The sequence below is a fragment of the Nicotiana tomentosiformis genome, chromosome 9 (assembly GCF_000390325.3).
Source record: "Nicotiana tomentosiformis chromosome 9, ASM39032v3, whole genome shotgun sequence".
Classification (NCBI taxonomy): domain Eukaryota; kingdom Viridiplantae; phylum Streptophyta; class Magnoliopsida; order Solanales; family Solanaceae; genus Nicotiana; species Nicotiana tomentosiformis.
Window position 1 is genome coordinate 41,566,326 of NC_090820.1, and position 72,089 is coordinate 41,638,414.

The window sequence follows — 72,089 nt, forward strand, 5'->3', positions numbered from 1 at the left end:
TCGCAAGGAAGAGCACCTGGACAGCATATAAGATTCAAAAATGAGGGTTAGAGTTATATTTCATAATTTAATTTTGGGAGCTCGGATTTAGGCAATTCTTGGAGGGATTTTCAAGGAAGTGATAAGGGTAAGTGATTCTAACTCGGATTTGGTTAATATACATGAATCTATCATTGTTTTTATCATTTAATTAGTTGTAACACCCCAGAAAATTTCGAAGTACATAAGTGTAAAGCCCCGTAAAACTTTGCAAAAGAAATCAGACATTTTGGGTTGAATAATGCACCGGAAAGTAAAGGAAAATATTTGGTGGAAAAGTGCATTTCTGCGGTCCATTATGCGACCGTAGAATCATTCTGCGGACCGCATATTGGCCGCAGAGTGAGGCAGTTAATGGGGTCAGTTGGAAGCAATTATGCGGTAGACTATGCGACCGCATAACTGTTATGTGGTGCACTGTGCGACACAGAACAATTATGCGGACCACAGACTCAGGTAGATATTTGGTCATTTTGGACACCAATTATGCGACCGATATGCGGTCCGCATAACCATTATGCGATCGCATATGCGACCGCAGAACCTATTCCCCAGTTTTATTTTTGTGTTTTTAAAACCCGATTATATATATGTTTTGGGCCATTTTTGAGATATAATCTAACATTTTAGAGTGAGAGAGAGTGCCCTAGAGTGAGAAGGTGTTCTTAAATAATTGTTCTTCAATTATTGCTCAAGTTTTGGAAGATTAAGAAAGCAAGTTGACTAGGTCTTCATCCTAGAGGTAAGATTCTACACCCTAAACCCTAATTTCGAAATCATCTAAAAATGGGTAATTAGCAAGATAATTTATGGCCATGAGAGTTGATTATTTTACATGCATGTGATATCAAGGGGTGTAGGAAGAATGTTGAACTAAGCATGATAAATATTGGGTTGTGGGATGATGGAATCCTCCATAAAAAGACCTTGAAATCTTGTGTGCACCTAGTTTTTGATAAAATACTCAAATGAGCTAGAACCATGATCATCTTCCTAATTTTGATTCAATTTTTTATATTTCAATAATAGATTGAAGTTGCTAAGAATTCTGGAAAATTTTAGAGTTTAAGGAAGATCAATTGAGGTATGTTGGCTAAACTCTTCTCTTAGAATTGAATCCCACGATATTCATGTAAATTATTTAAGTCCCAAGTGATTCATTATGAGACTGGCCATTCCGAGTAAGATTGAGTTGAAAGATATATATATTCAACAAGCATCCTAAATGATTTATTCATGTTATGTTACCAATTGAGGATGTGTTAAAATACAGGTTGTTCATTAATAATGTTTTGACTTTAAGTCAAGTTCAAATGAAGGCTATTATGCCAAATCTTGTGAAATATCTCTATGTGCCTTAGACTATAAATTGCTCACATGTGTACTACACACCTTGATTTGAGTTGTATTTGTTGTTGATGATGATAATGATATTTGAAATTGATAAGTTGAGCATGAAATACTGAATATGGCCAACGTGCCAAGAATGACCTTATGATTATGACCATTAGTGCCAATGAAATAAAAGGATGTGAAAGTATTATGAAATGAGATGATTTATATAAAAAGGTTGATGTCTCAAATAAGACAGCCTAGTTGGTCCGGTCGTGATCGGACACCATGCCGCACACATGGTGGTGATTGTGCTGGAAATTATAATTGAAATTATTATTGTGGTCGATGTCCCTAATGGATAGCCTAGACGATCGGGTCGTGACCGGACTCCGTGTTAAAGACGGTGGTATTGATATTGAGAGAAATTGTGGTTGATGTCTCTACTGAGATAGCCTAGCCGATCGAGTCGTAATCGGACTCCGTGCTAAGAGTACGGTAGTACTGGTTTTGTGAATCATGGTATTGTGAATAGCGGTATTAGTATGGCAAATAATGGTACTGATATTGTGGACAATGGTATATCGATACTAAAAATCTCCCAATGTGAGATATGGAAATTAATTTGAATATTGTCTTGATCTTAAATTGAGGTTTGATGTTGATTAAAGCTTCCTTTGATATTATGATAATCTTGTTTGTATTATTTTTCATTCTATTGAGAGGGTGTTTAGTCATACATACTAGTGCTATTCGACAGTACTAATGTCTCTTTTAACGGGGGCGTTGCATCTTTCAATGGATGCAGGTGGTTCCACAGCATGAGATATTGATCAGTGATAGCAGTGCACCATCTTCCTAGCTGACTTGGTGAGCCCCACTTCATTCTGGGGTCGTGAACCTTTTGTACTTTGTGTATTCTGTTTGAGGTATAGCCGGGGCCTTGTTGCCAGCATTATCATTGCACCCTTCTTTATCTATAGAGGCTACGTAGACATAGTGTGGGTTGTGTATTGGTGCTGGGAAAGAAAAATTATGCTATGTTATGGTTGTATTACTTGTCCATTTGAGACTTTAAAAATGGTGAAATTTGTGGTAAGAAATTGGTAATTGAAGACTTGACCACTTTATTGCTTAATTAAGGAAAACATATATTCTCTTTATTCATGAATGAGTTTGGGTAGAAGGAATCTAACAGGCTTGCTCAGTCGGGTTCACTCAATTGAGCGCCGGTCGCGCTCCTCGATTTTAGGGCGTGACAAGCTTGGTATCAGAGCCTAAGGTTTTAAAGTGTCCTAGGATGTCTCGGAGCCGTGTCTAGTAGAGTCCTTATTATCTGTGTGTTGTCGATCACTTCTATAATTAGGATGCTACATGGGCATTTAGGAATTTTATCCTTCTTTGATATTCTGAATCGTGCAATGAAACTGGTTGTGAAACTATTCTTCCTCCAACTCGTGCGTTGAGGTTCAAGGTAAGTTTAAATGCTCTTTTGGTTTATTCCAAGTAATGTTGTCATGTGACATGACGAATGGGTAAAGGCTTGAATATTAAACAGATGGCATGTGTATCATGTTGAATGAATAGTATGACATATGAGAGAAGTATATCGTACCATGAGCATACTTTATATGAGAAGAATGCTAGAAGTGATTACCCACCTCGAAAGAGGTAGTGACGTGATAAATAAGACATAAGCTTAACTAGTACATGTGGATAGTGTGGGAGCCACGTATATGATTCTAAGATGTAAACATGTTACATAGGCACGTGATATATGAAAGGCATGGCCTGGAGAGTAATGATAGATGTGTAGGTCTCTCACGGGAGACAAGAAGTTATGAACGGAGAGTTGATTGAACCCACAATGAGAAGACCCTAGCACTATGAACGTTATAAGAATCCTAGGAATGTGCGAAGTGGTTTTACACTCCAAAAAGGATATTGACATGAGGGAGTTGGATCCCAAGCCTATGTGGCTGAATAAGAGTAGAGAACATATGAGGTTAATACCATGGTGACTTAAATCTCCCTAATAGTCGAACATATATATGAGGGATAGAGACATGAGACATATGTCCCTGAAGTTGCTAAATTTAAGACTTGTGTCAAAATGTGAATCATTCACCCCAAGTGGGGGAGGAAGGGCCATAGAGAGGCCACTTAAATACAATGAAACAAGAGTAAGACCATGTAGCTATGATGTTTGAATATTTTTGTTGAAGGCAAGTGTAGTCTAGAAAAGAGATAATGGGTAGCATGATTCTCTGAAAGGATATGCTAATGATAGACCACTAGTACCCCAAAAAGGTGGAAGGTTAAGGAAGGTAAATTCTTTATACATGGCAATGTGAATGATAGGATCAACGATCCTAGAAACTAAAAGTATGTTTACAAAGGGATTATATACTTGTTAGGGGGTCAGGAACAATGGAACCCAAGGAAGTAATACAGGTCAAATGTGAAAGGTTGCGAGTTTTTAGAATGAGTTAATCACGGATTTGCGATTTAGCTAAACCTCTAAGGCTTTAAGAAAGACAGAACGAGTGGAAAAGATAAATGTGACGTTATAATAACCCAAGAGTGCATCGGTACTTGATGGAGAGTCTCTTAAGAATCTTACAAGTAAGGAAGTGTTAAGTGATACATGGATGAACACACTTTCCCACAGATATCCCAACAAGTGTTGAGAGGCGAGTAGGATGAATTCCCAACTAAGGGAAAGACCACGTAACGTATGGAAGGGTGCATAGCTATTCAATAACTAGGGAGAATGAGGCGAGCAAAATTGGAAGAAAATCTATAAATTGAGATGGTCATGGTTATCGCAAAATAGTTCGTATCGGAATGGTGGACTCGCCTAGAGCACTAGTGTTAATAGAAGATATAACTGATCAACTGTAATGCAACCGACTTGAGTGATGCCGAATATCAACTAAAAGATATAGAGGGCGTTCATGTCTACATATTATATTGGAAAGTGAGACTACTGGTGATGAAGTGGTGGTGTGATAAACTCAACAAACGAGACACAATGATACTACGAGTTCATGGGAGTGAATGCTCTAGTCACAAAGGAAATATAGTATCAACATATTGTCTAGACCAAAGGGGAAATGTTTGAAACAGATTAAGAGAGATTGAACACTTGTTACGAACCAACCATGTTTAACATGATCTTAGGCTGCAATACCAGGAAACACTATTGGTAACTATAATACGGGGCATAAGGTGAGTTACTCATCGAGGATGGAATCAAGTGGACTAAGTCCTACACTTATAAGGAAAGCAAGAAATCGTCGTTGAAGAATTTAGGAGGATCTCAAGTTTCAGGAAAGGCCATGTTCGGGTTAAATATATATGAAAGGTATCGATATATATTTTGGGAAGTGTTTAGCAGTAAAGAGAAATCATGAGAATGGTCACCAGGGAAGTATAATGGTTTCTTAAAATCCTATAAGACTTATAATGAGGAAAAAGGATGGCTAATAAAGGTATGAGCATGTTGTTACTTCACATATTGAGGCAATACCATGCAAGTTGATGTTATTAGGATGTGCGCGCAAGCTAGTAGATGTTATTCGTTTGAAACAGATGGTCCCATAAGAAAACTGGCCTAGTAATGTATTTTGTTGAGAAATTTGGAAAAATAAGTTGCAAATACTAATAAGATCATAACCGTATCAAGGAAATTTTTGTAGAACTCAATTTCTAGGAGGTCATATAAAATAGAAATCTGATATAGATGTTCCACTAATGATGAAATATGCCAAGATGATCATTTATACCTTTAGGCAACTCAAGAATCATGAGAAAAATAATCCAACACATGACTTAGGACTTGCGGTTGTGATTTATACATTAAAGGTTTGGCGTCATTAATTGTATGGGGTCCAGGTGGACATATTCACGGACCAAAAGATCCTTCAATATATTTACAAATAGAAGAAATTGAATCTAAGGTGGAGAAGATGTCATGAGTTACGTAATGATTACGATATCAATATTCTATAGCATCCGGGGAAGCCAACGTTGTGGTGGATGCTCTTACCCGGAAATCTATGGGTAGCTTAGCACACTTGGAGGCATACCAAAGGCCATTGGTCAATGAAGTTCACGGATTGGCTAGTTTAGGAGTTTGTCTTGCGGACTCTAGTGAAGGAGGGGTAATTGTGAAAAATAGGGTTGAATCATCTCTTGTTGTGGAAGTCAAAGAGAAGGAATACAACGATCCATTGTTGGCACAATTGAAAGAGGGTGTTCATGAACATAAGACTATGTCTTTTTCTCTCGGCTTGGATGATGGTACAATAAGGTACCAAGGGTGGTTATGTGTTCCAAATGTGGATGGTCTTTGGGAAAGAATCATTAACGAGGCTCACCAGAAGAGAAATATATCATGATCTTAAGGAGGTCTATTGGTGGAACAATATGAAGAGAAATATATCAGAATTTGTGGCGAGATGTCCAAATTATCAGCAGGTGAAGGCCGAACACCAGAAGCCCGGTGGGTTGGCACATAATATAGAAATTCCAATGTGGAAGTGGGAAATGATTAATATGGACTTTGTGGTAGGATTTCCTCGTACTCCTCGTAAGTTTGACTCGATTTGAGTGATTGTGGATCGACTCACCAAATCAGCACACCTTTTACCGGTTAAGTCTACCGACACAGTGGAGCAGTATGCTCAATTATATATCAAAGAAATAGTCAGGTTGCATGGCACCCCAGTTTCCATCATTTCAGACTGGGAGCACAATTCACTGCTAACTTTTGGATGAGATTTCAGCAAGGTTTGGGTACTCAGGTGAATCTTAGTACAACCTTTCACCTACAGACTGACAGGCAGGCAGAGCGGACTATTCAGATGCTTGAGGATATGTTGCATGCTTGTGTTCTAGACTTCAAAGGTAGCTGGGATGATAATTTACCACTCATAGAATTTGCATACAACAATAGCTATCATGTTATCATTCAAATGGCATCGTTCGAGGCTTTATATGGTAGGAGATGTAAATCTCCCCTTAGGTGGTTCGTAATTGGGGAAGCAGAGTTGATAGGGCCAAACCTCGTGCATCAGGCTATGGAAAAAGTTAAAATCATTAAGGAGCAGTTAAAGACTGCTGAGAGTCGTCAAAAATTCTATTCGGATGTTCGTCGTAGGGATTTGGAGTTCAAAAAAAGATGATTGGGTATTCTTGAAGGTTTCCCCCATGAAGGGTGTAATGCCATTTGGTAAGAAAGGGAAATAGAGTCCGAGGTATGTCGGACCGTAGAATATCATTCCGAGGATTGGTAAGGTGGCATACAAGCTTGAACTACCACCCAAGATGTTATTAGTACACCCGGTGTTTTATGTGTCTATGTTGAGGAAAGTAGTTGGAGATCTGACACTCATTGTTCTGGTTGAGACTATTGAGGTACATGAGAAATTGACTTACGAAGAGATTCCGGTTTCTATTATTGATCGCTAAGTCCGAAAATTGAGAAATAAACAAATTACCTCCGTAAAAGTGTTATGGCGAAACCAACAGGTTGAAGAGGCTACTTGGGAGGCCGAGGAAGAAATGAAGAAAAAGTATCCTTATTTGTTTGAATGACCATGTATTTATAAAGTTGTGATCCAGGAAAATTATAAGACTTACTTTCTATGAATTATATATGATTTGTACATTTGATGTTCAGGGTGTTCTGTTCTGGAAATATATATTGCTTATGATGCCACAGTTGGTGTTGTTTTGTATTATGTTACGCCGTTGGATTATGTATATACTGTTAGAATGTGTTTCTGGGGCTCTCTGACAGGTGGATAGGCCAAATTACAAAGGAAACTCTAGCGAAAGTTTTGGAAATTTAGGGAGTTAGTCAAAATTGGGACTGCTAGTTTGTCGTATAGAAGAAACTAAGTTGCATAAGATGCTAATGACGGATTTTTACCCTCATTCGAGGACGAAAAATCCTAAGCAGGGGAGAATGTAACACCTCGAAAATTTTCAAAGTACTTAAGTGTAAAACCACGTAAAAATTTTCAAAAGAAAGTAATGTTTCATTGTGCCGAATTGATTTTACGTGTTGGGTCTCGGACATTTTGGGTTGAACAATGCACCGAAAAGTAAAGAAACATATTTGGCGGAAAAGTGCATTTCTGCGGTCCATTATGAGACCGCATAATGGCCGCAGAGTGAGGCACTTAATGAGGTAAGTTGGAAGAAATTATGCGGTCGACTATGCATCCGCATAACTGTTATGCGGTGTACTATGCGACCGCGGAACAGTTATGCGGACCGCATAGTGACCGTAGACTCAAGCAGATTTTTGGTCATTTTGGACACCAATTATGCGATCGATATGCGGTCCGCATAACCATTATGCAGTCGCATATTCGACCGCAAAATCTGTTCCGGGGCTTCATTTTTGGATTTTTAAAACCCGACCCTACTTCATTAAATATAGGTTTTGGGCCATTTTTGAGATATAATCTGACATTTTAGAGTGAGAGAGAGTGCCCTAGAGTGAGAAGGTATTCTTCAATAATTGTTCTTCAATTCTTGCTCAAGTTTTGGAAGATTAAGAAGGCAAGCTGACTAGGTCTTCATTCTAGAGGTAAGATTCTACACCCTAGCCCTAATTTCGAAATCATCTGAAAATGGATAATTAGCAAGATGATTTTTGGGCATGAGAGTTGATTATTTTACATGTATGTGATATCAAGGGGTGTAGAAAGATTGTTGAACAAAGCATGGTAAAGATTCTTTATTAATTCATGCCATGATTGGCTTATTTTAGCACTTGGACAGGATCCGCCCCTCTGAAGTCTAGTTTAATAGCAGTGAGTGCAGGTACCTATTAAGTGTCGAGCGCGTGTGTAGAGTGCGATTGTCGAGTGGGAGTGTCGAGTGATTGGGAGGACTGAGTGACCGTGAGTATTGAATGACTGTGAGGATTGAGTGAATGGGAGGACTCACTGAATTCATACTCCGAGAGTATGTATATGATTTTATCGCTGTGTTGCATTACAATTGGCATGCATAATTGAAATGTAGATATAGTGATGTATCATTCCTCATTTCAGTCACACTTGGCATATTTTATCTGTTTTAAGCTTAAACTGTTGAACTTGAAAGCATATCTATATTTTTCTACTGTTAAATTATGTATTTGGATTGTACCTGTTGAGCTCGTCACTGCTTTCAGCCCAAGGTTAGTCTTGTTACTTATTGAGTACATTGGGTCGGTTGTACTTATACTACACGCTGCACTTCATGTGTAGATTCAGGTACTTCCTTGTACGTCGGCTGCTAGCTTAGCTTTTATCTTTTGGAGACTAATGAGGTAGCTGCCTTGGCGTCCGCAAACCTTGACTCTCCTTCTTTTCATTTATCTATATTGTTCTATCTTTCTAGACAGTGTTTTTAGCAGTCAGATTATATTATCATTTAGATGCTCATGTACTCAGTGACACCCGGATTTTTGGGAATATTGTATTTAGTCGCGGTATTTTTCTCATCAGTATTTATGAGACTTTTACTCTTGAGCTTATTTTACTATGTTTTCAAGCTTAAAGATGCGTGATTTATTGGGATTGTCGGTTTGTCTAGTATTGTGATAGGCGTCATCACGACATGTGAGATTTGGGTCGTGACAGCAAGGTAAGATATCCGCCTTTTGGTAATGTGGTAGAATTATTTTGGAATAACGTTACAGAAAGGGAGAATATTAAGAGATCTGTAATTATAGTAAAATCCTACTCCGCAGCTATTCAAGAATAAGAAGTGGCATTCACTAATTTATAATTGTATTCATCTAATTTAAATGCTTCCGTTGTTGAGATACTAGTCATTTTCGTTCACTATTAAGTACTTCTATAAAGAATGATCATTAAATACAATTTCCATTAAAGATGAATTTGTTTGTATAGTTATTAATTGTAACTCCTCCATTTATGTATTGCTGGTAAACGTAAAAGAAGTGGCTTGCAGAAGATGCTTTAGTTTTAAAGGGTATAACCGTCCATTATCAATTAAAAAAGATATTTTCGTTTTATATTTCAGTTTATGTGTTCATGTTTTTAGTATAGTATGATGATGTGGTCGTGCTTGATTGAAAATATATATTTAAAAAAATTAAAACTTATTATCTTAAAATTACCAAGTAATTTTTGTGGCTATAGAAATATGTCATTAAGAGTAACATGAGATCAAGTTTTAGATATAGAAGCTACCCTTTTTTTTGGCAACAGTCTCTTAAAAAATAGTTAATAGTATCATATGAAATGAAACATGAACTCAATAGTCAAACTTAATTTTATACGGTGGTAGCAGTATGAGTTTAAAAGTTGCTGATTAAAGTGATACACTTGTCAACAATTCTTACAAATTGGCAACAATTTCATACAGTGAAATACAATATCACATAAATAATATTTGAAGTATACGCATTGAGAATCTCCTCGGAATAAACATTAATAACAAAATTATCCTCTTGATTTGAGAGTACCGTTGATGTATAAATAAACAGGGAGTGGCAAGTCATGATCATCGATCACATAGGAGTATTTCCGATCGTAGTACCAATCGCCAAATACCTCAATGGTAGTCTGCATATATAAACACTCCATTTAATTAACAAAATGAAAGAAATGCTTCTTTTTCTTTCTGCTTTTCCTAAAATTGCGAAAGTTTTCACAGTTAACCAATAAACATAATACATCATTGAATCGATATTTTGAAGTACCCAATAATACAAAAGATGTTAGTATAAACATTTAGTGCATAAAGTAATAAGGGTACATATAAATATCGAGGATTTTAATTTTTACATAACAAAAGAAAATAGATTATCCCGAGGGAAAAAAAAAGTCTACAACAAAGTTCAAAGTTATAAACATACGTCAGCTGATCAAATGGACAATTGTTTTGGGTCACATGAAGACGAAAGTCCAAATGGGAAAGTTACCAAATCTGACTTAAGTCCAAATGAACTTTGACAGCAAATTGATCCAGCCATTAGCAACTAAATTTCAGTGAATTGCGGGAAAAGAAATGCACTAGTCAGCTAAGTAAATTGCTAACTATCCCTTAGTATGATCCAATCATGGAGAAACCTGGTAGCAAGCCTAGAAGGACTTGACCAATTTGTGCAACTTAACTGTTATTTTTAAATTCTAAGTATCTAATACGCGACTACTCGTATAAGTTAGTATCCAATCATCGCATCAGTACGCAAAACCAATCCAATTAAATTCAACTCAATTACTTTTAGAAATTTCTTTATTTTCAGCTTTTAACTTGAACCCGTAAAGGAACAGCAGAGTTCTCTTTTCCATGGCATATCGACTTTTATGGCGGATGTATCACCCGGTTCAATTGAACACATAACTTTTGACGTGGAATAAAAATTTATGTGTAAAAATTCATTAAAATTACAAAAATGGTAGATCTGAACCCATAACTTTAAAAATATAATGGGTTCAATACCAAAAACGTTGAACCCATAAGATTTAAAACCTGGATCCGCCTCTGAATTTTATCGCAATCTATTATTTGTGGCTTGAATTTGTTTAACCACAAAAGAGGTACCGTTGAATTTGCACTACTAAAAATTCGGCAAAAACCGACCAACTTTGGTCGGTTTTCTTTGGCGCAAAAATGCGGGAAACTATTTTTGAGTTCCGCGAAATTTATGTTTCAAGAAACCGACCAACTTTGGTCGGTTTTTTAATTAAAATAAATAAAAATTAATATTAAAAATTTGGTCGGTTAATTCGGCGGGTCATTTAAAAAAACCGACCAACTTTGATCGGTAATTTTACTTTTTAATAAAACCGACCAACTTTGGTCGGTTATTTTCGTGCGAAAATACAATTAAAGAGTATAAATCAAATAAAATACAGTCTTAAAACAAAATGTACCAATGGTCTAGTGGTAGTATAGTATCCTGCCACAGTACAGACTCCGGTTCGATTCTCAGATGGTGAATCTTTTTATTACATAACTAAAATACCGACCAACTTTGGTCGGTTTTTTCTTGCAATATTTTGTTTTTTTGAATTTAATTGACCGACCAAAGTTGGTCGGTAATTTCCGACCAACTTTTGTCGGTATTCCTTTCCGACCACAAAAATACCGTCCACACGTAAATGGTCGCGTTTTGGTCAGTTTTTTGCCATTACCGACCAACGTTGGTCGATTTTTACCGGATTTCTAGTAGTGTTGTAAACATGATTTATAGACAAATATATTAAATTGATCTGATTAATAAAATAACGAAGAATAAAGGAAATAAAATAAGGATAATTAAAGAAAAAATAAGCCTAGGTTAATCCCACCGGAATTAAGAATAACTGAAAACTCTTGATAACAATCTTATAAAGTTTAGGAAAATGAGAGAAAGAATGATAGCCTTTGTAGTTCTAGTATTTCGTGTCCCTACATTGAGTAAAAATATTATTATTTATAGTTAAATATGAGGAGACAAGATCCCCAAACCATACCCGCTTAAAGATGAATAAAATTCCCTTTTTGATGGCTGCATAACGTTGGAAATAAATTCTATGATTTTCTGCAATGGCTGCTCCTTTAATTTTGCTCTTTCCAGCCGGTAACTCACTCTCAAATTCTCTTCCCCGACCTCTACTTCTTCAGAATTTACACAATACCGGTTATGTGTTGCTATCCGGTATTAATTATCTACTAACTCAACTCCACCCTATCATCACTACCACGTGTCTGCTCGAGAAACGTACACCTGTAAACTATAAATTTTACCTAATACAGATAGTCCCCCTACATTTCAGTGAATGTGACCGGGAAGTAGATAAGACCTTCTCTTTTCTTGACGGAAAAGTTCTTGAACGACGTCTAACGCATGAAATAACGCAAGTCTCTTTGCATTTAATGGGCTTAACATGTGTTCCTCCACGATTTGATGAACATGTTCGCCAGTTACCTTGGTAATGATGGCTTTATAATAAACCACCTATAAAGCCCCCCACCCCCAAATTGTATCTTTCACTTTTCCCGCACCTCTTCAACAAATCTCTTAGAAATGTCTGCAATTCCCTTTTCTCAGCAAAACTTTCGAGTTTGAATATCAAATTTCACTTTTTTAGTCACTGTGTCTTCTGTTATTTTCTTCTTCGGCAACTCATCTTCTACCACCAAACAACACTATATTACGATGAGTTCATCTCTTTCTTCATCCACCAAGGCTAGGACTTATATCAGTGATGGACCATCCAAGAATAGCGAACCCAAGAACTCTAACACTGAACCTGTCACAACAAATATAATCATCCCTTCTAAATGGTCTTTTAAAAGGATCTTTAGGTCCAAAATACTTACTCCAACTCTGATGACGACAAAAATAGAGCGATTGGTGAATATCCTTCTTCTATTTGCCCGGCTAGTATCCCCATTATAAAGGAGGATTATGACTTGAAGAATAATGAAGTTTTGACCCGACTCAAAGTGGAGAGGGTAACTTTCAGCAAATCAGGGTATGTTTTCGTTTATACATACCCTTTTACCCTCAGACTTAAAAAGAAAATAGATCCGATCATTCTTAAATTTTGCCGGAATTATCAAGTCTGTTTGGCTCAAGTGGTCCGACGATATGGCATGCGGTATCTTGTCTCTAGTAACTGTTTTCCCGGACACAAGAAAATCTTACTCTTACACATTTAATCTGCCTTTATGCTCTCAAGATCTTCTGAGGAGTCGTGATCAAACTCAGCAAACGTGGTCACAATGTTATCATCACTAGTGTAGATAATGATGATGATCGTGGTTAGATGGAGAGGTTAGCGACCTCCCGGAGATATTTTACCAGCATCAGCTTCCCACATTCATGAAGCTTGGAATTATACACGTAAGTCATCTCAAATATCTCTATCTTTTTCATTTTAAAAGTGTTCTCACTCATTATTAAACTTTTCTTCCTTCTATTTTAGCCACTCTCTGGGTTTCCTTAGTAGTAGAGAACCTAACCCAATAAGTTCAAAAACATTTGGATACTTCCACGTCGGAACTCCCCTTGTGGAAGAAAATTTAAATAAAGAAAAATTGAAAGTGCAAAAATCACGGTAAGAACATCTTCATATTTCTCTTCTTGTTGACATGTGCCTTCATTTGGTAATAGATTGTTAACTTATCATGCTCCAACCTCAGGCCTTCTAAAGGAGTCATGCGTTTGTCCGGTTGTTGAGGTTTTACTCGACCCGAAGGTGGCCCAACAATGATTTCAAGAGGCCCTTGACCGAAAAGGTCTCGTGATGTATCTCTCGCTTCCGGTGAAGGCACACCATCAATCAGTCCCTGGCCTAAGGCGAAGAAACCAAAAAGAAAGCATTCCTCTAAGACTGAGGCTAAAGAGAAGCCCCTGGTTATAGAGGAGAATCTAGGAGGACTGGACACTATGGTCCTTGATGAAGAAGAAACCGAGGACGATACTAAAACAATTTCTCTTCTAAGAAGAAGTAAAAGAAGAACATATATAGTTCAACCGGAGGATGTGGAGGAACTCTTTAGAGAGTCTAAATTGGCTTAAATGACTGACTCTCCTTTTTGGGCTCCTATTTTTCTCACCGACCAGAGGTGTTCTGCTCCAGGTGCTACCCCAACTTTTGCTCCACTACTGGCTATTGTTCTTCCCCCAATCACCATCGATCGAGAGCAAGGTGCATGTTACCCACGGTCACATAATCAAGGGAACATAGAAAATATCTTTGCGGCTTCCATCTGAAACCCTAATGTTAAACGAAGTATTACCTTTACTTTTCTATATGAATTCCACTTACTCGCCAAACCGGCTGTTGTAGCCAATTACTTGAAACCTCTGGTTATGGAAAAGATTGGATGAAAATAGATGCTCTTTTCGCCGAAGTTTTAATCAACAACATCATGCATCTTTCTACTCAGGTACCATTATTTTTCCCCTCTTGTTCTTCACACTTATTTTTCACCATGGTCGATTATTTTAAAATTAACCTTACAGGCTAACATTCTTGTTTCTGAGGGTTTGTAAAGGGTGATACTTTATAAGGAAGCACTTCAAACTGGGTAGGATCAACTTGTTGATGCCTTTCGGTCCTAGAGGCAGAACTTGCTCAATTGGGCAAACTCAAAGCCAAATTGGGGTAAATGGAGCAAGAAAAAATGGCTTATAATCAAGAAGTCACTCAACAACATGTCGAGCTTGATGCATTGAAAATTAAATGGGTAGAGTTGCAGGATGTTGTTACTTGGGCTACGGAGTGTGAGTTTGCTTCCTTGGAACGAATCAGCAACTTGGAAGCTAATTGACGCTCAAAGACCAAGGAAGCTACTACATCCGAAGATAAGAGGGCCAAAATGGAGGATAGGTTCTGAAAGGTCATAGAATAAAATCTTGAGCACACCAAAACCAAATCCGATCTCCTAGGGGATTACAACATTGTAAATTTGACAATGAGCGGGTGCAGTGGAAAATCCAAGAACTCCGAGAGAGATTGTGAACTCAAGAGGATTCTTTCTTGCTCGGGAAAACTCATGTTGTTTACACTATAAGAAGCAAGACTTTGGAGGATGCTAAAAATGGCATTGCAAATATAGACGACTGCATTGTCGAAACTCTTGCTTTAGAAACAACCTCCTTTGAAAACATTTTTGTTCGTCCAACTGCTTCAAGCTCTTCAAATACTTTCTCCAAATCCTCAAAAATTCAAGAGGAAGGTGAAGACGTTGAGGTCGAAAATGAGCAACCTTTAAGTCCAAAAATGGAGAAGAAGCTTGTCAACTTTCATCCTCTACTAATAACGCGGATTGATATATTTTACAAAGTTGTTTTTTTTTTTTAAATAATTCTTGTAACTATAATTCATGTAACTATTCCGAACTCACTTTTTGGCCCGGAATTTTAAAATGAAAGATCCCTTTCTTACTTAACCTCTCAGGGTGTTTAGTTAGAAAAGATACATTTTTGATCTATGCTTTTCTATTAATAAAGTTCGGGGATTTTTGCCTCCGATTAACTTTATTATCGAGTATTTATACTATCAATTTTTAATCTTTAAGTAGAAAGGTTTTTTAAGAGAGGACCCTTACGTTTACGGTGCTCTTGAAGAAGACATCTCTTGTTTATTCCGGCACTTATGTTTGATATTTAAACAATATTCAAATAAAGGGAACACCACGTCTCTTGGGCAAGAAATAAGAGATAAAAATAAAAGAACTTTTATTTATTCATTCTATTTTCAAAAGTATATTTAGTCAAGAAAGAAACTATTTCCGAATAAACGAACTGCCAATACATTTGGCTAATTTCTTCTTCTTATTTCTACAAGGCTGGATGTACAGTCCCCGTTCCTGACTTGAGGTTATTCATAACAATTGAACTTCTAAGTTCAAAACATGTCAACATGTTCCCCGATTTTAGCAGTCCCCGGTATTGCTGCGTTACCAGATATTACACTTGCTTTTTTGAAGGTAGCACGGACACTTTTAGTGTTTTTTATCACGATCTGATACCAATAGCAATAGCTCCCCCCACCTCCCCTGTTCAAATTCAAAGTATGAGGTTCGAATACTGAATTTTCAGTTGTCATCAGCAACTTGCATTCGTAATACACTTTACGTTGCTGCCTCCAGAAAAATCCATTAAGGACAAAAACTGATCGAAGAAAAAAAGAGTGTAGAGCGTACTTTCAGTATAATCATCAATCTTCAACACTAGTATTTTTTGAGATGACTCGTGTTCCAGTTGCTTAGTAATTTAACTCCATCTTTATTTTTCAGCTGATATGAGCATTTTCTGGTTACAACTGAAATCCGGTAAGGTCATTCCCAATTTGGTCCCAGTTTTCCAGCATTGACTTCTCGAGTATTATAAGTCACTTTCCCGAGACCAAGTCTCTTACTTTAAATTAACGGGGAATTTCTCTACGATTATAATACCTTTCCATTCTTTGCTTATGTGTAATCATCCTCACATATGCCAAATCTTGATAGTCATCAAGCAAATCATGCCTAACCGACATTGCTTCAGCATTTTTCTGCTCGCTTGTCCGGGAAAACACATAGGTTGTTCACTTATCTCCACCGAAATTAGAGCTTCCACTCCATATACAAGGGAGAAAGATATTTATCCTGTGCTCGATTTTGCCATAGTTCGGAATGCCCATAGTACTCTTAGTAAATCCTCAGGATACCTACCTTTTGCATCCTTAACTTCTTTTTGAAGCTTTGAATTATCACCTTGTTTGTTGACTCTTCTTGTCCATTATCAATCGGATGATACAGAGTTGACGTAGTCCTTTTATTTTCAATCCCTCAAAATATTTTGTGACTTTGGAGCCTATGAATTGTGGCTCATTGTCACATGCAATTTCTTTTGGCACTCCAAATTGACAAATAATGTGATCCCAAATAAAATCTATCACCTCTTGTTCTCCAACCTTCTTGAAAGTACCTACTTCAACTCATTTAATAAAATAATCAATCATAATCAAAAGAAATTTTACCTGATCGGGTCCCTAAGCCAGAGTTCTAATTATATTCGTTCCTTATTTCATTAACGGCCATGGCGACACAACTAAATGCAAAAGTTGAGCCGACTAGTATATTAACTGACCATAACAATGACATTCATCATATTTTTTGTACAAACATCTTTCTCTAGTATAGTTGTCCATCAAAAGGACAATACCCAGCAACTATTGTTCAAAGTGCTCGGGAGGCTTTACAATCCTCAAGCAATTTTTCATGTCTTAGATATTCAATAAAGTCATTTCTCCAATCCCATACGAGATTTGTTGAATTTACTTTGCAATAACCATCCACATCTAGGACTGAATGCAACAACTGTACAACAGAACTAGAATCAGTGCCCTTCAACTCTATTTAAGACCCCAAGTTAGCTAGTGCATTAGCCTCCACAATGTCCTCTCTTGGAATATGGATCACCGACCACTCCCTGAACCAGGAAAGTAAAACTTGGACTTTGTTTAAGTACTTCTGCATTCATTTTTATTTAGCATCAAAAACTCCATATATTTAATTAACCACTAGCTAAGAAATACACTTTACTTCAATCACTTCGGAGTCTAGTCCCGGGGCTAATTCGAGTCCTACAACCATAGCTTTATATCAGGCTTTACTGTTAGTTAAAAGAACAGTTCGTATGGCCTGCCTTAGGATTTCTCCTGAAGGATTAATTAACACTATCCCAATACTAGATCCTTTCACGTTGGATGCCCCATCCGTAAACAATGTCCAAACTCCAGACACAGTTCCCGATACCAACATTGCTTCTTTTGCAGCTAAAGGCGTCATCCCCAAACTAAAGTCAGCCACAAATTCGACTAAGACTTGTGATTTAATTTCAGTATGCAGTTTGTATCAAATTCACTAATTACAACCGCCCATTTAACCAATCGACCCGATTACTCAGGTTTATGGAGGACATTCCTTAGGGGGGAAATTGTCACAACGGCTATAGGGTGACACTAAAAGTAGGGCCTGAGCTTTTGAGAGATATCTACGAGAGCTAGAGTCAACTTTTTCAAGTGCGGGTATCAAGTTTTTGCACTTGATAGTATTTTACTAACATAGTAAATCAGGTATTGTGTACCTTCATCTTTCCAGAACAGAATACACTTACCGCAACATCTGACACCGCCAAATACACTAACTATTAATCTTCATCCTTTGGTTTGGATATTAAAGGTGGACTATATAAGTATTTCTTCAAATTCTTCAATGCTTATTGGAATTCTTGTGTCCATGAGAAGTCATTCTTCTTTTTTAATAATGCAAAGAACCAGTGACACTTTTCTAAGGATCTTGATATAAACCTACTAAGGGTTGCCAATCTTGTCAACCTTTGCACCTCTTTTGCGCTATTCAGATGATCACGAATATCTTCTATGGCTTTGATATTGTCTGGATTTACTTCAATTCCCCGTTATAAAACCAAGAAACCGAGAAATGTTCCGCACATCAACTCAAAAAGCACATTCCTCTGGGTTAAACTTCATATTATACTTTCTTAAGATGTCAAATATTTCTTGTAGATGAGTCAAATAGTTCCTTTCACTAAGAGAATTAACCAACATATCGTCAATATAAAATTCTATAGTTTTACCAATTTGACATTCGAATATCTTATTAACGAGCTGATGATAGGTGGCTCCGGCATTTTTGAGCCCAAAAGGCATCATATTATAAAAGTAAGGACCAAAATTAGTAATAAGTGATATTTTTTCTTGATCCTCCGGGTGCATCCTTATTTGATTATACTTGGAGTACTATCACTAAAACTCATCAACTCATGCCTAGTCATAGTATCGATTATTTGAGCAACATTTGGCAACGAAAAAGAGTCTTTAGGGCAAGCCTTATTCAAATCATTAAAATCAATAAACATTCTAAACTTATTATTCTTTTTTGGTACTACCACTACATTAGCTAACCAATTAGGATATTTAACTTCATGTATTGTATCTATATTAAGTAATTTGGTTACCTCCTCATTTACAAACTTGTTTCTGACCTAGGCAATTGGCCGCTTTTTCTATTTACTAGAGGGAAATTGGGGTCCAACCTTAGCTTGTGTACTGTCACTTCAAGTGGGATACCTATTATATATAAGCAAGACCACGCAAATCAATCAGCGTTAGCCTTAAAAAATTCAATAATTTTATGTCTGAATTTGGGGCGCAGCCCCATTCCTAAGTAAACCTTTCTTTCTGAGAACTCAATGAACAAAGTGACTTATTCGATCTCTTCTGCGGTTGACTTTGTTGCATCTGTTTCTTCTGCTACTTGAAAAGATCTGGGTACCTGGTAAATATTTTATGTCTCCTCATCACTACCGTCATTGTCGCCAGGACTGAATTGGAATTTTACACTGGTCCATGTAATTACTATTTATTGACTCCATCCGCCTTATTACTAGATCAAGTTACCGTATCCAGTTCCCTTACAGTGGGCTTATCACCTCTAATCTGCTTAGTTCCATTCAGTGTTGGGAACTTTAGCAAGTGATGATAAGTTGATGGAAGAACTTTTATATCATGGATCCACGGTCTACCGAGAATCACATTATACCCCATATCACTATCCACAACTCCAAATAATGTATATTTCATCACCCCATCAGCGTATGTAGGCAACACGAACTCTCCTCGGGTCGTCATACTTGTTAAGTTGAATCCAGCTACAATCTTTGTTGCCAAAACTATGTTACCGGTGAGCTTTGCTTGCTCTAGGACTCTTAGTTGAATAATATTGGTCGAACTACCTAGATCAACCTACACACGTTTAATTTTAAAATCTAAAACATTTAAAAATATTGCCAAGGAATCATTATATGGTAAAGTTAGGTCATTTATATATTCCTCACTGAAAGTAATTTCATCATCCTCTGGTACTTCCCGGATCATCTTTCTTGCAGTTGAAAATGTTACCCCATTCACTTCAACTCCTCCAAAAATCATATTTATTATGAGACGAGGAGATCATGTTGGCTTTGCCAGTTCTATTGTATCACAAACTTTATCGTAATTACTCTTAGCCTGATCACTTAAGAAATATTTAAGATTAACATTTTTCAGCAACATTGCTACCTCTTCACGAAGATGTCTGCAGTCCCTAGTCCTATGACCATGTGTACCATGGAATTCATAGCAAAACTAGGATCTCTCTAACTCGGGTCTGATCGAATTGGTTTTGGGAACCTTGATTCCTTTATGTTTCTCATGGCAGAAACCAACTCAACCAAGCTAATATTGAATTGTAATCCGATAACCGGGGATAGATTGCATCTCGAAACTTTGATGGCTCTTTATTATGCAGAATTGTTCTACTTCGTCCATGATCAGTCCTCTTATCCGATCCAAGACTTTCCAGCGACTGATAAACTATGCGTCCTTGTCCTGTTTGTGAATGTGTCCGTTCATTTGACACATAAGATTGAAAATGGCTCCTAGATGGCCTCCAATCTTCATTGAGTTCATTCTTAGACCTTTATAGATTCCAATAATGGTTACAAACTTTGAAAGATACTGAAGAACCCAATTGATGGCCTTCAACTATAATATTTTATTCATAGCAGTTGTGAACATCATCCCATGTGGTTACTTGAAATTCCAATAAAAATCTCTTTATCTTGCTTGAGGTATTGGAGCTTAAAGGGTTGAGACCCTTGGTAAATTCTCTCGCTGCTCATTCATCTGGTACTGCTGGCAACAACATTCTCTCTTTTTGAAACCTAATCACGAACTCTAGCAACAACTTTGAGTATCCTTGAATGATTCTAAAAATATCTTCTTTCCTAGCTTGAACTTCTCACTCTAATGTGAGCTTTGATGAAAGAATCGGCAAGCATTTCGAAAGAATCAATTGAGTGTTCAGGTAAAAGTGAATACCATGTTAAAACCCATTTCGTTAGAGTTTTGCCAAATTTCTTTATCAAGACGGAATCGATCTCATGTGGAGCCAAATCATTTCCCTTCACAATTGTGTTGTAAGTTGTAATGTATTCCTATGGATACGATGTTCCATCGTATTTTGGAATATATATAACATCTTGATTCTCTTTGGAATCCACTCCAGATCCACACTAGGTTTGAATGAAAATTGGACTTCTTCGAGTCCATGCCCTTTAAGATCGTAGGTGCCCCCGAGATTTGATCCATCAGAGTGTAAAATTTCATAACATTCTGATCTGTTTGAGCTTTTGTTTCTCTGATTCACCTCATGTGTTTGGTCTTGAAAGTATCGTCTGCTTTGTTTTCATTTTCAGATCTTCTACCTGCTCTGCCTGCTTGGTTGTTGTTCGATCTAAACTCCCCTCTAGAAGAAATGTTACCGATTCTTGGCGCCATTTGATTTACAGGCATGCCATGATGGGCTCGAATACCACCATTTGAATTATTTGAAGCGACCGGTAATGCTTGTTGAAGCTCAGTCATTATGTGATCATGTCTTGAGAGATGGTTCATCATTTTACATTATTGTGCTCTCAAAACGTTTATGGTATCGGTCATGGGCTCGTCATCGAAATCATTAGGAGTACGACTCCTCACACGTTGAGTATTTCTTTCCATCCTACTTGTAGTTGATTCATTCCCATTAATATGGGTTTCACTAGTTGAATTTTCTTGTTGAGTCTCATCATGTAAATTGTCCACAGTCTCATTGTTGTTGTTCACACCAATATTGAGCAAGTTGTTGATATCATTGTGTGCCATAACTCTAGTATGTTTAAAATAGAAAAACTTTAAAGCACGTTAGTATAAGATAAGCAGATCAAAATAACATCATAATTGTCTATGTCCTACAGTGGGCGCCAAACTATTTACTTGCAAAAGAGATACAGTTGAATTTATAAACATGGTTTATAAACACGTGGATTAAATTGATCTAATTAATAAAAAAACAAAGAATAAAGGAAATAAAATAAAAAATAATTAAATAATGCACAAGCCTGGACTTCAGGTTAATCCCACCAGAACTAAGAATAACTGAAAAGACTTGATAACAATCTTATAAAGTTTAGGAAAATGAGAGAAAGAAAGATTGGCTTTCTAGTTCTAGTATTTCATGTCCCTACATTGAGTACAAATATTGTTATTTATAGTTAAATATGAGGATACAAGATCCCCAAATCACGCCCTCTTAAAGATAAATAAAATTCCCTCTTTGATGGCTACATAACGTTGAGAATTAATTTATGATTTTCTGTAATGGCTGCACCTTTAATGCTGCTCTTTCCAGCCGGTAACTCTTTTAAATTCTCTTCCCCGATCTCTACGTCCTTGGAATTTACACAATACTGGTTATGTGCTAGTATCTGGTATTAATTATCTGCTGACTCATCTCCACTCTATCATCACTGTCACGTGTCTGCTCGAGATATGTACACTTATAAGCTGTAAATTTTACCTAATATAGAATTATATTCTTATATTTTTAGGAAACTCATAATCCCAATAGGTTTGGAAAACTCGTTTTTCTAGTTTATTTGGGAAAAGAAAACTTATTGTCCTTGTCGGATTGGGAAAATCTTTCTCTTATAGGATTGAGACTATTTGGGATCTATATATAGAGGTAGTAGTTAGGGATTTTATAGATTGTATTGTGTTTTTCTTCTCATTCATAGTGAAAAACTCTCTCTACTTCTGTCGTGAGGATTATGCTCAGGTGAACCTCGTTAAATCATTGTGTTATTTATTTTCTCTATTTGCTTCGTATGATTATGTGCCAGTTAAGCCAGGCTTTTATGCAACAATTGCTATCAGAGATAAGTTCGAGTTTCTACATATAATCTAGGGATTATATGTCTTTATTATCTTCAACAAAGTACGAAGTAGAGAAATTTGATGGGGGTTCTAGTTTCAGTCTATGGAAAGAACTAAATCCCCATTATGTTATAAGGTTTATGGAAGACAATTAATGAGGATTTTCCTAAAGAGATGAAAGAGACAGAGAAGGAAGATCTGGAGGAGAGGGTTTTGAGTGTGATCTTCATAAGCGTTAGAGATAGCGTTGTGTGGGAAATTTCTTTAAAATCTTTTACATCAACGACATGGAAGAAAATGAAAGATCTGTATTCTAAGAAATCACTGACAAATTGCCTCTACCTGAAAAAGAGGTTATACAATTTTTGTATGAAAGAAAGTACACCTGTTAAAACTCACATTGATGAGTTTTATTCAATTATAATAGACCTAAAGAACATAGATATTAAAATTCAGAGTGAGGATCAGGACTTGACTGTGTTATATTTTTTACCACCTTCTTATGATACTTTTGCTGATACGTTGCTATATAGGAAAGACTGGTGCCATGTATTTTATGACTTTTATTGACGATTGATCAAGAATGGTGTGTGAGTATTTTCTGAAACAAAATATGAAGTATTTCCAATATTTGTAAAATGGAAGACGATGGTTGAGAGGAAGACAGAAAGAAAAGTTAAGCGTCTTTGGATGGATAATGGGTTGAAATTTTGCAATTCAAAGTTCAATAATTTCTATAGCAGAGAGGGCATAGTAAGACACCGTACTTGTCTCGGAATAGCACAACATAATGGTGTTGTAGAACTTATGAACATAATACTTTATGGCAGGGCACGAAACATGCTTTCACACTCGTATGTTAGCAAGGATTTTTTGGGTTGAAGCAATCAATATATCTTGTTATCTTCTTAATAGATCTCCATCCACAACTATTTAGTTCAAAATTTCTTTTGAGGTATGGTTCGTTTCACCTGCTGATTATTCAAATTTGAGAATATTTGGTTGTCCTGCTTGTGCTCATGTGAGTGATGGAAAGCTTGAGACGATGATAAAAAAGTATATGTTTCTAGGGCATGCATCTGGAGTGAAAGGTTATAGGCTGTGGTGCACAAATCAAAAGATTCCAGGGTTAGTTATTAGTACGGATGTGACATTCAATAGATCTGCCTCACTGGACAGTTAGAGGGAGAAGGCAATAGAAGAAACAGATCGTGGTGTCAGTGATCACATAGAGCTAGGAATTGAATCTCCACTAGCTCAGTCCAGTAGTTCTAAAGTAGAGAAAGTGGATACGATGCAAAATATTGATCAAGATGATAATGTTGATGCACCTGCACAACAATAACCAAATAACATTGCAACAAGCAGAGAGAATAGAGTGATTAACTGACCACAAAGATTTGCAAATATAGTTGATAAGAATCTTGATGGATATACAAATCTTGTGAAATTTGCTTTGGCAGTTGCAGAGACCGTTGCTGAACTTCAGTATAATAGCTATCCATAAGCTATTTTTAGTACATAACCAAATCAACGGATTTGTGCTACAGCTGAAGAGATTGGATCTCTTAGCAAGTTTAGGCGTTGCCTAGACTTGATTGATGTGTGCGGCAATGAGTAGAGCCCTTGCGAGTGCTGAGGGCAAGGGAGAGAGACGTTGTTTATGTTGATGAAGAGAATTCAAGCCAATAAGAAGATTTATTGTGGCTTAAAATATTTTCTTGTATTTTTAGAAAATCCATAATCCCTATAGGTTTGGGAAACCCATTATTCTAATAGATTTGGAAAGAAAAACTTATTGTCTTTATTGGATTGGAAATACCTTTCTCTTATAAGTTTGGGACTATTTGGGATCTATATATAGGAGTTGTAGTTGGGGATTCTATAGATTGTATTGTATTTTTTCATCTCATTCATAGTAAAAAATTCTCTCTGATAGCCGAATCTCATTAAATCCTTATGTTATTTCTTTTTTCTCTATTTACTTTGTGTGATTGTGTGCCGCTTAACCTACGATCTTCCGCAACACAATCCTTAAAATCGTATATATTGGAATTAGATACTTCTTAATACGGCCAATAACAGTTTTCACCCACAAAACTACACACATTAGAAAATGAAAGAATTGTATGTAATAGAAAAAAAAAAAAAAAAAATTATAATTTTACTAGTGTAGTCAACCAAAACGCAAGAATATATATTCAAAACGCTGAAATTAAAAGAGCTGGAATTCATACTGAGCAACCAATACGAAAATATCAGTTGTTTAGAAGAGCATTATGTGTATACCTGGGTCTGGTGCATTGTATAATACAAAAATGTTACTACTACTTCATTATTCCACTGAATTTATATGACTCCCCACTAATTCCAATTAGGCCTAAAAACACAAAATTTGTATCTTTTTCTTTTTTGATTTAATTGGCCACCAAACTCAAGCTTTATGCATGTAAAATAAACTGAAAGCTGATTAAGAGGAAAGTTTTCGATATTAAAGTAACTTCTTAAACGATACACATACGAATAGTTGGAAAAAGAGCGCATTACCAAGAATATATAATAAATAAACTCTTACCAGATTATTTATCGGAGTGGCGTTGACTTTATTCCACCAAAGTTCAAGCTGGGTATGACGATTAAAAGAGTCTATGAAAGCTCCTCTTTGTTTAGGATCATTTGGTTTGGGCAAAGCACTTAAGAATTCTGACCTCAATTCTGAAATAACAAACCAAAAATCTTAGAAATATAACTTCATATACGTGATTCATGGAAGGGAAAGGGGTTTCATATGTGTAGTAGGAAACATGTGCTTCCCCCTTTAGTGTCGATAATTTCATTCGGTGTAAATGAAGAAAATAAATTATATAAAAATACTGTAACGATTCGGTTGGTCATTTTGTATATTTTAGCTCAGTTCTCCTATTGATGATTTCCGTATGTGTATTTGTTGCTATGTGACTTATGGGAATGGTTGGTTTGGTTTCGGGGAGGTTTTGAAGTGAATTGCAACACTTAGTTTCATGGTTGGAAGCTTAAATTGTAAGAGTTGACCAAGGTTTGACTTTTCTGTAAACAATCTCATATTCATATTTTGATGGTTTCAATAGGTTCGTAGGGTGATTTGGGACTTAGGCGTATGTTTGGATTTGGATTTGAAGGTTCCTAGGTTGATTTGACCCTAAATGTCGAAAGTTGGTAATTTGAAGATTTGAAAAGTTCATAAGTTTCACCGGGGGATAAATTTGATGTTATCGGATTCGGATATTGGTTTCAAAAGTTGAAATAGGTTCGTTTTGTTATTTGGAACAAGTGTGCAAATTTTGGGATTAATCCGGATTGGTTAAGCTTGAATTGGACGCTTGGTTTGAAGTTTAGAAGTTAATCAACTCAAGAGAAGCTTAACTTGTATTTTGATTATCGATTTGTGGTTTTAATATTAATTTCAGTGTTCCGAATCTTTGGATAGGTTTGCGGAAGATATTAGGACTTGTTGGTGTAATTGAATGGGGTTCTGGTAGCTCTAGGAGCTCAGGTGGGTTTCTGGACCACCCAGAGCATTCTTATGTTGCAGAAACTTTCACTGGTGTCAAGTCCTCATCGCGTTCACGACAGGGCTATCGTATTCGCAAAGTGTTATTTGAGCTGGGCAGTTTTTCTTCTTCGTGTTTGCGCCCTATGGGTCGCTTTCCCGAAGAGAGGTGGGAGTTGTGGAAGTTGGCGTTCGTGTTCGCAAGGGCTTGGACGCATTCACGAAGGAGGAGGCACTGTGTGCATTGAGTTCGTAAGGTATCGACCGCGAATGCGAAGAGTTATTTTGTGCACTTTGATTTTCTTACTTCGCGAAAGCGAGGCAGTGGTCGCGTTCCCAAAGGGTACCACTAGACTGAAGTATAAGTAATGCAATTTCGGGACTTTGACTCATTATTTTATATTTTGAGGCCTAGACTTGGAGAGGGACGATTTTTAAGAGGATTTTTGTACAAGGCAATAAAGTAAGTGATTTCTACTTGATTTTGATATTATATAAATAGATTATGTGATTTGAAAGAGAAATTTGGAGGTTTTTGCTATGGTTTTGGAGAGCGAAAATTGGAGATTCGGGGGCCAATTTGAGGTAGAATTTGGAGGAAACTCGTATAGTTGGACGCGTATTAGAATGAGTAACCAAGATTTGTGAGTTTGGTCGGGTTCCAGGATACATGCTCGGATTAAATTTTTGGTTGACTTTGCGTGTTTATATAAAGATCGAAGCTTTATTGTTTGGGGTTGTTTCCTATGGCATTATCTGATGTTTTTGAGTTAATTTTTACTAGATTTGAGTCCTTCTGAGGTCGATTTGCGTGGGAACGCCTTTATAGAATATTGATTTAGCTTGTTTGAGGTAAGTATCTTGCCTAAACTTGGTTTGAGGTAGTAGTTACTCAAATTGTTGATGATGGCTACGTGTTGGGGTGATGCACATGTAGGGAATAGGCACGTGTGCATGCACTGAGTTTTATCCATGCTCGGGATAGTGTTTAGGCTATGTTATGCCTTGAATTGAGTGTTAAGCTTCATATTATCATGCTTCATATGTTTGTAAACTTTTGTGAGCTACTTGAATTACGTTAGAGATCATGTTTAGGATAATCTCTTGTTCAAACTTGTTAATTGCTATTTTGTGGCGTAATCGCCTAATCAAAGCTTTGGTAGCACACTTCGCACATGCATACACCTTAGCATGTCACTTTAATCGGTCAATTGTACACATAATACATTGCACATTGCGTGCATATGCTTGGAGCTAAGATGCTATGGATGACGGGGGCTGGCATTGAAGATGTACCTGCTTTTCGGATATAGCTACCAATTAATCTTGATAGTTTTAATTACTCTGTTTGTGTACATTTCAAACAGATATTGTAATTATTTCCATACCAGCTTTGTCAATCTAAATCTTAGTGGCTCATGACTTATACTACCAATTATTGGGTTATTGTATAGAGATTTGGTTATTTCACTTATTGATTTCTTATTATTTTCATTAGTGTTGTGTTGACTGTTGTTTGGCTTACCTAGCGGGTTGGTATAGGTGCCATCACGACCCGGTGGATTTTGGGTCGTGACAAGTTGATATAACTACTTTAGGTTCATAGGTTCTATAAGTCATGTGCAAGTGTCTAGTAGAGTCTTGCGGATCGGTATGATGACGTCCATACCTATCTTCAAAAGGCTACATGACATCTAGGAAAAACTTCCCATCTTTCTTTACTTATCATGCGGCATTGATTCTTCTTGAAGAATATATCTTTGATTCTTTCCATCCACTTTGTAATGACCCAGCCAGTAATTTTGAGTATTTTAGCCCTGATACCCCTATTTATTGCCTACTCTATGTTATATTGTGATTATGTTACTTGACGGGGAGTTTGGTTTTGGTTTCGGGTAAGTTCCGGAGTGAAATGGGACACATAGTCCCTACTTTGGAGGTTTAAGTTGAAAGAGTTCATCGTAATTTGACTTTTTTGTAGACAACTTCGGAATGGAGTTTTAACGGTTCCAATAGCTTTGTATGATAATTGTGAACTTAGGAGCGTGTATTGATGTTGATTCAGAGGTCTGTCGGTCGTTTCGGCTTGAATTGGCGAAAGTTGAAGGTTGAAAAGTTTGACCCAAAGTTGACTTTATTGATATCAAGTTCGAATTCTGATGCCGGAAGTTGGAATAGATCCATCATGTAATTTTATGACTTTTGTGCAAAGTTTGAAGCCAATTGGAGTTGTTTTGGTATGAATCGGCATTAGTTTTGGAATTCGGAAGTTCATAGTTATAATAGGCTTGAATTGGGCTGTGATTCGTATAATAGATGTTGTTTGATGTGATATTTTGCCTCAAGTAGGTCCGTTATGTGTTTTGGAACTTGTTGGTATATTCAGACGGGTTCCCGGGGGCCCCGGGTGCGATTCGACTTGAATCTGGAACACATTTGGACTTAGACTCTTTGTTGAAGTTCCAACCTTCTGGTGTCATCGCACCTACGGAGGGATTGGCCGCAGGTGCGAGTGGTGAAGTGAAGAAGAAGAGAGGGGAAACCCAGGTCTGGGCTCGCAGGTGCGAACACCTGGGCGCAGCTATGCCTCCGCAGGAGCGGACCTTGCCTTCGCAGAAGCGGAATTTGGGGAGAGGCCTTGGGCAGGACCGCAAGTGCTGTCGTTTTCTCTGCAGAAGCGGGCTCGCAAGTGCGAGATAGTGGTTCGCAGGAGTGGATTCTCAGAACCTAAGTGAGAACCACACCTGCGATGGTTTTTCCGCAGGTGCGGCATCGCAAATGCGACTGTGTGACCCCAAATGCGGAACCACTGAGAATAAAAGGCCTAAGTTCGAGGGTTTGATTTCATTATCCATTTTTGGACCTAGAAAGCTCGGTTTATGGCAATGTTTTGAGATATTTTCAGGAAATTCATCGAGGTAAGAGATTCTAACTTGATATTGGCTATATTACACGAATCCATTATTATTTTCATCATTTAATTAGTGATTTGAGTTGATAATTTGCGGAAAAATTGTGAAAACTTCTTAGGATAAAATTTGGGGATTTGAAAGGCGATTTGAGGTTAGATTTGAGTAATTCTTGTATATTTGGACTCATTATTGAATGGGTGTTCTTTGTAATTTTTGTTGGATTCCGAGATGCTGGCCCGGATTGCTTTTTGAGTTGACTTTTTGTTTCTTTGTAAAGAACGTAACTTTATTGTTCGAAATAGTTTTCTATAGTTTATATTTATGGTATGAATTTATTTTGGCTAGATTCGAGCCGCTCCGAGTTGGATAATCGAGGGAAAGGCCCACTAGTGGATTGAGTTAGCGTGTTTTGTGGTAAGTGTCTTGCCTAACTTTGCGTGGGGGAATTACCCCTTAGGATTGGTGTTGGTTTTTGTTAATTATGATATGTGACGAGTGTGTAGACGGGCTAAATGTTAAAATTGATCGATTTTAGCTATGTAGATTCCTTTTATGCCTTAATTGAGTTACCTTAACATGTTATATTCATCATCATTAGTCTATCTTCACATGCTCTACTTGTCTTATCTCTTACTTGTTAATTGGCTTTACATGAGTAGTTGAAGTTAGTGTTTCCTCAATTCCTTATTCATTTTTTTAAATGTTGAGTTCTTTACTTGAAGTTGTTATTCTTGGAATACCTTGTTGAAATTGAATTTGAGTTATAAAGGTTGTGATTCGCATTGAGGCAAAGTTGTGAAGTTGTGAAATACTATTCTTGTTGAGTTATTTACGTCGGTTGTTATTGTTGAGACTCTGGTGTACATTGTGGTTGAGCCATGTGCTATCTATTGTGAAAACACCATTATTGTTGATTTCATTGGCAAATTGTGATATTAGGCACTTGAGGTATAATTTGTGATACGTTGTGATATCGATATGCATGCGGTAGTATTAGGTTTTGGGATTGAAACGCATGCGGTGCGATAAGGTGAGCTTGATACGTTATGATATTGATACGCATGTGATAATATTAGGTAGTCTTGGGCTAAAACGCGCGAAGTTATTTCGGTAAAATGATTTTCAAAACTAAATGCAAGGCTCCCGAGGTGATATAAGGAAAGATTGTGAAATATTTTGTGATTTGAGACTATGAGGCGGTACCTCGGTAATGATCCTTGATGAAAATTTTCCATTACTTCACTTGTGTTTGTTGCTTTGTTCCGTGTCATAGCATTCCTTGTTTTTCTTGTGTGATGCATTATTTGCCTTAGTTCAGTGTAGCTAATATCGGTGTATTTATTTATTGTCTCATTTCTATTGTTATCATTATTTCACTATTATACACTTGTTCACTTTCTTATTTATTCCAGTAGAGCCTTGACCTGACCTCGTCACTACTTTACTGATGTTAGGCTCGGCACTTACTGGGTACCATTATGGTATACTCATATTATACTTTTGCACATCTTTTGTGCAGATCTAGGTAACTCCTACCAGTGCACGCACCAGTGAGGCGAGCTCAGCTCGGATACTTCAAGGTATACCTGCACGAGTCTGCAGGCCTCGGAGTCCCCCTCTATTTAGTCTATTTCATTTTCCTATTCCTTTTATAGACACAAATGTATAGGGATGTTCAGTACTATATTATATAACTTGTGACTTGTATTTCAGTTATTTTAGTTATATTTCGCATGTATGTTAGGTTTACCTAGTCTTAGAGACTAGGTGCCATCACGACATCCTAAAAAGGAAAATTGGGGTCATGACAAGTTAGTATCAGAGCTCTAGGTTCATAGGTGTTTTGACTCACAAGCAGGTTTAGTAGTGTCTCGTGGATTGGTACGGAGACGTCTATACTTATCTTAGGGAGGTTGTGGAACTGTTAGTAAAAGCTTCATTTCTTTGATTCCTTTTCGTGCGAATTTGTTGACTTCAAAATTCTAAATCTTTATCTTTCTATTCCCTCACAGATGGTGAGGACACACACAACTGGATCTGATGATCAGACACTCGCGCCCCCTGCTAGAGCAGAGAGGTCCGGGCCGATGCAGAGGCCAAGTACGGGCGCAGCCAAAGCACCTACCCGAGTTGTTATAAAGGAGCCACCAGTAGCTCTAGTTAGAGGGCAGGCACCTGAGACGGCTGTTACTACCACTGCACTTCAGGAGATGCTCCCCCAGTTTTTGAGCATGTTTGGCACTCCAGCTCAGGCAAGGCTGATTCCATTTGCTCCTGCCACATCTCAGGCTAGGAGAGGAGCATAGACTCCCGCAGCCCGTACCCTAGAGCAGTGGGTCTAGGTTGACCAGGTCCCAGAGGTCATACCAGTGTAGTCGATTGTCCTAGTTCAACCCGAGGTTAGGGCAGCAGCATCTGAGGGGGAGCAGCTCAGTCTCGAGAGGTACAAAAAGTACCACCCACTTTAGCGGTTTAGCTTCAGAGGACGCACAATATTTTCTTGAGGAGTGAAACAGTGTCCTCCGTACTATGGGTATTGTGGAGTCGAGTGGGATTGCTTTCACTATGTTCAATCTTAAGTGAGCGGCTTATCAGTGGTGTCGAGCATATGAGTTGGGTAGCCCAGTCGAGGCAGCTTCACTCACCTGGGCTCAGTTTTCAGAGATGTTTTTGAGAGAGTTTGTTCCCCATAGCCTTCTCGATGCATGGCGCACGTAGTTTGAGTAGTTGCACCAGGGTGCTATGACTGTGTCGGAGTATGATGTCAGGTTCAGCGAGTTTTCCCAACATGCACCATCTTTAGTCTCCACGGTTAGAGAGCGAGTCTATCGATTTATTGAAGGGCTTAACCACAATATTAGATATAGCATGGCTCGAGAGTTGGAGAGTGATACCCCAAACCAATAGGCGGTGGAGATCGCTCAGATATTGAAGGGCATGTAGGTCCGGGAGAGGGAGGCTAAGAGGCCTCGAGATTCTGGCACATATAGTGGTGCCCGTGCCGTAGTTGCAGCCCGCCATGATAGAGGCTATGTTAGTTTTCCTATTCATTCAGCACTTCCAAGTTCCAGTGGTGTTCCGGTCATTCCCAGGTCTTAGGTAGCCCATAATGCACCGCCACTATCTAGTGCACCTCCTGCACTGGGTGTTTTCAGCGATCAGTCCAGCCGACCAGGCCCGAGCCAGCTCCAGCAGCCACATCATCTGAAAGCTTGTTTTGAGTGTGGCAACATTTGTCATATGGTGAAGGACTGCCCTAAACTAAGGAGGGGTGCACCTCCATAGATTACTCAGGCTCCACGCATTCCACTGGGTCCTCAGGCTTCTCAAGCCGTGGTTACCGCACTAGGTGCCACTCCACCTATACAGCCAGCTAGAGGTGGAGGTTGGGCAGGTAGTGGTCGCCCTAGAAGGGGAGGCCAGGCCAAATGTTATGATTTTCCGATTAGGACGGAGGCAGTTGCATCTGACTCAGTTATCACAGGTATTGTTCTGGTTTGTCATAGATATGCATCAGTCTTATTTGATTCAGGATCCACTTATTCCTATGTATATCTCACTTTGCTTTGTATTTGGGTATATCATGTGATTCTTTGAGTTCTCCTATATATGTGTCTATGCATGTGGGAGATTCTATTATTATTGACCATGTGTATCAGTTGTGTTTAGTTGCTCTTGGCAGTTTTGAGACCAGAGTTGATTTATTGTTTCTCAGTATGGTAGATTTTGATGTTATCTTGGGCATGGGCTGGTTGTCGCCCTATCATGATATTTCTTAATTGTCACGCCAAGACGGTGATGTTGGCTATCCCAGGTTTGTTGTTGTTAGAGTGGAGTGGTACTTTGGATTATGTTCCTAACATGGTGGTGTCTTTCCTTAAGGCACATCGTATGGTTGGGAAGGGGTGTGAGGCATATTTAGCCTTTGTGAGAGATGTCACTATTGATACTCCTACCATTGGGTCAGTTCCGGCAGTGAGAGACTATCCAGATATATTTTTGGTGGAGCTTCCCGGCATGCCTCCCGATAGGGATATCAATTTTGGTATTGATTTGTTGTCGGGCACTCAAGCCATTTCTATTCCACCATATTGTATGGCCCTAGCGGAGCTAAAGGAGTTAAAGGAGCAGTTTTAAGAGTTGCTTGATAAGGGCTTCATTCGGCCTAGTGTGTCACCTTGGGGTGCTCCGGTCTTGTTTGTAAAGAAGAAGAATGGTTCTATGTGCATGTGTATTGATTATAGACACTTGAACAAGGTTAAAATGATGAATATGTATCCATCGCCACGCATTGATGACCTATTTGATCAGCTACAGGATGCCAAAGTGTTCTCAAAGATTGATTTGCAGTCAAGCTATCATCAGTTGAAGCTTCGGGAGTCGGATATTACAAAGACTACCTTCAGGACTCGGTATGGTCATTAGGAGTTCCTTGTGATGTCATTTGGGCTGACCAACGCCCCAACAACATTCATGCACTTAATGATCAGTGTATTCCATCCCCACCTTGACTAATTCGTCATTGTGTTTATTGATGACATGGCACACACAGCCAGTCCTGTATCCGTAACACACTATCATACCCAATAGTAACCTCTTTGGCATCACCGTGCTGAACCGTGTCCTTGAGGACAAGCGAATAGGGGTTGTCATACTGATGCTCTCTCATACGATCATATAGGGAAGACCGAGAAACCACACAAGCCAAAACTCCACTCGACTTTGAAATATCCAATCTAACAAATTGGTTGGCCAAGGACTGAACATCTAATGCTAATAGCCTCTCCGCGCTACCGGTAGATATGCTAAAATGCCCAAGCTCTCCTCTTTACGACTCAAGGCATCAACCATCACATTGGCCTTTCCGGGATGATATAGAATAATGATATCATAGTCCTTTAGCAATTCTAACCATCTCCACTTCCGCAAGTTATGATCCTTATATTTGACCAGATGTTGTAGACTCTGGTGGTTGGTATAGACCTCACAAGGGACACCGTATAAATAGTGCTGCCAAATCTTCAAGGCATGAAAAATAGCTGCTAACTCAAGGTCCTGAACAAAATTCTTCTCATGTACCATCAATTGTCTAAACGCGTAGGCAATCACCCTACCATTTTGAATCAACACTGCGCCGAGGCCAACACGTGACACCCCACAATACACACTGTCATACCTCGAACCCGTAGGCAACACTAACACTGGGGTTGTAGTCAAAGAAGTCTTGAGCTTTTGAAATATCTCCTCACACTCCTCGGTCCACCTGAACGGAGCACCATTCTGGGTCAATCTGGTCATAGGTGTTGCAATAGATGAGAAACCCTCTACGAAACGATGATAATACCCTGCCAACCCAAGAAAACTCCGGATTTCAGTAGTTGAAGACGGTCTGGGCAAACTGTGCACTACCTTAATCTTCTTCGGATCTACCTTGATCCCCTCACTCGACAGTACTTATCCCAAAAACGCCGCCAAATCAAGCCAGAATTCATAGTTTGAAAATTTTGCATACAACTTCTTTTCTCTCAAGGTCTGGAGCACAATCTTCAAATGCTGCTCATGATCCTCCCAGCTCCGGAAGTACAATCTTCAAATGCTGATTCTTCAGGAGGCCCACAGTTCACAATACTCCATTCATCCGGGTGCTTCCAAGATGTATCAAGACTTAAGGCAACACTATTGGTGGAGGAGAATGAAGAAAGACATAGTGGAGTATGTAACTAGGTGCCTAAATTGTCAGCAGGTGAAGTATGAGCATCAACGGCCAGGTGGATTGCTTTAGAGGCTAGAGATTCCAGAGTGAAAATGGAAGTGGGTTATTATGGATTTTGTTGCTGGGCTCCCACGGACTCAGAAGAAGTTTAGTGCAATATGGGTGATTGTGGATAGGTTGACCACGTTAACTCATTTCATTCCAGTGGTGACTACTTATTCTTCAGATCACCTGGCTCAGGTCTATATTTGCGAGATTGTCCGACTTCATGGCGTTCCAGTATCCATCATCTCTGACCGAGGTAGGCAGTTTACATGGCGATTCTGGAAGGCCGTACAGTGTGAGTTGGGCACACGGGTTGAGTTAAGTACACCATTCCACCCTCAGACGGATGGACAGCCCGAGCGCACTATTCAGATATTGGAGGATATGCTTCATGCCTGTGTGATGGAGTACGGGGGTTCTTGGGATCAGTTCTTGCCGCTTGCAGAGTTTTCCTACAACAACGGCTAACAGTCGAGCATTCAGATGGCTCCGTATGAGGCCTTGTATGGGAGGTGCTGTCGGTATCCGGTGGGTTGGTTTGAGCCGGGTAAGTCTAGGTTATTGGGTACAAACTTGGTTCAGGATGCTTTGGAAAAGTTTAAATTGATTCAAGATCGGCTTCGCACAGCCCAATATAGACATAAGAGTTATACGGATCGGAAGGTTCGCGACGATGCATTCATGGTTGGGGAGCGGGTCTTGCTCCAAGTTTCGCCCATGAAGGGTGTTATGAGGTTCGGGAAGAAGGGCTCCAAGTTGAGCCCTAGGTATATCAGACCTTTTGAGATTCTTGAGAGGATTGGAGAGGTGGCCTACAAGCTTGAACTACCACCTAGTCTAGCTGCAGTTCATCCTGTATTTCACGTTTCTATGATCCGGAAGTATCACAATAATCTGTCTCATGTGTTGGATTTTAGCTCAGTCCAGTTGGACAAGGATTTGTTTTATGTTGAGGAGCCGGTAGCCATTTTGGACAGGCATGTCCGAAAGTTGAGGTCGAAGAACATTGCTTCAGTGAAGGTTCATTGGAGGGGTCAACCAGTCGAGGAGGCGACTTGGGAGATCGAGCATGATATGCATAGCCGTAATCCTCATATTTTCACCACTTCAGATATGTCTCTATACTGATTCGAGGACGAACGTTTGTTTTAAGAGTGGAAGGATGTAACGACCCAGCCGGTCGTTTTGAGTATTTTAGCCTCGATCCACATATTTATTGCCTTCTCTATATTATATTGTGGTTATATGACTTGGTGGGGGTTTGGTTTTGGTTTCGGGTGAGTTCCGTAGTGAAATGAGACACAAAGTCCCTAAGTTGGAGGTTTAAGTTCAAAGAGTTGACCATAGTTTGACTTTTGTGTAGATGACTCCAGAATGGAGTTTCAACTGTTCCAATAGCTCCGTATGTTTATTTTGGATTTAGGAGCGTGTACAGATGTTGATTCAGAGGTCCGTAGGTCGTTTCGGCTTAAATTGACAAAAGTCAGAAAGTTGAAGGTTTGAAAAGTTGGAAAGTTTGATCGAGAGTTGAATTCATCATAGAATCGATGTTATTTGATATGATTTTTTTCGTCGATTAGGTTCGTTATGTGTTTTGGAACTTATTGGTATATTCAGACGGGGTCCCGGGGGCCCCAGGTCTGATTCGAATTGAATCCAGAACAAATATGGACTTAGTCTCTTAGCTGAAGTTCTAGCCTTCTGGTGTCATCGCACTTGCGGAGGGATTTGCCGTAGGTGCGGAGTTGCGGGTGTGAGTGGTCAAGCATAGAAGCGTAGAGGGGAAGCCCAGGTCTGGGCTCGCAGGTGCAGGTGCGCCTCCGCAGGAGCGGACTTTGCCTTCGTAGAAGCGGAATTTGGGGAGAGGCCTTGTGCAGGACCGCATGAGCGGTCGTTTGCTCCGAAGAGGAATCTCAGGACCTAAGTGGGAACCGTACCTGCGATGGGTTTTGCGTAGGTTCGGCGTCGCAGTTGCGACTGTGTGACTGCAAACGCAGAACCACTGAGCAGAAAAGGCCTAAGTTCAAGGGTTTGATTTCATTATCTATTTTCGGACCTAGAGAGCTCTGTTTGTGGCGATGTTTCAAGATATTTTCAAGAAATTCATTGAGGTAAGATATTCTTACTCGGTGTTGGCTATATTACACGAATCCATTGCTATTTTCAGCATTTAATTAGGGATTTGAGTTAAAAATTTGGCAAAAAATTGTGAAAACTTCTTAGGTTAAAATTTGGGGATTTGAAAGGCGATTTGAGGTCGGATTTGAGTAATTCTTGTCTGATTGGACTCATTATTGAATGGGTGTTCAGATTTTGAGTTGACTTTTTGTTTCTTTGTAAAGATCGTAACTTTACAGTTCGAAATAGTTTCCTATAGTTTATATTTATGGTATGAAGTTGTTTTGGCTAGATTCGAGCCATTTGGAGTTGGATGATCAAGGAAAAGACCTACTAGTGGATTGAGTTAACGTGTTTTGAGGTAAGTATCTTGCCTAGCTTTGTGTGAGGGAATTACCCCTTAGGATTGGTGTTGGTTTTTGTTAATTATGATATGTGAAAGCCGTGTACACAAGGTGAAGAGTGTGTACACGAGCTAAATGTGAAAATTGACTGGTTTAGCTATGTAGATTCCTTTCATACCTTAATTGAGTTACCTTAACATGTTATATGCATCATCATTATTCTATCTTCATATTCTCTACTTGTCCTATCTCTTACTTGTTAATTGTATTTACATGATTAGTTTTAGTTAGTGTTTCTTCTATTCCTTATTCATTTTTTTAACTATTGAGTTCTTTACTTGAAGTTGTTAGTCTTGGAATACCTTGTTGTTGAAACATGTTTTGAGTTATAAAGGTCGTGATTCGCATTGAGGCAAAGCTGTGAAGTTGTGAAATACTATTCTTGTTGAGTTATTTACTTCCGGTTGTTATTGTTGAGACTCTGATGCACATTGTGGTTGAGCCATGTGTTATTTATTGTGAAAACACTGTTATTGTTGATTTCTTTGGAAAATTGTGATATTGGGCACTTGAGGTGTGATTTGTGATACGTTGTGATATTGATACGCATGCGATGATATAAGATTTTGGGGTTGAAACACATACGGTGTGATAGGTTACTATGGATTTTTTGAAGGTTATTTACATATTTCAGGAGGATCGGAATTGATTTAGGGGCCATTGGGAGGCCTAATTAGAATTTGTTTTCTACATCGGATCATGTTTGTTTACTCAGTACAACTATTGTTAGGGGTGTGTCATCAGCTAGAGTTGATCTTATTCATATCCTACTGTGCTTTATGTGTTACTCTCTTATGCTACGATGGGGTGTGAGATTGTTGATATTTACACACATAATGTGGTTTTGCTTGGGATTTGTGGTGAAGTTTGAGCGAGGCGGCTCTTAAGATGTCGGGTTGCTTATTACACTTTGTCGTGTTTTTCCTGTTTATGGTATATGGTGTTATCCGTTTCTTCATGGTTATGGTCATGCGCTTCGTGTGTTTACTGTTGATACACGTGTAGTTGTCGATTGTGAGCATTGTAGCTCGATGGGTGTTCTATGTGGATCGGAAAGTTTGGAGCAGACTGTGTGCCGCAACGGGGTTATTTTAGGATGAGATTCTTCGTGGTTATTTTGTGTGTTTTGCTTCTCCCATGTGGGATGGATTCATAGTATGGTGTCGTTGGGGTTGTACCTGTTGGACTTGTTGTACAGTTCTCTCATTTCGTTCTCCTTCCATCTTTTGTTATATTCAAGTCATTGCTTGAGGGCGCACAGATTGCATCGTATGTGGCTCTGTCATTGGTGTGGCCTGTCAGTGCAAGTAAGCTACTTGCAATGTGCAAATGAGATTTTTGGACTTAGAATTTGTGCCATTAGATTTTGTTAAAGTATGTTTGGAAGAGTAAGGTCACTAGTCAACTAAGAATTTGACTATGGTTCTTGACAGGCGATAGAGCTCCAATACTTGTTGATCTGATGAGTGGTTATGAGTTTCTACATGTTTCTTTCATCCTTGGCAGTGTACGAAGTTTTAGAACAAGATTTTATTTGATATGAGGTATGTTGCCAGTACCGGGTGTAGTAATGAGCAGCTATTGTGGTCAGAAGGTATTACTATGAGTATCTGAGTTTTGTGGTATATCATGTGATTATATCATGGTATATGGTTATGGTTTGATACAGCTTGTGCATACCTATACAATTCCGGATGCTGGAGATTGGGTTCTAAGGTTTATGGACTAAGGTTGAAGTAAGGAATTTCAGTTAGGTTGTGTTCTCAGGCTTATATGGATTAGGGTGACGTGGGATCACCCATGTATATGTGTATGGTGAGTTTACACAGTGATCTAATGGCTTTGAAATGACTCTTGGAACGTTCGAGGATGAATATATGTTTAAGTGGGGGTGAATTTAACAACTCGATCGGTCGTTTTGAGCATTTAATTTTCTTTCAGTGGTTTGGGGTCTTGAGTAGCTTCATATAATATATTATGACTTGCGTGTGCAATCGGTTCTTGTTTTCGAGTGGTTCGGGATTTGATTTGGAAGAATGATTTGCAATTTGGAAGAGTTGACCAAGTGCTCCGGATACGCCACTCTGTTTAAGAACTCTTGGCCAGATGATTTTGAAGTTTCGATTGAACAAGCAAAGAAATGCATTGTTGAAGCATCAACTAACCCTCTTCGAAATCAAGTAGGCCCAGCAATATCAATTTTGAAACCATAAATTCTTGCTAACGTTGTTGCTACCACTATTCTTCCCAAAACAGGTTCCTTTTCTACTCCGTCTCAATGAGATACATTCCTAGCCTACTTCTTACTTACTAAACACAAGGTCAAACTCTTGTCTTGGGTGATTTACTTTATGCTCGAAAGTGCCGATGACCCAACTAGTCTCTCATACTGCATGATCATCACCCATATGTTGGAAGCACATCACATCCCTCTCTCAAACCCTTCTGCTTGTTCCCATGTCTAAGTGTTATATCTCTATAGACATTGCTAACATGGGGTACATATCTACAAAAGGAATGTGGGTGAAGAAGCATGAGAACGAAGGCAAGGCCATACCAACCCACTACAAGGAAAAAGCTTCAACCCCTCATTCATTTGATCTAGAACTGGCTGCAAGATTGGTGGACAGATAAAAATTTTAAAGTTGTCAAGGAACTTATTGCTACTACGAGAAAATGGTGGAAGACATCACGGAAACATAAAAGGAAGCAGAATCTGATGCCTCAAAAATTCGAGTCAAGTTGGAATGAATGGCACAAGAGGCAGTTGGTGCATTAAAGGAAGTGCATGACAGGATTGATGGAATCTCAATCACCATGAGAGCAAACTTCACCAGGCTGAAAGATGTGTTCTACAATACCCTCACTTACTTCTTTTGTTGATTTTGTATAGTCGTTTTAACAATTTATATTTTTTGGTCTGTTTTGTGGATGTTCTAGACATAGTAGCCTAGTCGACTACAGACTTCTTATACTTATGTTTTGTCTGCTCTTAGATAATTACTTAAGTCGACTACTGTTAATTCGACTACTTATCTGCATATATCATTATCTCTTCTGTACTTTTCTTTTTGCTGATGCAAAAGAGGGAGAAGAATTACATCAGGAGAAACAACAATTCAGGGGGAGCACATACTCAGGGGGAGAAGATCCACACGCTCCTGTCAGCGAAGTGCCATATGTTGATCCTTAATTAATATTTAAATTATTATCATAAAAAAGAGGGAGATTGTTAGCCTTATTTTAATGATGGCATCACTTGTAAAATTGCAGGATCGCATGAGGCTAACAATCATTGTAATTTCAAGCTCTTTCCTTATGATCCACCGTCTTCCTTTTCCTAATATCAAGCTCTTTGTTCTTCTCTTAGCAAGCATTGTAACTTCATTGATATACTGGGTAAAGAAGGAGAGAAGAGGAGAGAGAGAGAGAGAGAGAGAGAGAGAGAGAGAGAGAGAGATGAAGCATTGTATCAAAATCTGAGAGAGAAAAGATAGTGAAGTGTGAAGAAGTCACAAAACCCTCTTGTAATAAAGTTTGATAAGGAGCAATCATAGAGAACCCTCATGCAACCCAAGGGGACTAGATTAGGATTCATATTGAATCCGAACCAGCATAAAATATCGTTGTGCAATTTATTTTTCTGCAATTTAACATTCTGCATTACTCATAGGTATTATTAGTACCATAGTCGACTATACGAGTAAAGTAGCTGACTAAAGGACACAGATGTCAAAAAGGATTACAATCCATCCCCTCTTGTACTTTTAGATAGGTCACTCTTAAAGTTAAAATATGCAAATGACTTTTCGAGACAAGTTTAGGAGGCAACTTTCCTTAAATAAATTATGAGGGTATATATGTTTCAATTGCATCTCCCTTTATGTATTTCTACTTGATAAAATTAAACATGAAGAATGCTCATACCCTTCCTATTTTATTCCCTTTGTTGCAACCCTTAACCTTTTACCCAAACCAAACATAAATTTCCGTTGTTTTATGAAATTTTCCATTGAAAAATGTTTGTCGTATTCACTAACTCATAAAACGAATATTTCTGTTTCAGTATAGTGAAACTTTTACCCTGCAGGTCCATTGAATAACAAAAGAACTAGAATTATAACTATTTAACCCAGGTACATATACAGACCTTTGAAGTCATTGTTCTGACTTTCAGTGCAGTTTCGGGCTCGAATGCAGTCGCCTATATCTGAGCCTATAATATTGTCCACCTGAAAAACATTTCATTTAGAAACGTTAAATGGAAAAAGGAAGGCTAGCAGATAACTATGTCTCTCGGTAAACGCATGGAAAAATAATTGAGTTTAATATCCATTGATACTTTAAAAGAAGCCTTAGTCACCTAATACAATAGGACATGACCGTCCATTAAAAGTGAGATAAATTATAACCTGGAAAAACTAAAGCTTAAATACACCGAGAGCATATTTGGTCAAACTTCTAAAAACTATTTATTTTGAGAAGTAGAAGTAGTGTTTCACCTAAGTAATTTTCGATAGAAGCGGTTGGATTTGATCAATTTTTGAGAAGTACTTTCTGTATCTAATAAACAAATTGTGTTTCACCCGTTTTCCCAAAAAGTACTCATGTGTAAAAGAAAATTAGCATATAAAGTAAATCCAAACTAGTTTAAATAACTTACAATTCTATTAAATTAGGTGGCCTGTGAGTAATTCGAGAGCAGCTTATTAATTAACGATTAAACTTACACCTAGTATGTGCACATTTTCAAATCATTCCAGTGACCTTCAAAACCATACATGGTGGAGGAAAAAGTAACTACTAACTGGAAAAACTGTCTAACTACCTGATAACTATCAAATGCTGACATCACGGTAAAAAAAGGCGTCTTGATATCTTGTTGTATGTTTTCTGGGAAGAAACACTGCAGTGTATTGGTAGTTTGTATAATTATTCCAAGGGCAAAAAAGGACACATAAATGACAATTGAATCAAGCTAGGAAGCTAGCAGGACGTACCAATTCTGGTTTCATTTTTGAAGTGCATGATTTTGGTAACACTTTGGTAGATCCCTGCAACTCAAGTAAATTGGTTTAGATATCAGATCTAACCTTAAATCAACAGATATATAGTGGTAAAAACAAAAATCAATAAGAAGAGATATAGGATTTATATACATGTAAAGTAACCACATCTCTAAAGAGTGACTCAAACACATTTGCTAGACGTGGATTTTTCCTATTAAAAATAAGATGCTCAAGGTTAGATAGCATTTACAGTCATTTGCTATATAGGAAATTTAAAATCCTTATATATCTTACACATGGATAAAGTAACCAGCATCAACCAAACATTTCACTCTATGAGCTTTATGCAATAAATTGTGGAAGCGATCACAGTATAGCACGGCTGGATATCCATTAGCAGAACCACCAGAAAGAATGGCCTGCATTATTAGTATCAATTACTAAATAATATTGCATAATTTCAGTATGAAACCTAATATACTGAAAATAAAATTTCAGTTATAATTTAGATTTACATACATTCTTTGCATCCTTTAATCCTTTTGCTAACAAATCCTCAATTACTGCATCAAATATCCTTGCACCTCTGAAATGAAGATTGGTAGCCTAAACAATGTAGGAAGTGAGTAGAGTTCCATGTTGTTTTCACCAATAAAGAAATGTCTCAAACTCAATATTCACATTTATGTGTAAACTAGTTTTTCGGCACGTGCGTTTGCACGTGTATCCCGAGTCATGTAATATTCGACAAACAATCAATAGCCCATGTACTAACACTAAAAAAAGCTAGATTTAATATTTTACCTATTTGTAATTTTTTAAATATTTTTTTGTCTATTCAGTTGTTATTTTGGCTTTATTTTGAACTTCACATATTCTAAGTTTTATTTTCCCATTAATGTGCCTTTCTTCACTAAAATGTGCGCTTCAGTTGCGCCTAATGCTATATCACTTTAATAAATTAGAAGTACTCAGCAACGTCACACGGAAAATATTTGGCGTATAAAAGTGAATTCAAACAGTAGAAGTAGCAATACATTTCACACATTTATTTTGTCGTGATAGTTCTTCTACATGTTCCAAATACAAGCCTACTATTCAAAATCAATTTCATTTTCATTCTAGTCCGACATAAGATGATCGATTCATAAAGGTTATCAAACAACGTTAACAATTCAAGTCGAAATAAGCCAACATTATGGAGGAATAATTCATGGAAGAAGAGAAAGTAAACACATTCATTAAATATTTAAATTAGCACTTTAGAGAATCCACTTATATAAATAGTATTAAAACAAAAGGAAAGCCAAAATTTAAGAAGTAACATAACGATTGAATCATAAAAAGATAAACATAAATTAAAATATTTAAAAACCTATAACCCAACAATATAAAATTGGATTAAAAGAATGAAAAAATTGTATTTTTTTCTTTAAGAAACTCGATGTCAAATTAAAGAAAATGTAATCACTTACCTAGAGAGCGTTTTGAAAATTTGGCTCTAATTACGAGTTACCACAGTTCAATTATATGAAATTTCTAATATCTAGATACCTCCATCTAAAAAATCCACAAAAAGGAGAGAGAAGGCCAAACATAGATAAAATTGTCTTGCCCGTCCGTTACTACCAAAATCTTACAAAGTGATTGCAGTGATTAATTACGGCAAGGAACGAGAAAAGCCACAACTTCAATCCACTTAGTGTCATTTATGGAAGCTTAAGTTATACGAGTTCACCGATGTTTGACTTTTTGTAAACGATCCCGGAATGGTGTTTTGATAGTTCCAATGGGTTTGTATGGTGATTTTGGACTTAGACACACGTCCAAATTTAATTTTGGAGGTTCCTAGGTTTATTTGGCTCTATTTGGCGAAAGTTGGGAATTTGAAGGTTTGGAAGGTTCATAGATTTAACCGAGAGTTAACTTTGGTATTATCGGGCTTGGATTGTTGTTCCGAGAGTTGGAATAAATTCGTTATATCATTCGAAACTTGTATGCAAAATTTGAGGTGATTCTGAATTGGTTTGGTGGCATTCGGCATGACTTTTGAATGTTGGAATTTCGGTTAGTTCATTAGGCTTGGATTGAGATGTGATATATGGTGTGGGTGTTATTTTGTGTGCTTTGGGAGTTCGAGTAGATCCAAGTTATATTTTGGACTGGTAAGTATAATTGGACGGGATCCTAGGGCCTCGAATGTGTTTCAGATTGATTGGTGCCTTATAGGCATTTCTGTTATGGTGTTTTTGCACCTGCGAAGTTGGGTCCGCAGATGTGAGTCCGCGGATGCGGACAATAAGGTCGTAGGTGCGGAGGAAGGCTGGGGTAGCAGGAGCCCGCAGATCCAAAGTCTTGATAGCATAAGAGAATGCGCAAGTGCGCTACTTGGACCACAAAAGCGGAAGGGCGGAACTTAATGGGTTTTGTATCTGCGAGGTACTTTCTGCAGATGCAGTGTTGCAGATGCGTGCTTTTTGTCAGCAAAAGCAAAATGGCTGGTTAGAGTATATTTCTCGATGGTTTAATTTATTTTATCATATTTTGAGATTGGGAGCTCGGATTGAAGCGATTTTTGAGGTGATTTCACCACTTGGATTAGGGTAAGTGTTCTTGACTTAGATTTAAATTTATTTCATGATTCTATCTTTGATTTTGGCCTTTGGTTGAAGAAATCTAAGAATGAAATTGGGATTTTTGTAAGAAATTTTTGAAAAATGAATTATTGAGATTTGAACCCCGATTTGGAGTCGATTTTAGATGAAACTTATGTATTTGGACTCGTATTGGAATGGGTGTTCGAGATTTGTAAATTTTATCGGGTTCCGAGAGGCGGATCCGAGTTGAATTTTTTGGTTGACTTTGTGCAATTGATTAAAGACTCGATCTTTATTGTTTGGTTTCGATTTCTATGGCCTTGTTTGTCACTATTGAGTTGTATTTGGCTAGATTCGGCTGGCTCAGAGGTTGATTTGAGAGGAAAGGCTATTTTGGGATATTAGAGGCTACCAGGTGGAGGTAAGTCTCTTGGCTAACCTTGTTAGTGGGAAACCCCTAGGATCTGACTTGTTTGCTATGTGCTTGAGGTATTGGTGGTGGTGTATATACGTGGTGGCGTATATGTATTCACTTTGTTTATATCATGACCAGGGATAGAAATTAAAATATGTCATGCTTTGTTTGACTATGTGCTCGTTTGATTCATGATTTATTTGGCTTGTGTGACTATGTTTGCTCTGTTATTCATGTTAGAAATCATGCCCAAGCTTATTATTAATTGTGAAGGCATGAGAACGTATTATGGATATGTGAAATTTGCATAATCATCTGCAGTCACATAGAGATTTCATGAGTACATATGTGTATTAATATTTATTATGTCAGTGTGCACCCTCTACCAATAATTCTTGAGCATATACATATATTTTTAATAATGGATATGTGATTTAGAGTAAGGTTTGGTACGAAGGGTAAGCATGCGGGTGAAATACAGTTATGGTAGATTGGACATGATGATCAGATATTGATTTATGAGGGATGTTAGTATACCCCTCTTACGCTTGAATTTGGATCCGTCCCTCTAAAGTCAGGTAATAACCCATGTTACTTTAGGCCCAGTGAGTATGGTCGGTACATGGATTTTGTACCATAAAAATACAGGAATTTTGTATTATGTGATACATGGACCTTGTACCGGTTGAGCATGCATTCTTATTATTGATTCGTTTTGAAGTATTTATTTCATTATAAATTGTTACTTGACATCCTTATGTGCTAATTGGGAGTCCCGACTTTGTAATTTGAGCATGTTATCTTTTATTATTATATCTGAGCAGCGATAGGGTTATTTCTGTGCTAGAAAAGCATGCTTATCCGTTGATATCTCTGACACTTATTATTCATGATATTACTTATTGCTCCAGATCTTAAATCTGTTATTTTACTTGTAAGGTAAGTATATGGAAGCATCTAGCCTCGTCACTACTTTTTCGAGGTTAGACTACTTACTTGGTACCGACTGTAGTGTACACATACTATATTTCTGCACATCTTTTGTGCAGATCCTCAGGTTGGTCCAAGCAGAGCTTTCTGATTGGGCTAGGAGATCCTACGGAGATTGGGGTGAGTTGTACTTCATGGATCTACTTTGCAGTTCCCGAGTCCTTGTCCCTTATTATATTTATGTATATTTGTACTTCAGACAGTCTGATGACATGTATACAAACTTGATTTCATTTTCATAGTTTGCTCGTGTACTTATGCCACCTAGTTTTGGGGGCGTATTGTATTGGCCTTGTTTAGACCTTGCTTGTGGTTTTAGCTGATATTATCATTATTTTTTAGACTATTTCCATCTTTTATTGTCATATATCTCTGCTAAATAATAAAAATGAACTTTATTTTGTTATCTTCAAGTTGTCTTGCTTAACAAGTTTGGTTAAGCGCCATTACGATCTTGATGTGAGATTTTAGATCGTGACAAAAGAGATATCCATCAAATCTCCTAATATGAAGGTCAATGTATAGCTTGCACAATGTTACTTTATACTTTGTTTACCTTCTTGGATAGATATAAGATCCAATACAATTAAAAAAGTTTTATACTGCCTATCCATGACCAAACTCGATCTTACACTTCTTTCCCTTTCTATTCTTATTTTTTAACCAACGTAGACATAGCTTACTTTATTAATATAAAAAAAAAAGTACAATGAGCAACCTACACCACCCAATAGACTGAGACTATGAAGTAAGGGTAGCATAAAATAAAGGGAAAAGGTCCACATTTATTCCTATACTATTAACAATAGTTTACATGTACCATCCGTTATACTTTTCGTCTAAATTTACACCTACCGCTAGCATAGTAAACAAATTTGCCCTTATCCCTAACAGATATCCACAGTGGAATCTGATGCAACAAATAAAATGCTAAGGTGGAGTCCATGTCACCATTTTTTTAAAAATATTTTATTTTTTACATTTATTAAATTAGAAAATTTAAACAGAAATCGTCCCGAAAAAGAGAAACCCTTGAAAAATATTCTCTATAATTTAACATATTTTTCTTCTACAAATTTCGTCCTCAAAGCAAAGCTATCAGAACCCTAACAAAGAGCCATGTTAGGTGGCACCGTCGATGAAGTTAGAAGAAGCTTTAGATACTTTCATTATTGTTGTATCGATCACATAGGATCACCTAAAATCGAGGTATTCACTAATTTTTAAAAAGAAAAAGTCTTGTTTTCTTGACCAAGGTTAATTAACAGTGTAGTATTATTCAAATCAACTATATCCAATAAAGAATTAAACCAGCAAAATAGTGGAAAAGAAAATGTCTATTATGAAGTGACACTGTTAGTTAGTACTGTTAGTTAGGTAGTTATGTTAGTTAGGCAGTTATACAATTAGTTGCCAACTGTAAATTAACGGATCCAGCCTGTTAGTTAGCTAAGGATTACTGGAGTTAGCTAGCTATATCACATGTATATATCTTGTACTGTAAATGAATACCAATAGCAGTTATCATTTCCAGATATTCCTCTCTTTAGCCCATTCACTTACATGCTCTGTAACTCCATAGAAGTAGCATCGAGTTCACTGCTCATTCTTTAATGGCAGATCACATAGATTTCAGCATGGTGTCAGAGCCACCGATGCTCGTCAATCACTAAGGTTGGCTATCTCTATCTAGGTGATCTGTTTCTTCTTCTCAATTAGATCGATTTTATTTTTCTACTCATCAATGGCGGAAATTGCAATTCCTTATACTCATCCTATGTACCTTGGGCCATCGGATACTACTGGTGTTGTTCTGATCCCTGTGAAGCTTACAGGATCAGAAAATTACGGTTTATGGAGCAGGACGATGAAAATTGCCCTTGAAGGAAAGAGGAAGTTATGGTTTGTGACTGGCACTTGTACAAAGGAGTCATTCACAGTTGAATTGCATGAGTAGTGGGAAACTTCTAATGTCATTGTCTTATCATGGCTCATGAATACGGTTTCCATTGAACTTTTAAGTGGAATTGCATATGCTTTGAATGCACACCTCGTTTGGGAAGATCTGAGGGAAAGGTTTGATAAGGTGAATCGAATGCGTATCTTTCAATTGCACAGAGCCATTGCCAATTTGACACAAGGAACTGATTCAGTCTCAAGTTACTTTACTAAGCTGAAGAGTTTATAGAATGAATATGATGAATTGGTACCAACGTCAAACTCGAGAGAATACAAGGAGCATCTTCAACAACAAAGACTTCTACAATTTCTCAGCGGCTTGAATTATTCATATGATCAAGCTAGACGACAAATATTTTTGAAGACTAATGAGCCCTCCTTGAACCAGGCTTATGCCATGGTGATAGAAGATGAATCCCAACAATCCCCTGGGCTAGGTTCAGCAAATGAGAAAAATGATCCAATGGCTATGCAGGTAGGTAGAAGCCAAGGGTACAAAGGCAAGAAGCCCTTTATGCAATGTGAACACTATGGTCTAAAAGGTCACACTAAGAAGAACAGTTATAAGATTGTTGGGTATCCTAAGGACTTCAAGGCAAGAAGGAAGTCTAGTAACAACATTGGAGGTCAATATGGTCGTGGCAATGGGGGTCAGTTTGGTTTTGGGCGTGGATCTCACCAACATTTCACTGCAGCCAACAATATACTTGGGAACACTGATGCTCATTCTCAAGGATCCTCATCAGCTGGTGATGTACTAGGAGGAATAACTGGGATGGCACCATACTTCACCGAGGAACAATACAAACAAATCCTTGAGCTATTAAACAAAGATACAGCTTCTGATTGTTAAGTCAACATGGCAGGTATAACGAGTAAGTTCTTGTCTAAGGACTATTTGGATGAGAGGATTGTAGATTCACATAGTAACTTCCAGTGATATATTGATGAATGACAATAAGACCACTAGGACTTCTAGTAATGTGGTTCACTTAGCTAATGGAGATAAGATTCCTATTGCACTTACTGGTTGAGCTGCTATATTTGGCAATGAAGCAATACATGATGTCTTTTATATTCCAGGATTCAAGTTTAAAGAACCATTAGCCAAAGAAAGGAAGATCGCAGGTTGTGGCATCAAAGACTTGGACATCCATCTCTTCCAGCTATGAAGAATATCACCTTACTGAGCAAGAATGTAAATAGTGAGTCATTGAATAATTGTCCAGTCTGTCCATTAGCCAAACAAACTAGACTGATGTTTTATAATAGTACATATAGAGCTGAAGCTCCTTTCTCTCTTGTTCATATGGATCTTTGGAGACCTTATAAGACTCCTACTTTTGACTAGAAGTATTATTTTCTAATTGTTGTTGATGATTTTAGTAGATATGTCTGGATCTATCTGCTACAACTTAAGTCTGAAACTATAGTTGCCATTAAGAATTTTTTGCTGATGGCAAAGAACCACTTTGGAAAGATGGTAAAAATCTTGAGATCGGACAATGGCACAGAGTTTTTTAACTCTCAGTGCAAGGATCTACTGCAGAGTTTGGGAATTCTGCATCAGAGTAGTTGTGTTTACACTCCACAACAGAATGGTGTTGTGGAGAGAAAACACATACATATTATGGATGTGGCAAGGGCTATAAGGTTTCAGTCAAAAATGCCTTTTAAGTTCCGGGGCATGTGTGTTATAGCTTATGTATACTTGATAAACAGGCTGCCTTCAGCAGCACTTCAAGGAAAGAGTCTATATGAAGTAATGCATACCAAACCACTATTACTAACACGTCTAAGAGTTATAGGATGTCTATGCTATGCAACAGTCATTCCAAAAGGGGATAAATTTGCAGAAAGAGCAAAGGCAGTTGTGCTCATGGGATATTCTGAGAGAAAAAAGGGATATATCCTGATAGAACTAGCTACAAAATAATTCTTTGTCAATAGAGATGTGGTCTTCAAGGAATTAGAGTTTCCTTTTGCTCAAGATACTGTTGAATCTGATTTAGAGGATCATAGTTTCTTGGAACAACCTAACTATGATGTTTCTACCTCAGAGGTTAATCATACCAATGAGGAACAAGATCAGAATGCAGGTGCATAGGAAATAGCCACACAAGAAGAGAATGTGATGTCTCAACCAACTGCTCCAACAACAAATCCCATGACCACTATAACTAAGTATTCACAATTTGAGAGCATGCAAGCAGAAGGACCTCAGCTTCCTATCAAAAAGTCAACTAGAGAATCTAGAGAGCCCATCTAGATGAAGGACTACATAACACATGGGAAGTCAAGCAGCAAATATCCTATAGCCAATTGTTTGTCGTATGAAAGAACTACTCCTACTTATCAATTCTACCTAGCAAACTTTTCCAGTCTGGTAGAACCTCGGAACTTCAGGCAGGCTGTGAAGTATACAAGATGGGTAGAAGCTATAAAACAAAAGGTCAAAGCACTAGAAGATAACAGAACATGGGAAGTAGTTGGCTTACCACATGGTAAACATACTGTGGTCCAAGTGAGTGTATAAAATTAAGTATAAAGCTAATGGTGATGTTGAAAGGTTCAAGGCTAGACTTGTTGCAAAGGGATACAGTCAACAAAAAGGACTTGATTACCATGATACATTATCACCAGTAGTGAAAATGGTCATAGTCAGATCAGTAATAGCCTTGGCAGTTTCCAATGGTTGGAACCTTTATCAAATGGGTATTTATAATGCCTTTTTACAAAGTGATCTCTGTGAAAAAGTGTATATGGATATGCCTGAAGGCTTCAGAAGACAGGGGAGCAAAAGGTATGCAAGCTACTCAAGTCCTTATATGGGCTTAAACAAACTTCAAGACAATGGAATGTCAAATTATCTGATGCTTTAACAGAGGGAGGTTTTGTGCAGAGTAACCATGATTACTCCTTGTTTACTTTGAGAAAGGGTGCAGGTTTGGTGATTATCCTGATTTATGTTTTGATGATCTACTTATAACTGGTAATGATGAGGCACTGATAGCTGAGGCAAAACATGTTCTTCATCAAAGATTCAAGCTGAAGGACCTAGGTGAGCTTAAGTATTTCTTAAGGATTGAAGTACTAAGGTCCAATAAAGGAGTGATCCTAAATCAAAGGAAGTATGTTCTAGAACTCTTATCTAGTATGGGGCTTAGTGCAGCCAAGCCAGCCGCAACTCCTTTAGAAACAAACCTAAAGCTCACCACAGTGCAATTAGATGCTACAACAGGAGTTAAAGGTGATGTAGTTCTGCACGATGTTGGTCTGTACCAAAGACTGATTGGCAAACTGATGTATGTCACTACCACCAGACCAGACATTAGTTATGCCATCCAAACACTAATTAAATTTATGCAGCAGCCAAAAAGGTCTCATTGGGAGGCTGCACCAAGGCTAGTAAGGTATCTGAAAGGCTCTCCTGGCCAAGGTATTTGGTTGAGATCAGAAGCCCCTACTACAGAATTAACTTATTGGTGTGATTCAGACTAGGCAGTTTGTCCTAACACAACAAGCTTTGTCACTAGTTATGTGATCAAATTCGATGAATCCTTAATCTCATGGAAATAAAAACAAATAGCATACAATGTCTAGGAGTTCAGCAGAAGCTAAGTATAGAAGCATGGCTTCAGCTGTAGCAAAGGTTACTTGGCTGCTAGGCATGTTTAAAGAGCTTGGAGTGGATGTTAAGACACCTGTTGCAGTTATGAGTGACAACAAGTCAGCTATGCAGATTGCAGCTAATCCTATTTTTCATGAATGTACTAAGCATATCGAGATAGATTGCCACTTCATCAGAGACAATATTAAAGATGGAATTGTGCAGACAATCTATGTGAACACTAAGGATCAGTTGACTGACCTGCTTACCAAAGGACTAAGTCAGGCTCAACACAATCACCTCTTAGGCAAGCTTGGTGTGATTAACATTTTACACTCTGCAACTTGAGGGGGAGTATTATGAAGTGACACTGTTAGTTAATACTGTTAGTTAGGTAATTATGTTAGTTAGGAAGTTATATAGTTAGTTTCTTACTTTAAATTAACGGATCCAGCATGTTAGTTAGCTAAGCATTAGTAGAGTTAGCTAGCTATATCACATGTATATATCTTATATTGTAAATGAATACCAATAGCAGTTATCATTTCCAAATATTCCTCTCTTTAGCCCATTCACTCACATGCTCTGTAACTCCAAAAGAGTAGCATCGAGTTCACTGCTCATTCTTCAATGGCAGATCACATAGATTTCAGCAATGTCAGACGCTGCTACTAACGGCGATAGACGCCGAATCAATTTCCGGCAAAATACAGGTGGTGGAGTTGCTTCTACTCCTTTTTCTTATTTTTGTACAGATCTATGTTTGTGCGTATTTTCCCGACTTGTCGTTTTTTATGCCAATGCTACTCACCGACGTTTTTGGGTAAGCAAGAAAGGCAAATCGTGGTCGAAGAGTTTTTGGGTCTGGTGGCTTCCGATGATGTTCGGACAAATTTGGTTTCTGGTGTTGGTGGGTGTTTTCGTGTAGGTTGCATGCAAGCGAATACAGTATGAGAGAGATGAGGGTGGAAACAAAGGGATAGAATTAAGTACACAAAGATCTGATTTGGAGGTTAACTGACCGGTTGATCTCGTCGTCGCCGATAACTGCTAAAGGAGAGAGGGAGTAAGTTATAAAACAAAACTAGGTTAAATGAGAGACAATTTCTCTTTAAATTTTCTAATTTAATAAATGTAAAAAGTAAGATATTAGTAAAAAAAATGGTGACATAGACTCCACCTAAGGATTTTATTTGTTGTGTCATATGGCCACTGAAGGGAAAATTTATTTACTATGCTAATGGTAGGTGTAAATTTAGACGAAAAGTATAAACCACGATACATGTAAACTATTTTCAATAGTACATGGATAAATCTGGACCTTTTCCCTAAAATAAATAAGCATTATTTGAACCATCAACTGGCATTTCTGGACCTAAGTCTGATAGCAAGAAGAGGACCGGTCTATTTTTCTCTTTTTAAAAACAATAATACATGACTATACTCGGGGGCGAAGCTACAGTGTAGCAAGGGTGGTCAACTGACCACCCTTCGTCGGAAAAATGTCGGAAAATTAACACTGTGTATATAGGTAAAATTTTGGATTTATATGCATTTAATACATATTGAATACCCTTGCAACAATGAAGAGTCTTAGCTCAGTGGCAAAGGGTGGTCAAGAGGGCCTCATGGGCGCGGGTTCGAGCTTTACTCTCTACAATTTTTATTTTTTTTGTTCAAGTTTGAACACCCTTGAAATATTTTCTAGTTCGCCAGTGACTATACTAATAATACACGCCGGCCAATTCATGCATGTCAAAGTCTCAACATCAAGAGAGATACTTCATCGCTAGTTCTAAGATTAGTATAGTGCTCCTAAATAAATAACTTCGAAACACTACGCAATATAAAAAAAAATGATGACCGGAGGATGTAAGCCTTTGCTTAATGATAGATTAAGAGCAAATAACACAACATGTGAAAAATTATTTCAAGCTTAATGGGTTGTCATGACAGACCTTCAAAGAGTATTAACCGGTGGAGGAAATGTAAGTAATTAATCTTTCCCACATCATCAGGAGGAAGAACAGCAGAATAATCAGAAAGATGTTCAGACATAAATGAAATATGGCACAACTGATAAGGGAGTATGACTTGGCAGAAGAATTACCATGTTGCAATATAGTAAAAGAAAGTATCATTAAGTTTCTTCTCTTTAATAATATCATTGACCAAAAAATCTTCCAAAAGGGCATGCAACACATGCATATGCTGTATTATGGCATGAAAGAATTGACATACACTTAAATCAAGATAACATGTATAAAGTATGATATATAAGTACATAGATTATTAGCGTAGTACTTGTGTAAAATCATCTTCTTCCCGGGCAAGAACTAACAATCTGATTGTGCATATTATACTTGTCCATTTCTTTCCCTTTCTTTGTAATAAAAACCCGTGTCTTAGGCATGTGATAAATTCGACGGCAAAAACAATTTATATTGAATGAGCTTTTAAGCATGATGACTTCTTCACATACAAATAGTGATTAGTGACACCAAACGAAAATCTGTAGTAGACTTCTCATTATAGTGTATTTTAACCAATGCTGATAATTCATCCCAGAGAGAACACAACATAATTCATCCCAGAGAGAACACAACATACTCAGTAAAACAGGAATTTAGCATACTGTAAAATAGGAATTACATAAACGTGAAAGTGCAAGAAAAAAAGCCACCATTTCAAGTTGTCGTTAGGTCGTTTACGTTGGGGGCTGTTGTAGCGTATCAAGCGTTGGCTTCTCTTAGGTGTTGAGCGTTAATATTTTTAATATTAACTACTCCATCCATTTTTCCGTTTCAATTTAGATGATATACTTTGACTTGATACAGAGTTTGAGAAAAAAAGAAGACTTTAATTTTGAAATATGTCGTCCTAAAAGCTTAAGGACAAAAGCTTTATGGGATATGATATTTTTGTGGCTATAAAAATTTCTTATTAATTAAGGGTAAAGTGGATAAAATAAAAAGTTTAAAATTAAATTATTTCCAATTATAAAAATGTGTCATTCTTTTTTGAACGAATAAGTAAAGTGTGTCATTTAAATTGAAACAAATGGAGTAGGATATTTGGGTGATAAGAAGGTTATTTCAATAATTTAACGTTACTTAATGACTTTCCACTTTTAATATAGATGAAAATAGACAGATTTTAAAACAAAAACCTTAAAAGAGAACATACGGGATCAATGCTTTCAATATCTCCGGTAAACCCTCCACCATCACAGTATCTAACAAAGACTTTGTTCCAATTGTAAAAATCTGCATGTTTTACAATAAATAACCGTACGATCAACCAATTGGACAGAGTAATTTGCACCACCGCAACATCTAATAAGCCAACTTTGTCATTCAAACTTTTCATTATTTTCATTTCATCAAGTTGTTTTCAAGAAATAATTTTTTATTTATAATTCAAAACGAGATGTTGGGTATCCTAATTCAAGAGAACCTGGATTTTCACTTTTGCTCTTGCTGAAAATGCCTAGAAATATGAATGGCGTCATATGTTTTGAAGAACCTAAATCAGTCTTCGAACGGTTCAGGCAGTCTGTGATGTTTCTGCACCATGCTCCTCCCTATAAACAAAGTAAAAAATTTCGAATATTTAAAAAGATTCAAAAAATCATGTGTTCATAAGAATTAGAGATCAAAGCATTTCTCAATGTTGTGAAGAAAAAAGGTTTAACTTCTATATACTGATAATATATAAAAGAATATTTGCATTACTAGGTCCTAAAAGATAACTTAAGTTAACTGCTCATAGCAAGTGTATTTAGTAACCTGAAAATAAAGCAAACAACTTATTATGACATGTTAAATTATCCTGATAGTATAAATTATTTGCACTATCAATGTTATAAGTAATTTCTGGAAAAAACAAATAATAACAGCCCTGTGTCTAGATAAAACGGTAGAATCAAACTTGTGCTACGTTGAACTTACTGAGAGTAGAATAATCCAGTTTCTGACTCCATGTCCAAATCCTCGGTCAAGATGGTATGCAGGAGGTGATCCGTCCAAGCACACTGCAAGTGAAAAGGATTAATATAACTCTTTTATGCTAATACATACATTTATTTGTCTAATTTAAGTTATTAATTTCTGCATATAATAAGTAGTGTAATTAACCTGCTCCTTTTGACAAAGCATTCTGAACAATTGTTGTATCGACAAAGTATGCATGATCTATGCCTTTCTCTTGTTTAAATGATTCATTTACTTTTGCAGATGCAGTTTTGATGATGGCCTGAGAGCAAATAAGTAAGCAGACAAGTTGAACAGATCTTGTTGCCATCAATATCCTGTAGAAACACACCGACTAAGGATGAGAAATCAATAATAATAAGATTAATGTATTTTCACTGAAGCTTCTCCGCTTGCAAATACCCTCGAGTATTGAAATGGTTGTGTAAGTGTGAAACTAAATGTGAATTGAGCGATAAGTTTTTTTGTTTATTCATTTTGGTCACATGCATAGAAGAGAGAACGTGGCAGCGAGGAGTGTGCCGTGCATCATGGATAAATCATGTGGAAAGAGCATGTGCTGACACAAGTTGATTTTATTTTTTTGGGTTATTCACAACTTGAAGAAATGTATTTTCATGCGCTATGTCTTCGAGTATTTACGAACAAGAACAGATCTCAGACACCACTTAGTTTTTGCCATTTAATCTTGGCTTTTTTATCCAAACACAGTCCATTTAAAACATCTTTTGAAACATGATTTGATCTTTCATGAATTACTATTAGAAAACTGTCAAAACCTTTCCGCCGTCTGAGCACCTAATTTTTTATTATATTTGAATTTTTATTATCTTTTATTATATAAATATTTTTAGAAATTTAATATATAATGTTTTAGCTTTGTTATATTTTTTTATATAGGGTAAAAATTAAAAATAATTTAAAAGGTCAATTATTACTATTAATATTATTTTTATTTTTATTTTTATCTTTATTTTAAAATAAAATAAAATAAAAAACCGAAAAAAATTAAATATTTTTAAAAAACAAATTCGGATGGGAATAAAAAAATAGGAAAAGTAGAAGTATGGAATTAAAAAGTAAAAATAAAAGTAAGTGAAAATTGTTAAAAACAATATTAAACGAAAGTGGAAAATTAAAAAACATAAAAGTAAAAAAATGTGAAAATTTAAAAAATAAAAAATAAAAGAAAGTTGGAATTAAAAAATAAAAGTGTCACGACCCAAATACCCAACCAGTCGTGATGGCGCCTATCGTGGAACTAGGCAAGCCTACATTCTCAATATGCTTTCAATATAACAGAAGTGAGCTAAAGCAATTAAACTAACTGAAGGTTTATATAATAACGGGGTAAAAACTCAAAATACAAGTGTGGAATGATAGCCCGACATCGGGGTGTCACTAAGTCATGAGCATCTAATAACCAATCTAGAAACAGAGTGTACTACAGTATGTGCCAAATGCCAATACAAGAGAGAAAAGATAATAAGAAAGGAGAAACAAGGACCGCGGACGCCTGCAGCTACCTCGTAAGTCTCCGATAATCAGCTCGCACACGAACTTGATCAGCGACCGCCAGAACCGTACACACCTGGATCTGCACATGAAGTGCAAGGTGTAGCATAAGTACAACCAACTCAGAAAAGTAACAGAATTAAATAAGGAACTGAGAAGCAGTGACGAACTATAATAATACAAATCATTTCAGAAGTTTTCACTAAAGAGTGAACATGCTTTCAAATCCGATGGTATAAGTCAAATCAGTTTAAGCTCAAGTAAAAGAGATATGAATCTTCCAGAAATTTCACAACAACATTAGATAGCAACTAAGTGCAACAATAAATAAAAGCAAGTACAGCCTCTCAAGGCAGCAGTCACTCAACTCATCTCAACTACTCATACTCTCAGCTCTCAGCGTTCAATACACACTCTCAATAGGTACCTGCGCTCACTGGGGGTGTACAGACTCCGGAGGGGCTCTTTCAGCCCAAGCGTTATATTACTGCGGCACACAACCCGATCTAATATTGTTGTGGTGTGCAACCGGATCCAATATTGTTGCGGCATGCAACCCAATCCAATAATATATATATATATATATATATATATATATATATATATATATATATATATATATATATATACCCGAAGGCTTGTTGCGGTGTGTAACCCGATTCATATACTGCACAGCTCGGCACTCAGGCCCTATCTCATTCACTAACCTCTCCAGCCCCTCGGGCTCACAGAATATCATAATAATCAGCCCAACAGAGAATACAACAAGTATCAACAAGAAATGAGAGGAAACAAAGATATAACACACAAGTAAGACTGTGACTGAGTACAAGACAACAATTAACAGTCAATTCAACAAGTTTACGATCGTTGCGGGTCCCAACAGTGATATCATATGGCCTAAGCATGGTTTCTAACATGAAAGACAGTCAATTACTCAAAGACAAGGAAACACAAGTAATAACAATGGCTATTCGACTTTGCAGTCTCACAGGACGGACCAAGTCATAATCCCACATGGTGCACGCTCGCACGCCCGTCACCTAGCATGTGCGTCACCCCCAAATATTCACATTATACCAATTCTCGAGATTTCATACCCTCAAAACCATATTTAAGACTGTTACTTACCTCAACCGCGCATAAATCCTACTCCGAAATGCCTTTGCCTTTCGAATCGGCCTCCAAATGCCCCGAATCTAGTCACAAACAGTACGAGATAATCAATATTGGCTAAAAGGATCAATTCCACAAGAAAACTACTACAATATAGTCCAAAATCTGAAATCGGCTCAACCCGCCCCCCGAGCCCACATCTCGAAACCCGACGAAAGTCACAAAACCCGTAAACCCATTCACTCACGAGCCTAACCATACCAAATTTATCAAAATTCGACCTCAATTGCACCTCCAAAACCCCAAAATTTACTCTCCAATTCCCAAACCCTAATCTCCCAAATCTCACCTCAAACACTCACCAACTAGGTGTAAAATCAGTGGGGAAACACCATTACTGAAGATAAATAGGCACGAGGAACTTACCTCAGTGATTACTCCGAAATCTCTCTCAAAATCCCCAAATTCCGAGCTCAAAAATGATGAGAATGGAGAAAATTTTCGAAGTGTTCTATTTATAGGTACTACCTATACTTCTCGCACCTGCGGCTCCATTTTCGCATCTGCGGAAAAATCCCTAAACACTGCCTCCGCTCCTGCGATCAATTGACCGCATCTGCGCTCTTCGCGGGTACGGGTACTACATCACACCTGCGGTCCAAACTCGCACTTGCTCCCCTAAATCCGCTTATGCGACCATCGTAGGTGCGGGAATGCCATCGCACCTGCGTCATCTGCCCAGGTCCTCCTTAGCCGCATCTACTGTTCCTCCTTCGCTTATGCAGGCTCGCACCTGCGGTTCCCACTCCGCAGGTGCGATTACACCAGTAGCAGTAGCTTCAGCTGCAATTCCTCAACTCCCATCAAGTTGTTAACCATCCGAAATCACCCCGAGGCCTCCAGGACCTCAACCGATCATACCAATTACACCCGGATTCAAGACATGTAACCCCATGCGAACTTAGGCGAATCTTCGAATCACTCAAGACAACATCAAAACACCAATTACACCCAGATTCAAGCCTAAAGAACTTGTAAACTTTCAAATTCCACAAAAGACGTCGAAACCTACCAAACCACGTCTAATTGACCTCAAATTTTACACACATGTTAAAAATGACACCATGAACCTATTCCAACTTCCGGAAATCCAATCCGACCCCGATATCAAAATTTTTACTGCCGACCAAAATTGCCAAAATTCTAACTTTCGCCAATTCAAGCCTAATTCTAGTACGGACCTCCAAATCACATTCCGGACGCGCTCCTATGTCCAAAATCACATAACGAAGCTAACGGAATCATAAAATTCAAATTCGAGGTCGTTTTCCCGCAAGTCGACATCCGATCGACTTTTCCAACTTAAGCTTCCAATTAAGAGACTAAGCGCCTCAGTTCACTCCAAAACCACTCCGGACCCGAACCAACCAATCCGGTAAGACATAATACAGTTGTAAAGCACAAAAGAAGCAAAAATGGGGTAAACAGGGCTATAACTCTCGAAATGACCGGCCGGGTCGTTACAAAAAGTAAAGGTAGGTGAATGTTTTTTTTTTTTTAAAGTAAAAGAAACTGGAAATTAAAAAAAGAAAAGTTAAAAAAGTAGGAATTTAAATATAATAAAAGTAAAAAAGTGGAAAATTTAAAAATAAAAGTAAAGGAAAGTGGGGAATTTATTTTTTTTTAAAAAGAAGAAAAATGGAAAGTGGGAATTGGTTAATTAAAAAATAATAAAATAATAAAATAATTAAAAAACAAAATCTGAAAAAATTCCGAATTTGTTTCTATAAATAGTAGAGAAAATGTGAGGAGAAGTAGGGGAGAAAACAAGAGAGGAGGGAATTGAGATAAGTTTTCTTCTTCTACGCTAAGGGAATTTCTACTCATGTCATTCTTTCTTCCTCTTTCTTTCGAAAAATTCAGCAATTCATCACCCTGTTTAAGACTCGAAAATGCCCCAAATTCAAGCCTAAAAACACCCTTGAAGTATCCTAATAAACGTAACAAGGTTCTGACTTTGTCTCTCTATTTTCGTTAAGGTCTCCGGCGAGCTAGACTCCGGTTAGATTTCCTTTCTTCATTTCATTCGATTTCGTGAGAAGCTGTATCGAGGTCCATTTCTTACTTTATCCTTGATTAACATATAAGTTTGGATTTTTTTTTTATTATGATGGGTATTTGAGTAAAATTTTATGGTTCATACTTATTGATTATTTGAGCATGTTTCTTTTCCTGTTCATAGTTAGCATAAATTAGTTTATCATCTTTTGTTGGTTCAAAGCTTTAGCAAGAATATGTTTGTTTCCTTTTAATCCATAAACAATAATAGTTTTCATGTTCTTGGTTAATTTTTCTTAAATTTTCTAGCTATTTTTGGTGGATTAGTTTTATAGAATATTTAGTTCCATGAATTAGTAAGGCATGAAACTTTCACTGTTATTATTTGTTTAATATAATTTTAGAGAAGTAAAAATTCATGTTATAGAAAAAAGGCAGTTATGTATACAGGGAATTGGGCCATACGAACGTTGATGTGCCATGAAATAATTTTGATATTAAGGAAGAATGAGCCATGGAATTTTCTGACTTTAAAATTAGAAAGATCCCTTTAGGAATTTTTGGGTCGGATGGTTTAAGTACTATGGCCCATGGTAATAAAATTCATAAGCTAGCTTATATTTCTTCCATAATAAATAATTGCAAATACTTTTCATAATGTAGTAAAGTAATTCATTTTGTAAATAATTCTAGTAATTAAATTCTATACTTCTAGTTCTACACAAATACATTTCATAACTCTTGACTTTACAACAATTTTCAAATTAGTTTAGAAAAAATAATTCATGAACACGGTAGTATATTTCAAGTACGCTCTAAATTAATCAAATCATCGTAGTTATATACACGTTCGCGCGACATAATTATGATTTCTAAAATAACTCATGGTACACGTTCGCGCGACTTTGACTGAATAATCTTAATAATAATAAAAGTGTTATTAATCGTGTACACGCATGCGTGATATGGTTTTTAATGCGCTAAACAAAATGAGTACACGTATGCGTAACTCGTTTCAAGATGTTTCCATAATTATGAATAATCAAGCAATTAAAAGCGGTTTAAGGCAAAAGTGCATAAATTTTCCTAGAACATAAAATATCTAGAATTAGTTAAGCCAGATATAATTATTAAAGCGACCGTGCTAGAACCACAGAATTAGAGAATGCCTAACAGCTTCTCCTGGGTTAACATAATTTCTTACTCGGTCTTCTGTATTCGCGGACCATAATTCAGAGTCAAATTTTCTTGATTTGGGATTTAAAATAAATGGTGACTCGCAATACCGTAATTTAATAATTCTGAGTGGCAACTCTTAAAAAAATAATCTCATTTCAATAATGTCACTTAAATTAGAAAAACTCCCTATCCCTCGGGAAAATGAGGTGTGACAACTCTGGCGGCTCTGCTGGGGAATAAGAGCCTAGAACTTCTGGTTCAGGGTTCAGAATTCGAGCTTGTAATGTAATCTATACTTGACTTTCTTTATTGTTGATATTACCGTATTTGTGGGCCTAATGTGCTAATTGCCGCTCATTTACCACTTTGATAATATTTGAACTATATATTGCGTTCTTATGCCTCCCTTCTGAGTCTTCTGAAACTATGGTACACACGTGCGCGTGGCCCACTTTGCTGTTAGAGGTTATACCAAGTAGAACGAGGCTGGATCAGCAACTAGGCCGGGCAAACTTTCGTACTCCGGGTACATTTCCCCCCACCTCGGCTTGAATTGTCCGCTTGGGTAAGCCATGTCTAGAACACATCCCCAGGTTTTTAAACCTAGAATAACATAGCCTCATACTAGATCCCTAGTACGAACATTTGTTTGCATCACGTGCATTTAATTTTGGGAACTCAACATAGGGGTTGAGTCCGTCTAGGACAGTTGTACCTGAAATAAAAGACCATCCTGATGCATCCTACGTGCTATTTGTGCATTTATTTATTTCTTCTTGCATGTTGATCGGCTAGGAAAAGAAAATCAAGAGAAAAACCAAGGCTGAGGGAGGAGAGAGAAATTTGCCAGGTTCTGAAAAACCCCGATATTTGGAAAAGTCCCGAAACTCTGCCGAAATGTTCGAAAAAAAAGAGTCATTTCAAAATGAGTCAATTATCTTCAAAAGAATGTTTTCTCGGTTGTGTCAAAATTAACCAAACTACGCGGGTCTTATTCTCATCGGATGCGAGATACGTAGGCAAATCTCATCGATTCCGGCCCCAATTGTCAAAAAACAAAATCCAAAAATATTTTCCTTCTTTTCCGAAGTATTTCATTCGGAATAAAAAAAGAAAAAAAAATTCAAATCAAAATCCAAAATATTTGCTTCCTTCTTTAGAATTCTTTCAATCAAAAACTTTCCAAAAATTCGAAAAAACAAAAACAACAACAAAAAAAAAAAGAAAAAAAAGGAGAGAAACTCAAAGTCCAAAAATGTTTTCGTTCTTCTTCGGACGCTGATCTTTCGAAATTAAAAAAAACTCAAAACATAAAAAAAAATTAGAAGTCTTTATAAAAAAAAGGTTACTCTATTCTCGATCTTTCTGAACTACGTAATGGTCTGATTCATGCGGCGTCATGATACGTAGGCAATCCTAATCGGATTCAATCATAGCCATTAAAAAAAAGGAAAAAGAAAGAAAGAAGTGACATAAATAATAAAGAAAAACAAAGAGCGAAAAACAACCAAAAACAAAATAAGAGTGAAAACAAAATCGAAAAAGAGAACTTTGTGTCCAATTTGAAAAAAATAAAACCACAGAAAGTTTCCGTGGATATGTTTTCAAATGGAACGAGCAAGCCGCCAGGTAAAGCCTTCAATGGACGAAGCAGAATTGGTTATGATCTTCCTATAGGCCCAAGAGGCGGACTACTTCCTGAACATGATGTCCGCTATGGGTAATCCGTTCGTCGAGGCTATCAAAATTGAGGAGATGGTTCGAAATAGTTTAAAAACTGGCCAAATCTAGAGTCATGTTGCCTTTAAGGCCACATCACATACCATTTAGAATGGTTCAGGGGGTTTGATGAATAGAAACAAGAGGGAAGAGGGAGCCATGAGGGCTTCGAGGTCGGGGGCCCACATGTCATTCAGCCAATAATATATGCTTCCTGGTCCCGCAACACTCTTATCCCCATCAAGATGCTGCTTATGCCGTGGAACCGCCTCCCTATGCGTTGAAGAACGCGCAACCTTACACGCGGCCACAACATTATACACAAAATCAAGCTCCACCTCACAGAAATCCCCGTCCCTACCTATCTCTGTATAATCCCCAACCAAATTTTCTCCAGTATAATCCTCGCCTAAGAGAGCCCCTCGAAATAATGAATCAAGAAGAAGAATGTGTTAAAGATAAAGCTTGTGAGAAAATAAACAAAGAATTGGAACAGTAGGCTTAAGCCATGTCCGAATGAAATCGGAAGAAGTTGAAATTCCCTCTCTTCGGATCATTGTTGAAGCCGAGATTGAGGATAAAGATTGGGTCAAGAACAGATTGGAACAATTGAAACTGATTGATGAAAAATGATTGGCCGTAGTTTTCCACGGGCAGTTATACCAACAAAGAATGGCCTGTGTCTACAACAAGAAAGTGCGGCCCAGGAAATTTGAAATAGGACAACTCATTTTGAGACGTATCCTCCCACCTCATGAAGAAGCTAAAGGAAAATTGGCTCCAAATTGAAAAGGTCCATATATTTTAACGAGAGTACTGCCAAAAGAGAACGTTGTACCTAGGAAGCATCGAAGGAAATATCCCTGAAATAATTTGTCAACACAGATGCAGTCAAAAGGTACTATGTTTGACCCTCTATGTAGTATTAATATTCTCTGATTGGGATGACGAAGGCTTTCATTCTCGCTATCCAAACACCATTAACCCTTTTTCCAACCCTTTGAGCCAGTTACCTTTCTTTGATTACCCTTTTTGGAACCTAAAAGTGTTATAGAAGAAGAAAAAAAGGAAAATGAAAATTTTAAAAAAAAAGAAGAAAAAAAAGGGAAAAACAAAAGGAAATCAGAAACAAAGTTTCTTAAACTACGTTTGACTTGATTCCGAAAGGATACGCAGGCAGCCTTTTTCTAGGATTCAGTCACACCAAAACAAAAATTCTCATTTCCCCAAAAGTTGAAACTGGGGCAGATGTTACAATGGTTCGACGATGGTTTCGCCTGAAAGGTTCCAAAGTTGTATTCAATCCAAATCATTTTTACCCAAATCCTTTTCAAGTCCTTCCGATCAATCAACAAGAATGTTCAAGAATTGGAGGATACGGTCATTTGGATATGATGCAACCAAAATAAGAGAAATAAAATGAGAGAGTCTTATTGGTGAAAACCCTCACGGGAACCATAGGGCGATGACGAGCAGAGAAAATGAAAATGAGAGAGTCTTGTTAGTGAAAACCCGCAAAGGACACTATAAGGCGATGGTGAGAAGAGAAATCAGAGATGTCAGCTCGTGAAAACCCGCAAAGGGCACTACTGATCAAAAATAGGATCTTCACATCCATTGGTATTGACAGTCCTGGCAAGGTTTCTCGGTTTTGAGGCAAAGGTTGTGATGGATTTCTAAGAGTCGGATGGTTTACACAGATCAGGCATCCGGTCCAAAAGGCATGTCACGTTTATTGAAGTCCGCATGTATTCCAGATAAGTCCCTCTTTTCTTTCCCCAAAAGGGATGCCTCTTGTCAAAATCCATTGTTTGTTTTTCTTTGAATCCCGGTCTAACTCTGTTCCAAAACTAAGGCAAAGAAGAGATAGCAAGACTGATTTAGAGGTCTTTCGTTTGATATAAGTTAGTGTGCAAAAAGGCACCCAACCTTGGTAGGGGCATCAAGCGACCTCGACTAGCTATGGCGGCCGATGCTTCAAAGTCAAAACTCTTGGAAAGAAAAAATCAAATTGAAATGCCTACAAGGGAAAATGAAGTTGAAAAGGTTGAGTCCCACGTGGCTAAACGTCTTTGGCAAGGTTTGAAAAACCAAGGTACCTCTATGCTCTAAAGTTAAAATTGGAAGAAAGAAGTCAGAAGGGAAATGCCACAAAGGCAAAATAAAATTTGAAAAGGTTAAGTCCCACGCTGAGCTGGAGCTACCGGTTGCATTGGTATAATCTCCGGAACTTGGTCGACCTGAACCTGCTGCTCTGGAGTACCGGAGATGAGAGTCCGTGCTCCCCCCTCGGCTTGAGATGTGGCAGGAGCAAGTGGAATCAATTCAGCCTGAGCCAAGGTGCTGAACATGCTCAGAAACTGGGCTAGAGTCTCCTGGAGGGTTGGTGCAGCAACAGGTATCTCAGGTTTCTGCCCTCCAGCTGGAGCTACTGGGGGCTCCTCTGTAGCAACTCGTGCGGGTGCTCTGGCTGCACCGCGTAGACGTCTTCGGCCTCCACCCGGCCCCGGCCTCTCGCGGCTCTAGTAGGGGAAGCGGGTGCCTGATCATCAGATCCGTCTCTACGTGTCCGCACCATCTGTGAGAGAATAAAATACAGATGTTTAGAATTTCGAAGTCAACAATTTCGCACGACAAGGAATCAAAGAAGTGTAATTTTTCCTAATAGTTCCATAGCCTCCCGAAAATAAATAGAGACGTCTATGTACCGATCCGCTAGACTCTACTAAATTTGCTTGTGGATCACGACACCTATGAACCTAGAGCTCTGATACTAACTTGTTATGACCCAATTCTCACTCCGTAAGATGTCGTGATGACACCTAGTCTCTACGACTAGGTAAGCCTAACAAAATGCAGAAATAACAAAATAGAAGTAAAACTTAACACCTAAATGCAACAGACAACTAAATAACTGGTAACAATGCCGCTTGGCATGTACAATAACCAACACTCTAGTAGTAAACAGTATTCCCAAAACCCGGAACATCATAAGTCACAAGCTACAGAAAGAAGCTAGATTCTCTATACACCAGAGTCTAATAAAAGAAATACGGAAGGTAAATGTACCTTGAAGTCTCCGAGGTCTGCGGATGCGGAAGATGTACCTTGAAGTCTCCGTATAGCAGCAAGCACTCTCAGCTAATAGCAGGGCTGATAAGAAGCACCTGGATCTGCACACAAAACACGTGCAGAAGAGTAGCATGAGTACACCACAACGGTACCCAATTAGTGCCCAGCCTAACCTCGGTAGAGTAGTGACGAGGTCAGGTCCGGGCCCTACTCGGGATATAATAATAGGACATATGATATAATAAAATGAAGTAAAACGGAAAATTTAACAGAAACAATTCACAGAGAAATAACAACACATCACAATGTGATAACAACAGGAGCGCTCCTGAGATACCGTCTCGTAGTCCAAAATAAATAAATACTCAACAGAGGATCTCCCGAGATACCGTCTCGTAGTCCCAAAAGTAAATATGCGAGGAGAAATACAGAGGTACCGCCTCGTAGTCTCAAAAGTAAATGTGCAGGGGGATCTCCCGAGGTACTGCCTCGTAGTCCCAAAATTAAACATGCAAGGATAACTCACGAGGTACCACCTCGTACTCTCAAAAGTAAATGTTCAGAGAGAACTCATGAGGAACCGTCTCGTAGTCTCAAAAGTAAACACATAGCTCAAACCGATAAATACAACAGTTAACAACAAGATTTCTATAGTTAATACTGATAAAGAACAAGGAATATCAAAAATCAACTAGGCATGCTTCACAGAGTTCAAATTAGAAGTTAAAGCAATTAGACATGCGATATTAGACTAAACAGGATAACTACACATATTGGAATAGCTCAATAATGAATGGAAACAGACTAATACTCATTAAAACGGTATAACTCAAAGTAAAAGGAAAACAGGTTGATACTCAGTAAACATCGGGTTTTACAACAAATAGCACATGCGCGTACTCGTCACCTCACGTACACGGCGCTCACATATAACAATAGTACCAAATACTAAGGGGATTTCCCCCACACAAGGTTAGGCAAGCCACTTACCTCGAACCAAGCTCAATCAATCGGTAACAATGCCATTTCCATGAATATTCGACTCTGAATGGCCTAAATCTAGCCAAAATCAATTGCATACCATAAATATAACTATAAGAAACTAATGTAATTAATGAAATCAAAGCTAAAGCAAGAAATTAGAAAATCGCCGCAAAAAGCCTCCCATGCCCACGTCTCATAATCGGGTAAAAGTCACAAAATATGAACACCCATTCACTCACGAGCCCGGTTATGTAATTTGTTTTGGAATCCGACCTTAATTTGAGGTCCAAATCCCCATTTTACAAATATCCCTAATTCTACCCATAACCCCCAATTTCCACCATGAAAACACAAGATTTTTAGTTGAAATCTTAGGAAATGTAGTGAAAGTTTGAAGGAAACAAGTTTAGAATCACTTACCAATGATTTGGGGAAGAAAGGTTCTTCGAAAATTCGCTCCTGGGGTTTCTTGTTTTGAAAATTTGAGAGAATGAACCAAAATCCCGTCTAAGTCCCATTTTGATCAGTTGCAGATGTCGCATTTGCGACCTGGGGTTCGCATTTGCGAAACCCGCAAATGTGAAGAATCAATCGCAAATGCGTAGACCTTCGCATCTCTGCTTTCATCACATTTGCGATGAATTGTTCACAAATGCGAACTCTGAACTTCCGCAAATGCGACCATCTGATCGCAATTGCGATCCTGTACCCCCTGACCCACTTCGCAAATGCGAAGCATTGTTCGCAAATGCGAACTTTAGGTGTCCCACCTACTCTTAACAAATGCGATGAGTTGCTTGCAAATGCTAACCCATCAGAGGTCGCAAATGCGAAGCCTGACCTCGTAAATGCGAGATCAGAGGCGTGCACCAAAACTGAAACACACCAGCAATATTTCTAAGTCTATCCAATTATGCACACAAGTCTAAAAACATCATACAAACTTGGTCGCGCGATCAAATCGCCAAAATAAATCATAGAACTATGAATCGGACACCAAAATCAACTGAAATTTTCAAGAAACTTTAGAATTACTATATTAACAGCTGGACGTTCGAATCACGTCAAGCCAACTCTGTTTCATACCAAATTTGACAGATAAGTCATAAATGTAGTATGGAACCTATATCGCATTCCGGAACCAAAATACGGACCCGATATCAATAAATGCAATCATTGGTCAAACTTTCAAAGTCATTAAGCTTTCAAAATTTCAAATTTCAACAAAGTCCGATAACTCGGGCTATTTGGAAAAGCCAAAGGTTCTCCGGGACCAGAAATGCAATCAACATTCAGGAAACTAACAGTTGTAGGTGAAATTATCATCAAAGAAGCCGACCAAGATCAAGCGACTGAAACACTCAAGGCCTCAAAACCAACCACCATTTCAAACTAACAATTATTCTTTGTTTGGAAACAGGAAACATGTACAATACAAAAGCAACCTTGAAAGAAGCAAGTGCATCCAAAAAGAAACCACGTGGAGACTAAAATAGCTCTACAACAGCAACAACTCCAAAAGGGTAGTCTTCTCCAAATTCTTTCCTGCAAAAAAAGAAAAGAACAGGAAACAGGTGCAATCCAAAGCAATCTTGCAAGAAGTAGGTGTAGCCAAAAAGAAACCACGTGGAGACTAAAGTAGCTCTGCAGCAGCAACAACTCCAAAAGGGAAGTCTTCTCCAAATTCTTTCCCGCATTTTACTCATTCTCTTATAAAAAAAAATAAGAAAGAAAGTTCAAAATCATGGTTGTATAGGGTCTCCAATCCCTAGTTGTGTTTTCCAACATAGGGTTTCCACTCCCTAGTCTCTTTTCCAACATAGGGTCTACACTCCCTAGTTGACTTTATTTTAGACATAGGGTCTCCACTCACTAGTCTTCTTTTGCAACATAGGGTCTCCACTCCCTAGTTGATTTTATTTTAGACATAGGGTCTCCACTCCCTAGTCTTTTTTTCTAACATATGGTCTCTACTCCCTAGTTGATGTTATTTTAGATATAGGGTCTCCACTCCCTAGTCTTTTTTTCTAACATAAGGTCTCTACTCCCTAGTTGATGTTATTTTAGACATAGACTCTCCACTCCCTAGTCTCTTTTTCCAACATAGGTTCTCCACTCCCTAGTTGATTTTATTTTAGACATAGGGTCTACACTCCCTAGCCTTCCTGTCACGACCCGAAATTTCCACTTTTGGAACATGATGGCACCTAACATTTCACTTGCTAGGCAAGCCAACGTTAGAATAATATTAGCTATTTTAAAAATAAATTTTAAATTTATTAATAACAAAGAAATAAATGCGGAAGTAAAGTCTGAAATATAGTAAATAATCCATAAAAATAACGGTGTCTAAATACCATCCCAGAATTGGTGTCACAAGTGCACGAGCTTCTTGAATAATACAAATAAGGGTCTGAATAAAATAAAGGTGTCTGGAAATAAACACACAACTAAAGTAAAGTAGACGGGGACTTCAGAACTACGGACGCCGTGCAGTTATACCTCAAGTCTCCTCTGGTAGCTGAAATCCAAGCAAGTCTATGGTACGCCGCTGGGACTAACTCCGAAATCTGCACAAGAAGTGTAGAGTGTAGTATCAGTACAACCGACCCCATGTACTGGTAAGTGCTGAGCCTAACCTCGATGAAGTAGTGACGAGGCTAAGGCGGTTCACTTACATTAACCTGTACGCAATATTAGTAAAAAAAAACAAATAATAGAAACAAATCAGATAACTCATTTATAATAATTGAAGCCAACTCAACAGTCATAACCCATTATTATTTCAACCAATTTCCGTTGCGGCGTGCAAACCGCTCCCACAATATATTCGTATGCAATCCTCCAATATATTTATTTTAGTCAAGAATATATAGACTTTTAAATAAGTCTGTTGTGGCGTGCAACTCGATCCTCCAATATGGACCTTTTAATAAGTCTGTTGCGGCGTGCAACCCGATCCTCCAATATATGAACTTTTTAAATAGTCTGTTGCGGCGTGCAACCCGATCCCCCAAAATATTTATTTCAATCAATTCTGTTGCGGCGTACAACCCACTCCTCCAATATATTTATTTACCAATTCTTATAGAAGAAATTTCCCCAATAAATGCAACAATTAATATAAAATTTTAAGGCAACAAGCATAGAATGATTATGATTAAATTATGAAACAAACGATGACAAATAGCAATTTATTATGGAAATCAGGGAGAAATAGGCAGTTTAATGTTTAATATGCTAAATGTCAAGTAGCAATTAATACATATATTCAAATAAGATGTAACAATTAATGCAGGAATTCAAGAATTAATATTTGACAAAAAATAGGAGAGAAATAATTATTATAACAATTAATTCATGATTTAAAATAATTTATGATTTTTCAAGTAAATATGCAAACAATTAATTTGACGACATATAGACACTCGTCACCTCGCCTATACGTCGTTCGCATGCATTTCACATAACAAATAATTTAAGGGTTCTATTCCCTCAAGTCAAGATTAACCACGACACTTACTTCGCTTTGCAAATTCCATTCAATTACTCGACCAAAGCTTTTCCTTTTAATTTTGTCTCCAAAAGCTTCAAATCTATTCACAAACAATTCGATATACCCAATACGAATCATAGGAATTAATTCCATATGAATTTAATAATTTTTCGGATAAAATCTGAAATTTATTTAAATATTCGACAGTGGGACCCACGTCTCAAATCTCAGAAAAACTTACGATTTACGAACACGCATTCCGATACGAGTTCAACCATACAAACTTTATCCAATTCTGATGTCAAATGGACCTTCAAATCTTAAATTTTTGTTTTTGGAAGATTTTATAAAAATCTGATTTTTCTCCCAAATTTTCACGGATTCATGATATAAACGAGTATGGAATCATGAAATATAATCAATATAGGATAAGTAACACTTACCCAAATATTTTTTCGTGAAAATCGCCCAAGAATCGTCTTACTCGAGCTCAAAAATGGGTCTAAACCTCATTTCCAGAACTTAAGTTCTGTTTCTGGGATTTTTACCCTTCGCGAATGCGGTCAGTGCCTCGCATACGCGAAGCACAAATTTGTGCTGCCCAATTTTATTCTTCGCGAACGCGAGGGCTACCTCGCGAACGCGAAGCTTGCCTGGCTTGGCTTTCGCGAGTGCGAGATGCCCTTCGCGAACGCGAAGGCAATTTCCTGGTTAGCCTCTTTCCCTTCGCGAACACGAGGCTTCGATCGCGAATGCGAAGCTTCGAATCTCAAGCCTTCGTGAACGCATTCACTCTGTCGTGGACGCGAAGCACAAAATGTGCCAGCCCCAATTTGCTCTTCGCGAACGCGAAGAAGGAAACCCGAAGCAGGTTTTTGCAGTTTCCTTAAGTCCAAAATTGATTCGTTAACCACCCGAAACCAACCCGAGCCCTCGGGGCTCCAAACCAAACATGCACCCAAGTCCTAGAACATCATACAAACATGCTTGCGCAATCAAATTGCCAAA

General features: G+C 37.8%; 1 protein-coding gene across 4 annotated transcripts; it reads right to left on the minus strand.

Moving 5' to 3' along the window:
- Window positions 1-9,652: 9,652 nt before the first annotated feature.
- Window positions 9,653-56,505, minus strand: LOC104087809 (pectin acetylesterase 8-like). 4 transcript variants are annotated; one of them, XM_009592368.4, is made up of 12 exons: window positions 56,087-56,502; window positions 55,901-55,983; window positions 55,407-55,533; window positions 55,137-55,216; window positions 42,899-42,985; window positions 42,674-42,798; window positions 42,530-42,590; window positions 42,371-42,424; window positions 42,199-42,276; window positions 41,521-41,602; window positions 25,225-25,364; window positions 9,653-9,968 (listed from the first exon to the last, which is right to left on the minus strand). In XM_009592368.4, exons 1-12 carry the CDS (start codon window positions 56,250-56,252, stop codon window positions 9,846-9,848), a joined length of 1,206 nt encoding a protein of 401 aa, XP_009590663.1. In that variant the 5' UTR covers window positions 56,253-56,502; the 3' UTR covers window positions 9,653-9,845. The 4 variants fall into 4 exon arrangements, with proteins under 4 accessions (XP_009590663.1, XP_009590664.1, XP_033509765.1 ...); XM_009592369.4 differs by lacking the exon at window positions 42,199-42,276 and having other exon boundaries at window positions 56,087-56,504; XM_033653874.2 differs by lacking the exons at window positions 55,137-55,216; window positions 55,407-55,533 and having other exon boundaries at window positions 56,087-56,505.
- Between the last annotated feature and the right edge of the window lie 15,584 nt (window positions 56,506-72,089).

Bases quoted from the DNA above. Each gene is read 5' to 3' on its own strand.
- LOC104087809 (XM_009592368.4), bottom strand. From the start codon at position 56,252: ATGGCAACAAGATCTGTTCAACTTGTCTGCTTACTTATTTGCTCTCAG. The intron at 42,986-55,136 runs GTATGTTCTCTT...TACATTGTTTAG, and splicing joins ATATTGAAAGCATTGATCCC to GCTACCAATCTTCATTTCAG. The intron at 9,969-25,224 runs GTAAGAGTTTAT...TTATATATGCAG, and splicing joins CCACTCCGATAAATAATCTG to ACTACCATTGAGGTATTTGG.